Here is a 72,089-nt window from a genome sequence, read left to right on the forward strand (position 1 = left end):
AATATAAGGTGCAAGACAATACAAGGTAAGTAAGTGAGAGGAACAGGTTGTAAAACAAAAGAAGAATATCATAAGAACAGTTCACGACAACTACTTTCATATTGCCAACATCAGCTATTTGACCTATATTTCTACTCTAGTAGAGACTCTTCGACCTTTTTCCTTTACTGCTTTCAATATTCTTTCTTTGTTCTGTGCTCTTGGTGTTTTAATTAATATGTGACAAGAGGAATTTCTTTTCTGGTCCTATCTGTTTGGTGTTCTGTAGGTTACTTGTATATTCTTTCATTAGGCTAGGAAAGTTTTCTTCTATAATTTTGTTGAAGATGTTTGCTGGTCCGTTGAGTTGGTCCCATACACCAGAGAAACATGAGTCTCCCAAGACCCAATGGGGACGACTTTAGCCAAAATGTTCAGAGAAAGGGGAGATAGAACCTGTTGAGATCACCTCCAGTAGAGAGATGGGATGGAACCACCCACCCATCTCAAAGTTTTTTTTTAACACAGAAATATTCCTGTTCAAAGGAAGAACAGGGACAAAACAATGTTACAGAAACTGAATAAAAAGCCAACCAGGGAGGGCCCCACCTGAAGATATATCATGTCTACAGACATCAAACCCAACATTGTTGCTGTGGTCAAGAGGCACTTGATGACAAGAACCTAGTGTGACAGTCCCTTGGGAGGTCCTGCCAGCAACTGACCAATGCAGATATGGATGCTTGGAGCCAACTGTTAGACTGAGCTCAGGGAACCTGGTGGGGGAGCTAGCAGAAGGACTGGAGGAACGTAGGGGGATTGCAATCCCATTAGAAGAAAACACATGCTTTTCTGACCACCCACTTCTTCCAGAGTCTAGACCACCAACCAAGGATTGTACCTGAAAGGGTCCATGGCTCCAGATACATATGTATCAGAGGATGGCCATGCCTGACATGAGTTGGAGGGGAGGTCCTTGGTCCTAGGGAAATTAGATTCCCCAGCATAAGGGGATGCTGGACTGGTGGGGTGAGAGAGTGTGGATGGATGGGGGAGCACTCTCATACAGGCAAAGGGGGGAAGGAAGGGTTGATGTGGGATAGAGGGTTCGTAAAGGGGTAACTGGGAAGTGGGATATTGTGGAATGATTGGTTAGTGGATGGGGTAACCGGGAAGTGGGATATCATTTGAGATGTAAATGAATGGAATAATTGATAAAAAGAAAAATGAAAACAAAAAATTACAATGTGTATAAATCACCAACTCTTCCATAAAGCTTTTGTCCCATTACTAACTCCACGTCTTCCTCCTCCTCATTCTCCTCCTACTCCTTGTCCTCTTTGCCATCCTCCTCCTTTTCATTTTCTGCCTCGTTATCCTTTTCCTCCTTCTGGCCCTCCTCCACCTCATCTTCCTCTTCCTACTCCTGTAGCTTACTCAATATCCAATATCCAATATCAATATCAATATATACTCAATATCCAATTGGTACTGCCCATATTTGCACTTCTCAGGACTGTCCACTGGAGCTTGGAAAACCTACTATAAGGCTGTACTAGTGGAATAAACCATGTCTTTCTCCCTAGCAGTCGAAAGGCTGATAGATCACGAGGTAGATATAGGCCTCGTGACTTCCTCCTTTCTCTGTGTTGGATGTTGACTTTATTGATCTTGGGTTTTTTGTTGACAACTACAGAGCATTTGTGAGTTCATGAGTGTAACTGGAAATTCATGTGCTGAAGGCATGATTTTTTTTCTGTAATATTCTCTGACCTCTGGCTCTGTCAAGTTTTTGCTGTTGTTCTTTCTGTCGTGTTCACTGAGTCTTGGTGACAAAGGGGTGTGATGGGGGTATCACATTAAGGGCTGAGTGCTCCACAGACACCCTCTGCACTTTAACCAGTCGAGATAGCTGTATTAATCATCTACTGCATAAAGAACTTTCTCTGATAAAAACATCACAGTAGCCTATAGATATAAGTAGGAATATTTATGAGGTTGTTTGGTACTCTGGTCTTTTAATAGTTGCATGGCTTATGACCTCTGTATCCATAGGCATTGACCAGCTTACAGTGCCAGGTATGTGTTTCTTCTTGTGAACTAGGCCTTAACTGTAATTAGAGAACATTTACTTTATCCTGATATCATTGATGATATTATTGCACCAATGAGTGTATCTTGCCAAACTGCTCATTATTCTAGTTTTCTGGAATCATAGCTGGGTAGGATTATTGGTGACTTTTCTCCCCACAGTTGCCCACAAAACATGCACACCAGCCAGCAAGGAGGAAGTTTCCAAGTCAATGTTTTCTCAATTTGCCCATACCTATGACCCAAGTATGGTGTCTACAACAAGAAGTTATCACCACCAAGTTCTTAAATGTAGCCAAAAGAACTGGAATAGGCTGTGCCATTTTGTGAGGATCGGGAAGTCTTCAACAATTTAGAAGGAGGTATACCATATCTGACACTAACTAGACTTTTTATTTAATAACTTAAATGTAGGAACATTATACTCCGATGTAGAGCAATTCAATTTAACTATTTAAATATATAATACATATTAAGAAGTATGAGGTATAATCTGGGTTGTCAATTTGGCTGGATCTGGAATAAATTACAGTACAAGTAATTAAACATTCTTGGGGCAGAATTTTTTTTTTGTTCCTTTTTATCAGCTTTTGTCCAGGCTGTGTTTAAACTCACACCAGTCCTCCTGCTTCTACCTCCAAAACATTGGAACTAAGGGCATGAACAGCTATGCACTTCTGTCTGTCCCAAAACTCAGGAATAATTGAGTTTGTACTAGGTGGGAGATAAGTATTTAATTTCATTTAGTTTCATGAAGCCATCCAGTTTGACCATTTATTGACATTGCTGTCTATTCTCCAATATGTGTTTGCTTCTGTGAAAAATCAATTAGCTGTAGAAGCATGGGGTGTTAGGTCTGAGTCATTAAGTGTGTTCTCCTGACCAAGGTGTCAGCTTCTATTGGAGAGCCACTATGTTTACTAATGTGACTCTGTAGTGGCTTGAAATTAGGGATGATGATAGTCCTAGTTACATTTTTGTTGTTCAAGTTTGTTTTAGCTATTCTGAATCTTTTGTTCTTTCCATGTAATTTTGAGCCCTTTTGTCAATATTCATAAATGATTTCATTGGGATTTTAATGGGAATTACATTGAATTTGTAGATTGCTTTTAGTGGGATGCTCATTTTTGCAACATTAGTCTTATCAAACTAGAAACATGAAAGGTCTGTCCATTTTTCTACTAGTGTTAACAATTTCTTTTTGCAGTGTCATAAAATCCTCATTGTGTAACTCTTCTGTATCCTTGGCTTGATAATCCAATGCCAAAATTAAGCCCTTGAAAGGGCGGTTGTAATATGCAATTATATAGTTCATGTCTCTCTCTCTAGATCTTCAACCATTGTTATGAGATATGCCTAGTTATCATAAAATGATCACTAAAATGCACACAGCAGCCTGGTATCTTGAATAGTTGTCTGTTTTATAGTTAGTGTATTACATGTCAATAAGTTCAAAATATTAAGACACGGTGCCTGAAACACTGTCAACTGTTGATACTTTGTCTATGTATTGAAAATACCTTTGTGTATGAAATATTCTTGACCATAGAAAGCAGTTCTTAGTACACATGCATGTTTGTAGCTTCACATTTCATATTAGCACCTCTTCAAACATTAGCTACAAACAATCTGGCCAGACTGTATGTTTGAAGAAAACAAAACTATGCATTTTTTCAAATTAATAACAGTCAGCTGAGTGATAATATTATAATTTTATCATTTGAGATTTTTAAGAGGCAAAATTAATGTTAACAGTTAAGTGGAATAATTTAAAGATACATGTTACCTTGTGGAAGAGAAGCATCTCATTCTTTCAGACCCAAGGAAAGGTAACCATTATAAGAATGTGAGAAGTTTTGCATGTAATATATGTATTAAAAAGGGGGGGAGTGGGAAGAATAATAATTCTGAGGACAAAACAGTTGGTTAGTTGATTAGTGGAAGTAGATGAGACATTTAGGAGGGAGGGAGGGAGAGAGAGAGAGAGAGAGAGAGAGAGAGAGAGAGAGAGAGAGAGAGAGAGAGAGAGAGAGAGACCACCTTTCTACCAGTCCCCTGTTCATTCTTTTTCATCACTGGTTTTATAATTTTTACTTCTCCATATTGTTAGGATTTTACATTTAATTACATGGTATTCTGATTGCTCTGTCTCTCTCCCTCTTTTTCTACCTTTTCCTTCATCCCAACAGCATCTTACTATATGCTGGTCTCAAATTCATGGTCCTCATACCTCAGCCCCTGCCCCAATAGGTGCATCTTACCATAGCTGGATACCTTTTATACTTCCTTCCTCAAATGGTCTTTGACTCTCTTTCTTCCTCCTGATCTATACAAAACTTAAAATCTAATGGGAATTAATACATAGCATCATTCAGTTATGCCTAATTTATGTGCCATGGTTAAGTAACAACTATGGCTATTAATATATTTCTTTAAAATTATTTTTATTATATTTTATTATTATTGTGTTTCTATTCTTTTAGAAAAATAATAGGAAATGTTAAGTGTTTGATTGCATTGGATCCATCTGGCAATGATTTAAAGACATATTTTTTACCTTAGCTCTTTTGCTTTCCCTTAGTTTTATAATAGGAAGCTGCTGTCAAGGTTAGGTGTCTAAGAAAACGAGCAGCATGGATATTACACATCTTTGTGAAACTGCTATACATACAAAACAAAGAGGTCAAAACACAATATTTCCTCTATACATATAAATTAAATTATATATTTATAATGAATAGCAAGTCATAGCTAGACAATAGTACTGACAAGAAAAGCCCAAGTGTAGAGTAGAGACTGAAGGAAAGGTCATCCAGAGACTGTCCCATCTGGGGATTCATCCCATATACAGTCACCAAACTATGACACTATTGTGGATGCCAAGAAGTGCTTGCTGACAGGATCCTGATATGGCTGTCTCCAGAGAGGCCCTGCCAGAGTCTAACAAATACAGAGGCAGATTCTCTCAGTCAACCATTGCACTTAGTGCAGGATCCCCGATGGAGAAGTTAGAGAAAGGACTGAAGGAGCTGAAGGGGTTTGCAACCCCATATGAAGAACAATATCAACCAACGGACCCCCTAGAGCTCCCAGGGACTAAGCCATCAACCAAGGAGTATACATGGCTCCAGCCGCATATGTAGTAGAGGAATGTCTTGTCAGGAATCAATGGGAGGAGAGGTCGTGATCCTATGAAGGCTTGATAGATGCCCCAGAGTAGGGGAATTGAGGGTAGGGAGGTGGGAGTTGGGTGGGTGGAGAAACACCCTCATAGAAACAGGGAGAGGGAGGACAGAATAGGGGGTTTCCAGGAGTGGGGAACCGGGAAAGGGGATAACATTTGAAATGTAAATAAAGAAAATATCTAATAAAAGAAAAAACAAAACCCAAATGGAAAGCATCATATATCCAAATCTAAATTGTCTTGGCCTGTCTTTAGGCTCCTTAATAACTTATATTGCCCATCTCTATTCAAATCATTTTATTTGTTTACATTTCAAATGTTCCAATGTCCTCTCCATGAACTCGATCCCCTTCCCTTTGCCTCTAAGAGCATGCTCCCTCAGCCAACCACCTACTCCAGCCTAATTCTTCTAGCATTCCCCTGCTCTTGGGCCATCAAGCCTCCAGAGGAGCAAGTGCCTCATCTCCCACTGATGCCAGATGAGGCAGTCCTCTGATACATATGTGTATTCTTTGGTTAGTGGTTTAGTCCCTGGGAGCTCTGAGCAGTCTGATTAGTGGATAATTTTGTTCTTTCTATTGGGTTTATACCCCCCCTTCAGCTCTTCCTCTAACTCTTTCATTAGGGTCTACAAGTTCAGTCCAATACTTGACTGTAAGTATCTGCATTTGTCTTAGTCAGGTGGTGACAGAGGAAAGCAATACCAGGCTTCTGTTTGTAAGCATATCTTGGCATCAGCAATAGTGTCGGAGTTTGGTATCTGTACATGGAATGGATCACATGGTGAGGTGGCCTATGGATAGCCTTTCCTTCAGCTTCCATTTTGTCCCTGCATTTTATTTAGACAAGGACAAATCTTGATTAAAAATTTTCAGATGTGTGAGTGACCCCGTCCCTCCAATGGGGGTCATGTCTATCTACTGGAGGTGGTCTCTTCAGATTCTCTCTTCCTGCTCTTGGATATTTCAGATAATGTCATCCCCATTGGCTCCTTGCTTTCCTGGACTGTGAGTTTCTAGTGGTTCCCCAAGTTCCCACCCCATGCTGCTGCAGATTCCCCTATTCATTCTCCTGCATCTCTGGACTTCTCTCCTGTCCCTTTCCATACACCATCCTCCCATTTTCCTCCCTCTCCCCTCTCCCAGCCAGATCCCTCCATTCCTCTGCCTTCCATGATTATTTTGTTCCCTCTTTTAAGTGGGTTTGAAGCATCCACACTTTGGCCTTTCTTCTTGTTAAGCTTCATATGGTCTTTGAATTGTATTGTGGATATTTTGAGCTTTTGGTCTAATATGCACTTATCAGTGAGTGTATGTCTTTTGGGTCTGCATTACCTCACTCAGGATGATATTTTCTAGTTCCATCCAGTTGCCTACAAAGTTTGTGAAGTTGTCATTTTTAACATCTGTGTAGTATTCTATTGTGTAAATCTACTGCATTTTTTGTAATCTATTCTTCCATTGAGGAACATCTGGGTTGCTTCCAGCTTCTAGTTATTATAAATAAGGCTGCTATGAACATAGTAGAACTTGTGTGCTTGGTATATGTTGGAGAATTTTTTCTATATGTCCAGGAGTGGTATAGCTGAGTTCTTACATAGAGCTATTCCAAATTTACTGAGGAACCTCTAGATTGATTTCCAGAGTGGTTGTGCCAGCTTTCAATCCCACCAGAAATGGAGGAATGCTTCTCTTTCTCCACATCCTCACCAGCATCAGCTGTCACCTAATTTTTTTGATCATATCCATTCTGATTGGTGTGAGGTAGAATTTCAGAGTTATTTTAATTTGCATTTCCCTGATGACTAAAGAACTTGAACATTTCTATAGGTGTTTCTCCACTATTCATGATTCCTCAGTTGAGAATTCTTTGTTTATCTTTGTATTTCATGTTTTAAGTGGGTTATTTTGTTTTCTGGAGTCTGAATTCTTAAGTTCTTTGAATATTTTGTATATTAGCCCTCTGTTGGATGTTGGGTTGGTAAGGATCTTTCCCCAGTCTGTAGGTAGTCATTTGTTCTATTGACAGTGTCATTTGCTTTACAGAAGGTTTTAGTTTCATGAGGTCTCATTTGTCAGTTGTTGATCATAGAACCTGAGCCATTGGTATTCTGTTCAGGACATTTTCCCCTGTGTTGAAGTTTTCAAGGCTCTTTTCCACTTTCTCTTCTATTAGATTGAGTATGTATGGTTTTATGTGGAAGTCCTTGATCCACTTGTACTTGAGCTTTGTATAAAAAAATAAAAATGGATCAATTTACATTCTTCTATATAAAGACTGCCAGTTAGACCGGAACCATTTGCTGAAAATGATGTCTTTTTTCCACTGGCTGGTTTTAACTCCTTTGTCAAAGATCAAGTGACCATAGGTGTGTGGGTTCATTTCTGGGTCTTCAATTCTAATCAATTTTTCTACATGTCTGTCTCTGTACTAATACCATGCAGGTATTTTTTATTTATTTATTTATTTATTTATTTATTTATTTATTTATTTATTTATTTATTTTTTACCACTATGCTCTACAGTAGAGCTTGAGGCCAAGGAAGGTAATTTGCACAGAAATTCTGTTATTGTTGAGAATTGTTTTCACTATGCTGAAATTTTTTGTTATTCCAGATGAAGTTGACAATTGCTCTTTCTATCTCTGTGAAGAATTGAGTTGTAATTTTGATGGCGATTGCATTGAATCTGTATATTGTCTTTGTTAAGATGTCTATTATTCCTATATTAATTTTACTAATACATGAAAATAGGAGATTTTTCTAGCTCCTGAGGTCTTCTTTGATTTCTTTCTTCAGAGACTAGAAGTTCTTGTCATATAGCTCTTTCACTTGCTTGATTAGAGTTATGCCAAGATACTTTATATTATTTGTGAGTATTGTGAAGGGTAACAGAAACTAAACAGAGACACAGTGAAGTAATGAATCAAATAGATTTAACAGATATCTATAGAACAAAAGAATATACCTTTTTTTCAGCCACTCATGGTACCTTTTCTGAAACTGACCATATAATCCTACATAAAAGAAGCCTCAACAGATACAAGATTGAAATAATCACATGCATTCTAGCAGATCACCATGGACTAAGTCTGGTATTTAATAAAAATAAAATCAACAGAAAGCGCACATATTCATGGAAACTGAATAACTCTCTACTCAATGATAACTACTTTGTCAGGAAAGAAATAAATAAAGAAATTAAAGACTTTCTAGAATTTAACTAAAATGAAGGCATAGCATATCTACACTTATGGGACACAAAGAAAGCAGTGCTAAGAGGAAAATTCAAAGCACTGAGTACCTTCTTAAAGAAATTGGAGAGCTCCCACACTAACAACTTAACAGCACTCTGAAAACTCTAGAACAGAAAGAACCAATCAGACCCAAGAGGAGTAGACTGCAGAAAATAAACTCAGGGCTGAAATCAACCAATTGGAAACAAAGAGAACTCTATAAAGAATCAAGAAAACTAAAAGCTGGTTCTTTGAGAAAATCAACAAGATAGAAAATCCCTTAGCTAAACTAGCTAAAGAGCACAAAGACAGTATCCAAATTAACCAATTCAGAAATTAAAAGGGCGACATAACTACAGAAACTGAGGAAATTATAAAAAAAAAACAGATCCTACTACAAATGCCTATACTCAACAAAATTAGAAACTATAAAAGCAATGGATGATTTTTAGACAGATACCAGGTACCAAGGCTAAATCAGGACTACATAAACTATCTAAACAGTCCTGTAACCTCTAAGGAAATAGATCCAGTCATTAAAAGTCTCCCAACAAAAAAAAAAAAAAAAGCCCAGGGCCAGATGGTTTTAGTGCAGAATTCTATCAGACCTCCAAAGAAAATCTAATACCAATACTTGTCAAACTTTTCCACAAAATAGAAACAGATGAAATATTAAGAAATTTATTCTTTGAAACTATAGTCATGCTGATACCTAAGCCACACAAAGAATCAACAAAGAAAGAGAACTTCAGACAAATTTAGCTTATGAATATCGAATATCAATGCAAAAAATACTCAATAAAATTCTTGCAAACTGAATCCAAGAATACATCAAAATGATAATTCACCACAATCAAGTAAGCTTTATCCCAGGGATGCAGGAATGGTTTAATTTATGGAAATCCATCAGTGTAATCCACTATATAAAACTCAAAGAAAATAATTTCATAGTCTTCTCATAGATGCTGAAAAAGCATTTGACAAAATACAACACCCCTTCATGTTAAAAGTCTTGGAAAGATCAGGAATTCAAGGGACATACCTAAACATAATAAAAGCAACATACAGAAAACCAACAGCCAATATCAAATTAAATGGAGAGAAACTTGAAACAATCCCACTAAAATCAGGGACAAGACGAAGCTGCCCACTCTCTTCCTACTTATTCAATATAGTACTTGAAGTTCTAGCTAAAGCAATTAGTCAACAAAAGGAGATCAAGGGGATACAAATTAGAAAGGGAGAAGTCAAGGTATCACTATTTGCAGATAATATGATAGTATACACATGAGAAGCCAAAAATTCTACCAGAGAACTCCTACAGCTGATAAACAACATGAGTAAAGTAGCGGGATATAACATTAATTCAAACAAATCAGTAACTTTTCTCTACACAAATGATAATTGGGCTGAGAAAGAAATTAAGGAAACAATACAGGCCTCCATTTTTAACTTACCATCTCTTTAACTGTCACGTAAAATACATTTGACACCACAGGTTAGACACCACCTTTGTTAAGACACCACAGGTTTTCTTGAATCTGAAAGCCAAGAATGTAGTCAGATAACGTTTGAAACCTCCACCAGACTTTCCCCTGCTTTACTGCAACTACCTGCTGTCTCCACTGGCATGTGGGGTCAGGCCCTGATTTACAGCTTTCTTTTGTTGAATAAGTATAAAGTATTCATAACATGACTTCCATATTGTAACATGTTAGTTTTAGCAACTGCAATGCAGGTTCTAAGGTCATGGGAACTCATTTGCCTCAGAATAAACATGCTCTTAATAAACATGGGAACAATGAGAGGTGAACTGTATTTTTATCAACTATTTCATTAATCAATTACTTTATTTTTAAGCCAATATTGCTTTTCTATAATGTACTATTTAATCCATTAGATTGGTGGAATCATTGAATAGTCATATATATATATATGTATATATATATATATATATTTGATTATATATGTAAATATATATATGATTTGATTGTACAAAATTAAAAATTTCAAACCACTGAATTAAAGTATAAAATATGTCTTATACTTCTGATTTCCATCAAAGGACAGCATATTATCATTTTGTATCATAATTTTGTCTTGCTAAAAGCACTTTATAATCCCCAAACTTGACATTGTAAATGAATATTTGTTTATTAACATACTTAAGACTCTATCTAGTATTTAATTTTTTTAAAAAAATTATGTAGCATATTTTTTAGAGTCTTTCTACACTGTTGCTTTGTCTGAAGATTATTAACTGAAGTTTTTATCATGAATACTTAAAGTAATTTGAAATTCATTGGACCTGCAAGTTATAGCAATAAACTTTAAATAAGCCAGTAATCTGTGTAACTTCTTGGCTGATTTCCTATAGGAAGAATATATACATGCACACCCACATATAAATTAATTAATAGAAATTAATTTATATAGAAATTATTTATGTACTACTGGCAATTCTCTGATTCATAAGTGAATAGGCTTTTGTTTTTTGTATCTAAGTATATTACTTACACTTAGATAATTACATTGACCAGGATATAATTACTCAGACATGCTATTCTCTTGTTGTGTTAGGAACAAGTCATGCTGGTGTTTTTTAATATTATTGTGTATACTGCATATGGTAAAATTTTGATCTTCTAAGCACTTTTTTGTTTTTAATTTTAGTAGTAGACAGTCTCCTAAGCTAATTCAAGCTAGTGGTATATTAAGCTCATATCTCTTAATATACTCTAGGTAGGCAAAATCTATGATATCTGCTTGTGGTGAGTGGGCTCATCAAAGTTGCTGTAATTACACAGAACTACACCCTTCATATAAAACACACATTCACGCAGAAATTATTAAAAAGCCCATAACACAAATTTGATTTAGATGAGGTAAGTCATTTGCAAGTTCTCCAATAGTTTGGGATGGCCGTGATCAAACCTGAACTAGATTTATGCACCTAAAATCTGCCCCCGCCTGTCCTTTAGTATTACCACCGGGGATTAGGGATGGGTGAACCCAGCCATGTTTTGGGTTCGTCAAACATCTTGAACTACTTTTCCAATGTTCTGGGTTAGGCAAAACCCAAAATGTGTTTTGCCAAGCACATTTTCCCTTAATTCTAAAACCCAGGAGTATTTTAAGGTAAATTTAATCCATATGCTTCTGATTCATTTACACTAAACTCATCAAAATGTTCTGTCTTAAGAGCTATTTGATGTGCAAGAAGCTTTTTGAATATTTTATAAGCCATTTAAAGTCCTATGCATTGGGGCTTTACATTCTCCCAAGCTAAGAGCAACTGAACTCAAACTCCAAAAAGACTAAGTTTGGTTGCAGGATTGAAACATCAAGGTTGTACAAAGGTTCTAAACTTGGCTGCACATAGTTCAAGCCTTGGTAAGACCATATATTAACTTTTTTTTCCCAGAACTTAGATTGTGTAACACAATGAGTAGTGAACAAAATGCAAAGCAGGGCATGGAAATATAAAGAAGCCAAGTGACAAATAACTCGAAGCAGATTGAATGTCTGTTCTTTAGCAAGAAGCATGCATGAGCTAACATAATGGAGGATGACACGACATCTGTTTTCATTCTGCTCTCTTCTGGGAGGACTTTCTTCTTTTTGGACTGGATTTGTTCTTTTTTTTTTTTCTGCAAGGTTCTCTCCTATTTGTATCTTTGGAGTAATTAGAGAACTTATATTTCAATGTTGATACTAACGGGAAGAAAGCAATATTACTCAAGGTATTTATTAAGATTTTACCATGCCATTTCATATAACATATTATTCTCTGCAAAGGAGTTTGGCAAAGGAGATGGCTAAACTGAGATTCACTATAAACTTCTCTATTCATTGCTCAAAATAACCATCAAAATCCCATCACTTATTTATTAGACTAGCAAGAACTTACTGAAATTTGTTACAAACTATTGATTATATATCTAAATATGTTTTTATCTCTTACCATCATTTCTTCCTGTAGGCTAAGATAATACAATTATATATAAAATGGGTTTTCAAATGATGATGGTTAGTGATAATTAGGGGACTATACTATATATATTATAATATGTATATAATATATATATATTATATATGTATATTATAGTGTGTTTATGTAGTATACATAATAGATTTACATATATATATATATTTATGAAAACTATTAAGTAAGACATAAAAGTAGAATATAGACTAAGATACTGCTAGGGAAGAAAAATTTATCACCAAATGAAAGGTTGGAATCTTATTTTTACTTTACAGTTATGCAAATCTCTAAATGCCAGACCCAGACATTGAGTGAAGCTGAATAAACATCAATAACAATTTTCTCATCAACTTTGACAGATGCTTTTGAGGAAAGCTAGTTTTTCCTACTGTTGTTGACTTAATAAGTGTTTTAGTGCCTTTCAAAATATTCTGTTTTAATGGAACACAAATGATAATAATTATCTTTATTACTATCCTGTAATTTTTCTTTACATTTTCTCAAGTACATTGGAGACTGACATAGATGAGGATGACAATGATGAAGGTGAGGTAAGAACAAGGTAACACAATGAGATCGTTTCCTGGCTAAAGTGACGCACTTGAATATTTCAATAGTATATTCTCTCATTTTGTTATAGCCACTATACACAGCAATATGCCATGCTAAAACTATAGTTTTTAAAGTAATGACTCTAATCCATAATTTAATAATTAATCTAATATACATGTAGTTTTCAACCTTTCTTTAAATTCAAATTTATCCTCTGAACAATGAGAACAATACCACATTCTCTCAAATTCCATATGTTGAAAATATAATGCAATATTATCCAAATTAATGTGTTCATTGGAGATTGCAGATGGGGCCCTTGATAGGTGATTGGATTGTGAAGTCTTTTGTGATGAATGGATCTTCCAAACACCTTACCAGATGGGTTTATGCTTGCTCTCTTAGACCTCTCCAATTACATGACTATGAACTAAAATTGTTGTCTTTATACATTATCTAATCTTAGATATCTTGCTATGGTAGCAGAAACATAAGCTAAAAACTTGAAAAGTTTGAATAAACTTTAAAGACAAATAATTTCTAATACTAATACTACTAATAATAATAGACATGAAAGACTCAAAGTCTTTTAAATTTAACTTCTCAGTGATAGACTGTCACAATGGAATACACAGTTGACATTCCATTTTGTTCAGGTCTTTGCTGTGGAAACCTAGCTAGACAACAATAGCCTTTGGTTGTTCCTTTAAACACTAAGTGCTTCTATGATGCTATTTAACAGATTTGATGATAGACAAAAGTTCATTTCTTTGGCTAGATTAACTACATGGATTCAATATGATCCTTTGAAAGATCTAAAGAGCATAATGTCGGTTTCTCTGAGAAGGGTAAAAACATTGGAATTTTTGGGAAACAATGTCATCTTTAACTATGATTTCCAGCCGCCATAGTACCTGTTCTGTGGATTTTCACCGTTACTATCAGACATCTGCCAAGTCTGATAATCTCTATGGCATTACTATCTTCTGCTGTATGTGTACAGTACTCTTGTATAATATTTGGCACATAGTCTCTTGTGTAATATTTACTTGTATCTACTTTGATATAGCACAAGGTATATATTTAGTCATCAATATTTACCAAAGATTTCTGCCTATTAAGTATTGTTCTAGGTATCTGCAAAGAACAGTTTAGTTACTGTCTCTCTCATCACTGAACTAAAAGAGGAAACACTCTTAAATTTTTTATGAGTATTTATATCAAATTGATAGGTTGCTTTCAAGAAGAAGGAAAACATTACAGTACTTTAATATTAGTTTTTCAAGATTATATATTAAAAGGAAAATTTGTCTAGTAATTTTTAATCAGGCCTATTTATATTTTAACTCGGTGACCTCCCATGAATCTAGATATCCTATTAAAATCAAATATACCTTTTCTTTCAAAGTGAAATATATTTAGTTTTATTATTCCTGGGCTTAATTTGTTTGAGTATGTCTAGTTTCCTGTGAAACTAAAACAAATGAGTTAGAGATGGGCCATCTTAGCGTCCTTGGCATTTTATTAATTATTCCTGCCTTACTGAGTCTCACTATGAATTGTTTTAACTGTGTTGTTATTTCAAAAATATAGTATTATCATTCATATGAGTATAATTCAAAGTTATTAATAGCTTTGATGGGAAACTAGAACAATAAAGAGGATTTTTAAAATATGAAAATTTATTAAAGGTTAAAATAATATTGCAAGTTTGATATGCAGGGAACTATTCTGCACATGGTTTTCATCTCAGTAATAAAATTAAACTGTAGGACATGTGATGCCTTAAGTGGAGAATGTTTTAAATGACACATTGTTATTTGGAGTATAGGTCTAAGGTAGCTCCTGTGAACCTGGAGCTAGCTGGGGCTGAGAGTGAGTTTCAAGTCATTATCATCCCAGTCTTTCTCTGTTCAGTAATGAGAATGACAAGCCTGAATGCCCCCACCACATGATTTTATGCTGTACTGGAATTTAATCTGGATACTCTGGTATGCTTGGGTAGTCCTCTACTCATTTAACTACATAGACAGAACGTTGGCTATAACTAAGGTTTCTATTGAAAATATGAGGACAACAATGTTTGTTCACTACAAATACTCCTGAAAATATACATGTGAGTAATATACAGAGTGGTCATGTATGTTTAGGAATACATGTGAATATACATATGCATTAGATGTTTGTAACAACAGTTAAGGAAAAAACAGGCCATGAATTTTAGAAACAGAAAAGCATCATATTTGGGAGGCTTTATATGGAGGGTAGAGAAAGGGTAAATGGTGTGATCAAATTATAACCTCAACAATAAAAGTAATAAAAAATGATTTAAAGTTACTTCAATGCAATTTCCGTGTTACTTTTCTGGTAATCTGAATTGAAATTTACAGAAATCGATTACCATTTTTTATTATAATGTCATAAAATTCATTAAAAGGTAATTACTTGATTAAATTACCAAATGAAAAGGCCATCTTTTTATTATTATGTGTGTCTCTGTGTTTGTGTATGTGTGTGTGTGTCTGTTATACATGCATGCAGGTGTTGTATGCATGCATGTCTCCCTCTATCACTGCTGATCTTCTTCTTTTGAAGGTAGGTCCCTCAATAGACCTGGAGCTCAGTATTTTCCAGCTAATCAGGCTATCCCTCAAATGTTCATGTTCTTCTGGCTACAGCCCTCCTGTCTTGGGATTACAGGAGGAATAGCCATACTCAGCTTTTTACTTGAGTACTGGGATCATAACTCAGGCCCTAATATTCTGCTTTCTCCCACTTAGCTACCTCTTCAGTCAGTTGGTTAGACTTTGATGCCCACCTCCTGCCCCACTGATGGCTTTTACTGCCATCTTCTGCCCCATTTCAATGCCCACCACTCTGCCCCAAGGACTTTTGAAACACCTATTGAAATGCAGATTACCAAGCCTTTCAGTGGCCAAGTTCTCACCATGCAACTGATAACAAGTAGTCAGGTTTTTTATAGTCTATTATAAAGATAACACCTATACACGTTTTCACATAACAGCACTACTCTACTGTAGATGTGCTAGCTGGGATTAGGAATCCATGGTCACTTTTCTGCAGCTTGACCAGTTATGCATTTCTGTAATTGTCTTCATCTGATGCGAAGAAAAGATAATATGAAGATGGTTGAAAGCTGTACTCATCTGTGTATATAGAAACAATTATGTAATAACTAAGTTAAAAATTATAGTTTTAGGAAAGTGGTATTAATATGGTCTCTTCTAGGGTCTGTGGTCCTAACCAGCCACAGATACATAGTATTAGGCATGACTCTACCTCTACCATAAATACACACAATAATTGAGTGGGCCTTAAGTCCAATTAGATGTCTGTTGGCTATCCCCAAGCTATAAGTGCCACTATTTCTTTCTTGAGGGTGTTTTTCCAAGCTGCAGGTTGTTGGGATTCATAGCTTTTATATGTAAGACTCAATGACTATAGTAAAAGAACAGTAGTGAGATTGTAAAAGACAGAGGAAAGGGACAACAGCTGTGGGATAGTCTTCTATATATGATAGGGAAATGCGCTAATAAAATCCCAATAACATGTCTGCCTAAAAAAGACCAGAACAGCAACACTGCTTTACATGACAATGTGAGTGGGAGAAATCTCACAAAGCCCCAATGTAGGAGATTAATGGCTGCTAAGAGAGGGATTCTTCACAGACAATGTTCCTGATAAATTATCCAATTGCAAGTGGTCACCTTTAAACACACACATGTACATTTATATACATACATAATGGAAATCAGTCTGGTGGTTCCTCCGAAAACTGGGCACCTCACTTCCAGAAGATCCTGCTATACCACTCCTGGGCATATACCCAGAAGATTCCCCAGCATGCAATAAGGATACATCTTCCACTATGTTCATAGCAGCCCTATTTATAATTGCCAGAAGCTGGAAAGAAACCAGATATCCCTCAACAGAAGAGTGGTTGCAAAAAATGTGGTATATATACACAATGGAGTACTATTCAGCCATTAGAAACAATGAATTCATGAAATTCTTAGGCAAATGGATGGAGTTGGAGATCATCATACTAAGTGAGGTAACCCAGACTCAAAAGATGAATCATGGTATGCACTCACTAATAAGTGGGTGTTAACCTAGAAAACTGGAATACCCAAAACATAATCCACACATCAAATGAGGTACAAGAAGAACGGAGGAGTGGCCCCTTGTTCTGGAAAGACTCAGTGAAGCAGTATAGGGCAAAACCAAAACAGGGAAGTGGGAAGGGTTGTGTGGGAAAACAGGGGGAGGGAAGGGAGTTGATGGGACTTTCGCGGAGTTGGGGTCCAGAAAAGGGGAAATCACTTGAAATGTAAATAAAAAATATATCAATAAATTAAAAAAAGAAGCTCAAAGATAAATACATCCATCCATCCATATATACATACATACATACACACACAGGCATACATACATACATACATTTACACAAACAGGCATACATACATACATATATACACACACAGGCATACATACATACATACATACACACACACAGGCATACACTCACACATGCATATAGATTTGGAGGAGGAAGGTAGAAGGTAGAAATGATGGAAATACAGTACAATGTATGAAATTCATTTACAAAATTAATGAGAAAAGAAAACAAAATTTGGAGGCATGTTATGGAATCTAGGAGGCATTTTGTGGGGTAAGGGTGAATATAATCAAAATACATTGAAAACATGCATGAAATTCTCAAATATTTAATAAAAATGTAGTTAAAAGCAATAATCTGGGTAATTGAGAAAATAAGAAATTTGCACAAGTTTTTCAGATGATACTGAATTTGCAGTTTAAAACAAACAAACACAACAACAACAAAACAACCTTAAAGTCTTCCAGTTGCATCTACTTTGGGAATGGATACCATGTCAGCAATCATAGTGTTGACATTCCAGAAAATGTACATAATCACTCTGAGCTGGTGCAGTTATCACGAAGGGCCCCAGGTAAGGAAATTCAACTGCTTGAGTGTTGAGCTGAGTCTCCTTGGAATGAGAAAGAAGAAGCTCTGAGTAGGAACATGGTGGGGAACGGGAAGAATCTGGCTACTGTGCAAACCATATGTAGTCAATGTTAAGAACATGATCAAGGTGGTTACACTGGACTCTGTTTCAAGGATAAGTCACTGTGTGTTCACTTGTCCACTCATATTGTTATTCGGGGGAATGGGACTTTTATTGAAATAGAAATCTCTTGGAAGATATATCTGCAGGGTTCAGACGAGGACAGGTACCCCTTGTTTTGCTTTTCAAGTCCTGAAGACTAATTAATCCTTAGAGGACATGATATTGAACTTGTTTCAAATTCACTGGCTTTGATTCAGCAGGACACAACAGCTCAAAACACGGATATCAGAAAGGTTTTTGATGGCATCCATTAGTCAAGAAGAGGAGCAAGTCAACATGCTTATGAGCAAGACTTAAAGTTACCCAGCTCCAGAAATAAGATACAGATTGTAAGCCTGATTTGTGATATCTCTGGGGACAATAGAAGACTTCTATTAAAATTATTAACTTTTCATAAATGTTTTTTTAATTGGCCCAAACTCAAAGAAAATATAATCAGAGGAAGGGTGTGCCTAATTTCCCAGATTTCACTAATTTTGAAGGTCAAAACAAAAGGGCCTTGTTTCTATTGCCGAAGAAAGATGTTTGCAAATATCAACAAGTTTTAAGAAGTTTTAAGCAGGGCAATGAACAATTTTGCTGTGACCATCCTTGCAGAACTAATTTACTTGATACAGAAACAGCCACTGGTGATGTATGTCAATAAACTACCACTTATTGCTGTCCTTGTGAAGACATGTCATAAAGAGTCAGCTGGGATATCAGGAAATCCTCAATGTTGTGAATGCTTTACTTGTAATGAGTTTATGTTACAGCTATTTACACAGATAAGACTGTTTAAATATTTGTGTTTAACTTAGTTTTCTTAAGGCTGGAGTATTTACCACCATTCATCTAAACATCTATTTCTATTGAAATATAATTTCAATTGAACCTTTTAAGTCAAATTAGTATATTTCTACCTGAAGTAACATGAGACACATTCCTTCAAGCTACAGACTCTCTGGGCAACAAATATATCTAATTTTCACTTTCCTCTGAAAATCTAACTGTAAGTTATTTATCAGTGATCGGATCCTTATTTGTTCTCCTGGAAAGAATTTTACATGGGAGAAATAAAAGAGAAGACCAAAGATTCTCAAAATAACTCGTTAAATTTTATGATTATTAAACACACACACACACACACACACACACACAACTTTACAGTTAGGTGGAGTTATTGCTCGCTTTCCTCCCTTGGCAGCTTGCACAGTGCCTTTCCTTAGTATGGGATTAGGGAGGAGACTTTTAGGTTTGTCCCAGCTGAATACCTTCATGTACCACATCTAAAGTGTATCTTCAGCAACAAGAACTTACCTTCAGGTTCTGTGAGGCAGCATGGGCAATGGTAAGTCTGCACTGCTTTGACATTTATCTGAGTCTCTTAGATACCTGAATTAAAGGAATTTTTCTCTGCCTGGTACTTTTATACACAGTAATAGACACTGCATTATTACCATAACTAGACACAAAGACAGACAGACAGACAGACACACATACATACATACACACTCTCACACACACACAGGGAGAGACACACAGAAAAGGAGACAGACATACAGACAGACACACACAGAGATTGAGAGAGACACAATCAGAAGACAGACAGACAGACACACACACACACACACACACACACACACACACACTTTTAGGTAAGCCTATAAAATATTTTACTTTCTGCTCTGCCGTCCCCTCTCACAGCAACTGTGTCTTATTGTCTCAATCTATAGAGCTCATTCTCCCCTCCCCCATGATCTCTGTCTATGTTCTTGGATTCTGTAGTTAATTCAGGCTATGTATGCAACCATAATGACTCAGGGAGAACATGTGGTGTTGGTCTTTCTGCTTGTAATACCTCACTTTGTATAATGTTTTCAGTTTTATCTATTCACCTGCAAATTGCATGGTTTCACTTTTCTTCACAGCAGCATTTTCATTACCCATTCATCAGTTGAAGGACATTTAGGTCATTTCCATTTCCTTGTTATCATGAAATAGACTGGCAATGAACATGTCTTTGTAGTAGAATATCAGGTCCTTTGGGTGTATGAAAAAAAAGGGGAATGAAAGCATTTGACAAGATTTACTACACATATGTGCACTATCTATGGTGTAGTCTGTAATTACCTAGGGTTTTAGGCTTAAAAGTTTTAGACTCAATAAATAATTTGCATTATATATGTTCCATTATAGGACAACAGCTTTTTATAATTTTAGAGATTTTATTAAGCAAACATTTATCACAAAAAAGTGGAACGCATGTGTGATATGTGAGAACTCCTTTCAACACTTTGATTGTTCTGCACACTGGATGTCTTAGCTATGTGCAGTCCCATCAACAGCAGATGAAGGTCCCCTTTCCCATCATCCTTACTGGCACTGGTTGCCCATTATTATTTTCTTGATCCTAGCCAGTTTGGATGGGCAAGGTAAAACCTCAAAGAAGTCTTATTTGCATTTCTCTGATTGGTAAGAATGTTGAACATTTTAGAAGATATTTATAACCATTTTTTATTTCATATTTTGAAAACTCTTATAATAAATATAGCCCATTTTAAAAATGCAGTCCTTTGTTTCTTGATTCTTTGTTTTCGGAATTCCTTATACATTCTGGACATTAGTTCTCTAGCAGATATATATGTGGCAAAAATTCCATCCCACTCTGTGGGCTTCCTCTTCAACCATTTAATTGTTTTCCCTGTTGTCTAGAAGCTTTTTAGATTTATGTGGTCCTTTGTTGTCCTTTATTGTCCTTAATTACTGGGAAATAGAGTTCTAACTATCAAGGTTTTTGCAGCAGCTATATCCTGTAGGAAATGGCGTATGTACCCGTGTGCCCCTCCCTCCCTCTCTCTCTTTTTCTGTGTGTCTCTCCCTGCATCTCAGTCTTCCTCTGTGTCTCTGTCTCATCTGTCTCCCTCTATCTCTCTGTCTCTGTCTCGTTTTCTCTGTCTCTCTGTCATACACACACACACACACACACACACACACACACACACACACACACACGCACACATTTATGGAGACTATTACAGAAATCCACAAGTAGTCAAAATATAAAGAACAATAAACATGCGGTGCACATTCCCAATTATATCTACAATAGAACACCTGTATCTCAGGATTAGGGAATATCATGGAAGAGACACATGAAGACTGCAAGAGTCAGAGGTCTAGGATATCTGCTGTCAGATAATATCTAGATGTGAGAGGGAAGTGATACCCCTGAAACCTCAAACCTCAGCAGTTAAGCTGCTTAAATAAAATCAGCATAAAGAAAATACTAGTTGACGTGCTAATTTGGATAGAATAAATTTCACAAGGCATCACCACCCCTGGATCAAGAGTTGTAAGCCATCAGTGGTTTCTGAGAGAATCAGTTTTCTTCATAGAAATAGCTGCTGGTAGTTCATTTGATCCTAAGGGATCAGCTCTAAACATACACAGACACGGTCAACATAAAAATTAAATGGACTTGGTTTGTATTGTAAGTATATAGTTTATTATATATAATATGTAATAATACAATATATTCTATAATATAATTACATATGAGAGTGAATACAAAGAATTCATCAGTATTTTAAAAAGTACTTAAAGAAGAGATTTTGAAGGGATTGAGAGGAAATGGGAGAAACTGGGCTGTGGAAAGGGAGAATTGAAATGCTGTAAAGTATTTATAAAAATTCTGCCCCAATTAAAATTTATCAAGTAAAACACACACAGAGAAAATCAACAAATAAAACAAAAATATACACTAAAATGATTTTAACAACTATTTTCATTTAGGTTTTCTTTTTCCTAAATGTGTTCCTAACTGGTAAAATGTTCTTCAATGATTAATAATAAATTATTACTAGGAGTGAAATAAGAAAGGAAAATCTGTAAGCAGTTACAAAACAATGGAATCCCAGGTCTTCAACAGCTTGGTCCATAATGAAGAAATCATGGCAGATCATCACCACTTACTTGTTTGATAAGGTTACGCAACATCTAATTATTTCCTTCATCTCACTGGATGAAGAGGCTACACAGACGTCATAGATTTGGTCTCCAGTGAAGCATTTGAAACAGTGGATCATGAACTTTTTCTTACAAATTAATTACAATTGCCTTGGATGAGAACACAGTCACAAGGACTGGGAACTGGCTGAAAGATCATAAACAAAAATCAAAGATGTCAATGTGTGCTGTTCAAAATGACTATAGAAGGGTTTCACAACGGTCAGAGCTTTACAAATGTCTACTGGTTACAAAGGTAGAAAAGCTCATGGAAGTAGAAACATTTTCAGATGTATCAAATTAGTCAAATACAGAATAATGTAAGAACCCATGCAAACCAGCATCTAATTTATAATTTAGTTTGTATCTACAAGTTGAAAATGCCTGCCCCTTAACAATATACATGCATACTGTTCAAAAAAGATGATGTCATTAAATATAAGAGCATTTCAAATATTCCTTAGTATTTTAATTCTGTCCCAATTATTAATGTCAGTAACATTTCTATTAGAAACATAAAAAAGAAATAAGCAGCAATTTTAATTTTACACATTTATGTTAGCAATTTGTTTAAAAATTTTAAACTGTCATACCAGATTTGCATTAAGGATAATGAATTTAAAATGTAATGGTCCTAAAGCTGAGCTGTAGCAGATGCACAACAGAGACTATAGCTTGAAGGCAGAACTTTCTGTAGAGGAAAAATTCTCTATATTTATGATGAAATATTAAGAGTTTTAAAATGTGGATTATAAGACATTTGTGCAATTATGTAGTAGTGTTTCGAACTTTACATAGTAAGGAATATAGGCAGCCAATTTCATAATGTAAATATTGTTTAATGCATGTTTAAATGACAGATAAAGGATTCGATGGGAAGAAAACAGTGGGTTTTTAATTTTTTTTTTTAATTTTGCAGTCAAAAGGCCAGCATTGCCATCTTTAGTGAGCAAGATACATTTTTAGTTACATTAAAAGATGATATATTAAAATACCACAGGAGAATTCACAATGGACAATATGATCCCAATGGCAATCAAACAAAATGATAAATTGTAATTCAATCTAAAAAATTTTTCAGCCCTGAGAAATTTATTTGAGCAATATTTCTTTACAGTCTTTCAAATCACAGCAAGCAAACGATACTAGTGAACTTCTTAAAGCTTTTGTTTACTGAGTTTTTTTTATCTTTTTTTTTTTTTGGTTGGAGGCAGCGGCAGTGGCAGTGGTGTGTGTGTGTGTGTGTGTGTGTGTGTGTGTGTGTGTGTGTGTGTTGTTTATACGAGGTACAGATTCCCAAGGAGACCAGAACACATTGGGTCTTGGAGCTGGAGTTTTAGGCACATGTGAGCCAACATGGACATGGAGAAACTTGGGTCTTCTGCAAGAGCAATAGTATGTCTCTCACAATTGAACCATCACCCTAACCCCTTTACTAGGTTTTATACCACTGAATTGAAATGTTCTAATTACTTAACCTTTCCTGTTTCCTGTCCATATAAGGACAGAACAAAATAAAAGCATACGAAGCTCAGTACAGAAGGAACTTCATCACCGTGAGGTATCCTTGTAGAGGGAAAGAACGATTTTGCTGCTAAGAACCTGGGCTGAGTTGAATGAGCATCTCTGCTCGAAGACGTTATAATAATTTATTTTCATTTATAAAGATAAATATATGACATGTTATGTAGTACTCCCTGAGGGGAAGGAGGATTAAAAACGTTTCCTCCGAGCAGAAGCAATGGTAAGCTTGCACAATAGCCTCCCGTGGGTGAAGGTGGGATTTCCATCATTGATTGATTGCCCTTACTATCCGTGCAATGAGTACTCTGGCCAGGGCTCTATTCTCTCTGGGGAGATCATTTGACCTGCCGTGGCTTTTTCATTCATTTCTATTTACGTGATTTTTTTGTTGTCCTCATCATCCTTGTTTTGGAGAACATTCAGCAGGCAACTTGAATGTTATTAGTGATGTCCCTGGGGTTTTGTTTAGCTGTGTTTGGCTAGAGCTGAGCTGTCATATCCTAACATGGTAACATTTGGAAAGAGCCTGCCATTTAACCCTGCCCTTTCCTGGGTCTTTTCTGGGTAAATGGACAATTTTGGTCACTTCTTGATCTTAGAGAAGAACTATGAGTATTATAGATTATGTATTGCTTATAACAGAAGAGTGGTACTGTTCTTTTCTACAAACAGTTGATTCATCATAGTTATTTCAAGAAAATACTGGCACTTATATCTTTTCTTGAAATCCAAACATATGCACTGGTAAATATATTTCTCCACACTTTATGTTTCCTAAATGTTGGTTGTTATCATGGTAGACATGGAAACAATGATAAAAGATGTCTGTTTGATAATAAGGAAGAACAAAAGCAGCAAAAAGTCCTACAGTCTAAATGTTCACATAGATTTGTGTGTTGACATGCTAAGACCCAAGATGAGGTTTCTTGGTAGCAATTAGATCATGAAGAAATATTCTTACTAAAGTGATTAGTGAATGCCATGTCTTAAATCAGTGTCTCTCAATAACATATGCACAAAAACTAGGTCCTGAAACTGGTGCTAGTAAGAGGTATTCTATCTCTGCTCCATCTTTGTCTCTGCACATCTTGTAGGCAGGACATATTTGGGTAACCAGTTTTGTGACTGGGTTGCTGTCCTTATCTCTCCACTGGAAGTCCTTTCTGGATACAGGAGGTGGCCACTTCAAACTCCATATCCCTTATTGCTACGAGTGTCAGTTAGCGTCAACCCCACTGACTCTCTGGTGTCTCTGGCTCTCCCCCAGGTCTTTGACACATCCTAGAGATGCTCCCCACCCCTTCCTGCTACCGATTTCCTTTCTTCTCCTCCTACACCTGACCAAGCTTCGTTCCTCTCTCCATCTCCTCTCCCATCCATTTCGCCTCTCTCCATCCACCTCTGATGTCTACTTTATTTCCCCTTCTGAATAAGATTCAAGCTTCCTTTCTTGTTATTTAGCTTCTTTGGGTGTGTGGACTGAATTGTCATCATTCTGTTCTTTATGGCTCACATCAGTTTATAAGTGAGTACATATTATGCATGCCCATTTGGGTCTGGGTTAGCTCAATCAGAATGAATGGCCAACCAATAACTGGCCCAAAATAAGAGCCATCCCATGGGTAAGAACCAATCCCTGACACTTTTCACAATACTCTGTTATGCATGCAGACAGGAGCCTAGCCTAAGTCTACTCTGAGAGCTCTACAGGCAATGAAAACAGATGCAGAGACTCACAGCCAAACATTAAATGGAGCTTGCAAATCTTGTGGAATTGTTGGGGGAAGGATTAGGGGATCTGAGGGGGATTGACTTCTCAGTCAAATAGCTTGGACCCTTGAAAGCTCCCAGAGACTGAACAACCAACCAAAGAATGAGCATGATCTGGACATAGATTTCCCACACATAGATAGCAGATGTGCAGCTTTGTCTTCATGTGTGTTCCCAACAACTGGAGCAGGGTCTATCCATGTCTGTGGATTCCATTCTTTTAATGGGCCAACTTGTCTGGCCTCAGTGAAAGAGGATACACCTAGTAGTTCAGTGACTTAATAAACCAGGGTGGAGTGATATGTAGGTGGCCTCCCCCTTCTCAGAGAAGAGAATAGGGGGAATCTGTGTAAGGTGGGGTCTGAGAGGGGACATTTTGATTGGGACAAAAAAAAAATTAAACAAAACAAAACCAGATATTCTAGATCTTTAGCAGGCATAGCCTTGTGCAAAGTCCAGAATTGTGGGACTCCCACTTCTTTCTCTCAGCCTCTCTCTGAATATTGTCTTAAGATAAGTTCCTCTTTGGACTAGGTTATCTCAGGATGATATTCTCAAGTTCCATCCATTTGCCTGCAAACTTCACAGTGTCTTTGTTTTTAATAGTTGAATGGTATTCTACTGGGTAGATATACCACATTTTCTGAATCTGTTCTTCAGTTGAGGGATATCTAGGTTGTTTTCAGTTTCTGACTGTTATGAATAAAGCTACTATGGACATAGTAGAGCAAGTATCTTTGTGGCATGTTGAAGCATGTTTTGTATATGTCCAGGAGTGGTATAGCTGTGCCTTGAAATAGAACTATTGTCAGTTTTCTGAGAAACTGCCAACCTGATTTTCAAAGTGGGCATACCAGTTTGCACTCTCACCAGCAATAGAGGAGTGTTCCCCTCTGTGGAAGATGATACCCCTGGCCTCACAGATATGATGTGCCAGGATGTAGGGACACCTAGGGGGCACCACTCTCTCAGAGGATAAGGGGAAATATTGTGGAAGGGGTGACTGGGAGGGGGGCCGTGAGTGAGATGTAAAGTGGATAAACAAAAAAAAAAGAGTATGGAATAAATAGTATTTCTGTTAACTAGTGATGTAAAAGTAGATATCAATCAATTATTAGAATGTGTATAGCACATGTACTCATTTGTGAACCAGATATGTAAGTATTTGTTTGAAATAAAATAAATAATACTCTTTCTTTTAGTTAGTTATATATATATATATATATATATATATATATATACACACACACACACAAATATGTATGCCTGTGCAATTTGCTTTGTCAACCTAAAACAGATTGACATGAAGTAATCAACAAAATAATAATTTCTCTGTTTATAATGTAACATATTTTGGGATAATATGGGAGCAATAATAAACCCAGATTTGCTGGTGATTTTAGGGACAATAAATGATTGTATCATAGAGCTGATTATATCTCTTTGAATTTTATACATAGATCTGTTTGTGATGCATTTTGATGCATATATGCATGCATGTGTATATCTAAAGATAAGGTCTTTGACTCTATGTGAGTTCACACTTGATGCTCAGTCATTGCCTGATGCCCAAATAGATCATATCCTCTCCCATAATGAAACTTCAAATTTAAGCTCTCTAAACTGTTAACTAAATAAAACTTTTGCCCTTATGTTTTAGTTGTCTCAAGAATTGTATTGCAGTATCATGAAGTTAGCATACCTTTAAAACAGATTCTGAAAACAGACCTAAAAAATACCTATGACCTCTTCTATATTGTGAGAAATTGCCGTCTTTGAACCAGAACACGTGGTTTTGACCACATGGGAACCTTGATCTGGATAGTTTCCAGCTGCCAGAATTGTAAGAATAAACTAAAATTCTGCTTAAACTATAATACTTACAGCAATTTGTTTTGTCAACCTAAAACAGATCGGCATGAAGTAAATAAGCAAAATAATAATTTCTCTCTTTATAATGTAGCATATTTTGGGATAATATGGAAAGAATAATAAACCCAGCTTTGCTGGTGATTTTAGGGATGATAAATGATCGTATCATAGAGCTGATTATATCTCATTGAATTTTATACATAGATAAGTTTGTGATGCATTTTTATGTAGGCATATAACGTAAAATGTATTCATTACATCCTGTCTGGAGGCTGCATGAGAAGACCAAGATGAAATGATCAAGGAATTGAGTTATTTAGTGTCCTGGAGAGTAGATTATAAGAACATGCTGTGTGAAATTAGATGGGAGAGGGTTTGTCTCAGTGTATTTATGTTCCTATCACAAAGGTTCCACACTTGAGTGATTTATAACAAGCAGAAAAGTTTAGAATGTAGTATTGACAACTGAGAAGTTCATTGTCAAGGGTACACCTAGGGAGGGCCTTCTTGTTTTATCATCACAGGGCTGTCAGTAAGGAGGCAACAAAGGACAAGCAGACCGACTTGACATTTGTATAACAGTGCGAATGCAAGCTCAGTGGGTGATATCCTCATTGCTTATCAACCCTTAAAGATCCCACCCTAGAATATTGTTACAAAGACCAATTTCAATATGAACATTCAAGCCACGGAAAATTCCAAAGTTTGGCTCCTGTACAATTTCCAGCACCATTTTCTCAGTGAGTCTCTGTCTTCCCAACTGACTCTAGTTTGTGTCAAGTTGACAAAACACCCATAAGGATAGAAATAAATTCATGCCTATGATGTTCATGGAAAGGATAATAACTGGTTCATTTGTCTTGGTTAGAATAGTGTTAATTCCTTAAAAAAAAGCAAATTAAAACATAGAGGATAGAAAATACACGAAGATATTAAATTTCTTTTCTCAATATGCAGACATGTTCTCCATTTTAAACATTCAGGACACTTGAGAAATATGAATAATAAGCTCTTTTTTTCAGCCCAGGCTATTGTTATCAATAACAATAAGTAGTCAAATGGCGCGCCACTGACAGAAAGAAGCAAACTGAATAAGCCAAAAAATATGGGGAAGATTTTCTTCATATTCCATGTAGTTTTAATTATTTGAGTTCTAATATAATTTTCATTGCGCTGGTAAAATTAGGAGAGCTGGAGACTTTGGCAGACTTATAGATTTTTTGTTTTTGTTTTGTAACTTAGGCTATCATGAACAATATACAAAAATTCTGTACAATGCTCTAAATTTTAAGAAAAAATGGTGTGTGTGTATGTGTATATGTGTGTGTGTGTGTGTGTGTGTGTGTGTGTGTGTCAGAGAGAGAGAGAGAGAGAGAGAGAGAGAGAGAGAGAGAGAGAGAGAGAGAGAGAGGGAGGGAGGGAGGGAGGGAGGGAGAGAGAGATTACTGACATATGGCTATGTATATGGAAATCCAAAACAAAGAAAGTAATCAGTCTGTCGATTGGTTATTTTGTTTATGTGAAACCAGAAAAGTTAGTTTGACTGATTCCCCCGCCCTGGATGTTTGGACATTAAATATATAACCCAGATGTCAGCTGGGGCCACCTTGTCCCCCTTGAAAGATCTAGATAAGATTGACTTGAATCTTGATAGCCACGGTATGAAAAGCCAAAACTCCTTTTCAAAATGTTAATGAAACCAGGTAGCTAGAGTTCCAATTTTCATGGCTCCTCCAGTCTCCTCTGCTGTTTTGCTTTACTTCTTGTTATTTGTATCTAGTCTAAAATTGTCCCAGTTTTTAGATTCTGACAAGGTTCTTTTAACAAAGGTTGACAGAGCAAAAATCCTAGCTTACTCAGGTGAAGTGTAAAAGGAGTATATAGGAGATTCTGAAAATTGCTATCAAGGGGAACAACAGAGCCTAAATCTTCGCACTGCACAGAAGTAAATCTTCATACTTTGTGGCATATTGATCTTGTTCTGAGTATTCCCCTGTGTAATTTGAAGCACTCTTGACTTGGTAGATGTAATAAACATACTAGAATGAAAGAAGTCATTATGAGCATGGGAGACATTACTACCTATAATGTTCCTCTATCTCATCTAATCCCCAGTAATCTTACAAGATAGGCTTAATTATGACACTTTCCTTACTAGGATAAAAGAGATTATTTAAGGTCACACATATAGTTGTTGAATTTTCATTCCTAGAGGACTATGCCATCCTAGGAAATGCCGTTACCGGATGTCTTGTTTAAGTCAAATACCTTTTAAGTGTTCTGTTTCTCTCTTCTCCCTCCTCTCATTCCCTCTTCCCTCTCACTCTCCCTCAACCTCTCTCCCTCCCACCCTCCCCCCTCTCTGTGTATGGGTGTGTGTCTTCATCTCTCATGCATGCAAAAACACACAAGCACATATAAACCCACACAAACAAACACTCCTACACTCATACACACAGCATCACCACCACCATCACCTCCAACAACAACAAGAAGAAGATAAAGAATGGTCTATAGGGGAAAATGGTATGTTCTATTAAATTCTGAGACATAAAAGGCTCAATGTGGTTAATTTAATAATAGATGTGTGTTAAAGAAGTAAAGCAAAGAAGTAAAGTCCTGACATTCTCTTTACACACACACACACACATACACACACACACACACACACACACACAATGTGATGAGAGAGAGAGAGAGAGAGAGAGAGAGAGAGAGAGAGAGAGAGAGAGAGAAGAGGAGAGGAGAGGAGAGGAGAGAGAGGAGCCTCAATTGAGAAAATACATCCATGAGAGCCAGATACAAGGCATTTTTCTCAATGAATTAACAATGGGGAGGTGCTTAGCCTATTGTAGGTGGTGCGATCCCTGGGCTGGTTGTCCTAGGTTCTATAAGAAAGCAGCATGAGCAGGCCAGAGGAAGCAAGCCAGTAAGCAGCATCCCTTCATGATCTTACATCAGCCCATGCATCCAGGTTCTTGTCCTGACTTCCTACAGCTATATGGAAATGTAAAGCAAACAAACCCTTTCCTCCCCAACTTGCATTTTTGGTACTGGTGTTTTGTCACAGCAATAGGAACCCTAACTAAGACACAATGTCAATATCTAAACTGAAGAACCTATGAAGATGTTCCTAGATCTGGCAAAAAGGAACACTGGGGATATGATTGGGCTTAAGAAATTGGAATACAGTATTGAGTTATTTAGCTGGGCCTTTCATGTTGTAAAGATCTTTAGAAGAGAGAAATTAGAATGTGAGAATCAAAGAGAGAGCTGAGGCTACCTTCTGACTGTGGATTTAAAGACGGCAGGGCGAGGAATGTGGTCATTGTCCTGAAGCTCAAAAGAGCAAGGGAGCAAGAGCAAGGATTTTAGCCTGTGTACCACATATGAGACATTTGGCTTCTGAAAACGCAATATAATGAATGCCCATTGGCTTCAGCCATTAATTTTATGATCATCTATTATAACAATATTGGAAAGCCAATGCACATATCTTTCTTGCTAATCAGTGCTATTTCCACACCATATTCTTCTCCTTGCTTAAAGATCCTTATCTCCTGTAGCTATACAGTATGAGACTGAGCCACTCACTATATTTTCCTGTCAGCCATGGATGCTGTTCTTATCCTGCCTCATGTATGGGATATAGTGACTCTCCACACACTGTCATTCACTTCTGTACTTTGTCACTATTTATGGTGACCTTTACATCTATGTATGAGATCCACTTTCTGCCATGAAATTTAATCATTGACCTTTTTATAGTTAGTAATTTTTAACTCTATATCATCTCCACTCTTGGGGTTTTCCTGCCAATCTTCTTGGAAATAGCAATAGAATTATTTCGAATGTTTCAGTTTTAAGCTTTTGTACTCTGGAGTATCCTCATATGTCCCCATTCTCCTTCTCCTAATCCCCTCCTTATAAGTCACTAACTGGCTAAGATTTAGTTAATTAGCCCAATTTAGTCTTTGATGCCTGGCTTGTCCCTGTGCCTCCTTTGGGCTTACTCTTTTAGCCTCGATGTTCACATAATTGTTCCATTATATAACCCTTGGACATTTCGTTTTTACTTCTTTCTTTTCTCTGCTACCGGCATGACAAAACTTGAAACCAGATTAAATTTTAGCTACTTGGTTTACCCTTCTTTCTAGAGGAAAATCATACCATCATGCAGATGAGATTGATTTCAAATTCATCAATTATCTATTGGAATTTTAGCATGGATATTATTTCTGCTATATTAAAAAATAAATTGTTCCTTACCCTCTATATCTCAATCTTCCTTTATTTCTTTTAACTCTTGGCTGGTTAACTAAATTTTCTTTTCAAGTTAAAAAACTTAAAGAAGAACTTCCTTATCTAGCAGGCACTCCTTCTATGAACCTTCAAGCATCTTATCTTGCAGAACCATGTTCTCTGTGTCTCCTATATGGAGAGCATGGCTGGTATTCTTCCAGAATAATAGCAAGCAATATCTTTGCTTTAACTGACTGGGTTTATTTCATTTACGAAAATGTCCACTTTCTTTTCTCTTATACAATTAATATTAGATTAGTTCCATTTCTCCTCCATTAAATGGTATTTAATCACAAAACATATCATGGAAATTCTCATTTCCAGGGCTGGGAAGATAGTTGCTTTGTAAATTTTTGCTTTGTAAAGATTGAGGAGACGTGAGTTTAATCCCCAGAACCTATGTAAAATGTACCAGGAATTGTAATCCATGGACACAAATGAACAAAGATGCCTGGAACTCACCGGACCAACATTCTAGCCAATAATGATCCCTAGACAAGTGACAAGTTCTGCTTCTAAAGCAGATAGACTGTGTTGCTGAAGAGGGCACCTACATTTTCTTCTAGCCCCCATATGCCTAGACATATACACATGTGCACACGCACATGGGCATTCTGGTTAAAATATATGTCATCTCAGCATTCTTCACTATTGCTCTCTAGTCTCTCCTTAAATAAAATTCCTCAAATAGTTACACATGTTGATTATTTCATCTTTTCATGTAACAGCTTATACTCAATTCTTCATTCCAGGAGCACTTTCACTTTTTCACTTGATTTCCATGTGATCTCTCTCTCTCTCTCTCTCTCTCTCTCTCCACACACACACACACACACACACACACACACACACACACACTCCTTGCTTTTTTCTATCTTACCATCTTCTTTGCCAAATTCTATAGCTTTTCTTGACTTCAAATCTTGAAGTGCCCTCATGCTCAGTCTTCAGAGTTTTTCTCTCTCTGAGGTATTTTCAGATTTTGATGTGTAAAATCTCTCAAACAAATAATTTTTCTTTTGTTTTATGTGCTTGTGTACATACTGTTTACAGAGTGCTTTATCAAAACAACAGGAATGTAACAAATTGATTTGTTAGAACATTCTGGATGTAGTACTATACATTTAACATAAAGCTAAGGCTAATGAGATAAATTTACTATTTAATACTTTTTGAGTATGTCCTCTTATGAAAACATAAAATGAGTATTGATGCATTCAAACTACAAAAATTTTCTAGTTTTGTAATTATGTTATTAGTTCACAGAAGGGAAAGTCAGCATGTCTCTACCTTGACCTTTAAAACCGTTCAACTCAAAATCAAGACTTTCATTTTTAACAGAAAATTGTCATAAATATAAAACCATTGCTTTTATAATCCTGATTTCTTTTGGAAAAATTACTCATGTATAAACATTACTTGCTGACTACAGTTGTTTAGTTAAATCTCAGTCATCTATGAAGCAAGTCAAAGTACTGTTAAAACAAATCGATGTTGTGCTTTAAAAATTTCACCTTGAACTCCTTGTGTCGCCATGGTACTTTCTGCTATAGTAATCACGCTATTAAGTATTTTATTTATTAAAGAGCGTCAATTTATTAAATACTTGCTTCCTGAATTGAACATATACTTGTGATTGTGAGAGAGTTTGTGAAGCTTTAACATTTAATTGCCTAGAAAAATAAAGAAGGTAGGAGAGCATGAAATTAAATATGAGATGTAAAAATGGTTCAGAGAAAAATTGACATTAAAAGTAGACTCTGAGAGTAGAGAAAGTAATGTTCTGGAGAAGACAAAGGAGGTGCTGATGAGGGAACATCCCCAAATCATAGCATCTCCATCAAGAGCTGGCTTGTCTCCTTTGTTAGAAAGTGAATGTCTTTGACCTCCAGCATATTAAGACCTGGTAACCTAGGTTGAGCTCTATTTTATTATTACCTGATCAATGTTGAAAATATTGAAGACATACTAAGCAAATCTGAGCAGGGGTTAACCCATTGTCAGAAATTTACTGAGGTAAATATTGTTTCAATGAATGGAAGAACTCGGAGTCAGAGGCACAGAGAGAGATTGAGGCATATTAAAAGTTTCCTTCCTCTTTTTATTTTATCTAATTATATTTATTTTGCTGTATTTTATTACTATATATTAGAAGCCATTTTTCCTTATCTAATGAGAGGCAGGAAGGGATGGATCTAGATGGGAGCGAAGATGGGGAGGAATTGGGAGGAGGAGAGGGAGTGAACCCATAATTAGATATGCAGAAAAGAATCAATAAATGCAGTAAATGCTACTTTCATCTGAGTAAATTCAAACTACATTTTCTCCTTGATCATAGTAGTTTTTATTAATCATTCCATTCTTTTACATCTCAAATCATATCTGTAGGTATTCTGTCTAAGCTCCACGCCACACCTACCTGGCAATAGCCAGGTATGTCTCGCCCCATAGATCTGGCCCACTATAAAAGGGGCTACTTGCCCTTCCTCTCCCTCTTTGCTCTCTCTCCGCTCTCCTACATACTCTCACCTCTCTGCCCCTGGGCTCCCTATGTTGCCGCGCCACACTCCTTTAACCCCCATCCTCTCTTTTTAAGCCCCTTCATTTCTTGCCGTGACTTAGATGAGAAACACCATGGGTTTTGCTGAAGCCTTTTCAATATCCCCTTTCCAGACCCCCCATCCAATATCCCCTCTCCCTCCTCCCCTTTGCCTCTCTGAGGGTGCTCCTCCACTCACTCTCCCACTCCTGTCTCACTGCTCTAGTATCCCCCTATGCTGGGGCATCAAGCCACCACAGGACCAAGGGCCTCCCCTCCCAAGGATGTCAGACAAGGCCATCCTCTGAAACTTATGTATCTGGAGCCATGGCTCCTTCCATTAGCCTACATGTTATAGAGAAATTTTTATCCAGAAACATGCTCTGGAGAGGGATCAGATCCAAAGACCTTCTATATCTCTGTGATCTGGCTGAAATGCAGATAGATCCTACACCTTCAATCTTTCTGTCAGGAATAAGGACACATCCTTAGTATACACCCTTAATCCAAACAATTAAGGCTAATTGACAGGAATGTGACAAATCAGAGAAAGATTTGCCAGAACAAGACAGAGAGAGTATTCACTCAACTATCAGGAGAAAAGCTATTTAAAAGCAGTCAGGGAGATAAAGTTACTTGGGAGTTCAGTGGAGTTGAGTGAGTCTGGTGCTGTTCAGTTTGTGCAGAGAGAGAGGAGGAAGTTTCACAGAGACAGGTTACAGGTGAAGACAGAAGAAGCCATAGAATGAGAAGGAGCCAGTAGATTAAAGCAAATTGCCAGAGTTAGTTCGAGGCCAAGAAGAACAATTCAATGAGAAGCAGAGAGAAACCATATTTAATTAGTCAGCTTGGAGAGGAGATTGAGCCAAAACAGCTGAGTAGAACCAGCCAGCAAGAGTTCACAAAAAATTTTGAAAGGGAAAGCTTATTCACTGGTAAGCCTGAGGCTGAAACCTTCTAGACCTAGGTTAGCAGACAGAGGATGGAAACTGAAGCATTCAATGTCCAGGCATGCAGAAGATTAGATAGTATGGAAGCTAGAAGCTTCCAGACTTAGGCCCAGAGATACCTAGATAGAAGCACTCTGGGCTCAGCCCACCCTTCTATTGTCTCAGCTTGGGTATAGATCTCATTTCAACCCTTTATCTGACGAAACAAAAGCAGCATTTACAAATGCAACATTTTAGGCAGATTTTAAAGTAAGAGTGTGTGATTTATGGTCAGGTCTTCTTGCATCCCTTTACAAATAGATGACATCCAAAACCAAATAACCCTATTAAAAAATGGAGTACAGAGTTAAACAAAGAATTTTCACCTGAAGAGCTTCGGATGGTGGAGAAGCATCTTAAAAAATGCTCAACGTCATTAGTCATTAGGGAAATGCAAATCAAAACAACCCTGAGATTTCACCTTACACCAGTCAGAATGGCTAGGATTAAAAATCCAGGAGACAGCAGATATTGGCGAGGATGTGGAGAAAGAGGAACTCTCCTCCACTGCTGGTGGGGTTGCAAATTGGTACAACCACTCTGGAAATCAGTCTGGCGGTTCCTCAGAAAACTGGGCACCTCACTTCCAGAAGATCCTGCTATACCACTCCTGGGCATATACCCAGAAGATTCCCCAGCATGTAATAAGGATACATGTTCCACTATGTTCATAGAAGCCCTATTTATAATATAAATAGGATGCACTCATAGAAGCTGGAAATAACCCAGGTATCCCTCAACAGAAGAGTGGATGCAAAAAATGTGGTATATATACACAATGGAGTACTATTCAGCCATTAGAAACAATGAATTCATGAAATTCTTAGGCAAATGGATGGATCTGGAGAACATCATACTAAGTGAGGTAACCCAGACTCAAAAGGTGAATCATGGTATGCACTCACTAATAAGTGGATATTAGCCTAGAAAATTGGAATACCCAAAACATAATCCACACATCAAATGAGGTACAAGAAGAACGGAGGAGTGGCCTCTTGTTCTGGAAAGACTCAATGAAGCAGTATAGGGCAAAACCAGAACAGGGAAGTGGGAAGGGTTGGGTGGGAAAACAGGGGGAGGGAAGGGGGCTGATGGGACTTTCGGGGAGTGGGGTTCTAGAAAAGGGGAAATCATTTGAAATGCAAATAAAAAATATATCGAATAAAAAAAAAAAAGAAAAAAACCCAAATAGATGACATCCAAGGTTTCAAAATTCTTTAGCAGGACTCAATGCAAATTGTGTTGATTTTGAAGCTGCGGTTACATTTTTTTATTGGTTATTTTATTTATTTACATTTTTTAAAATTTTCTATATTCTTTGTTTACATTTCAAATGCTTTTCCCTTTCCCGGTTCCCTCCTTCCCATAAGCCTTCTTCCCTCTGTCCATTCCTCAATCAACTTCTTTGTCATTCCCTCCCACTTCTCTGTCTTGGTAATCCCTTACAATGCTGGATCAAGCCTTTCCAGGACCAGAGCCCTCTCCTTCCTTCTTCTTGGGAATGATTTGATATGTGAGCTGTGTCTTGGGTATTCAGAGCTTCTGGGCAAATTCTTGAAGCCAAACATTGGACTGAGCGTGGGGTCCCCAATGGAGGAATTAGAGAAAGGACTAAAGGAGCTGAAGGGGTTTGCAAACCCATAGGAAGAACAACAATACCAACTAACAAGACCCATCCCCAAGCTTCCAGGGACTAAACCACCAACCAAGGAGTGCACATGGAGGGACCCATGTCCCCAGCTGCCTGTGTAGCAGAGGGTGGCCTTGTCAGGCATCAATGGTAGGAAAGGCCTTTGGTCCTGTGAAGGCTTGATGCCCTAGTGTGGTGGAATGCTAGGTCAGGGAGGCGGGAATGGATGGGTGAGTGGGGAGCACCCTCATAGAAGCAGGGGGAGGGAGCATGAGGGGAAAGTGGGAAAGAGGATAACAGTTGAAATGTAAATAAAGAAATTATCAATAAAAATTAAAAAGTAATAAAACAAAAAGTCATGTTTAAACTAAAAAAGAAGAAGAAGAATTAGGCTGCAACAATGTCATAGCCCCAATTCATTTCACAATTATTAAGTACAGAGCTAAACCAAGAATTCTCAGCTGAGGAAATCCAAATGGTCAAGAAGCATATAAAGAAACGTTGAACATCCTTAGTCACCAGAGAAATACAAGTCAAAACAACCCTGAGATTCCATCTCACACCAGTCAGAATGGTTAAGATCAAAAACTCAGGTGACAGAAGATACTGGCAAGGATGCAGAGAAAGAGGAACACTCCTCCATTGCTGGTAAGATTTCACACTGGTACAACCACTCTGGAAATCTGTCTGGAGGTTCCTCAGAAAATTGGACATAATATTACCAGAGGACTGAGCTATATCACTCCTGGGCATATACCTAGAAGATACCCCAACATATAACAAGGACACATGCTCCACTATGTTCATAGCAATTTTATTTGTAATAACCAGAAGCTGGAAAGAGTCCAGATGTCCTTCAACAAAGGAATGGATACAAAGAATGGAGTATTACTCAGCTATTAAAAACAATGAGTTCATGAAATTCTTAAGCAAATGGATGGAACTAGAAAATAGCATCCTGAATGAGGTAACCCAATCACAAAAGAACACACATGGTATGTATTCACTGAGAAGTGGATATTAGCCCAAAAGTTCAGAATACCCAAGATAAAATTAAGAGACCACATGAAGCTCAAGAAGAAGGAAGAACAAAGTGTGGGTCCTTCAGACATTCTTAAAAGGGGGAACAAAATACTCATGGGACCAAATATGGAGACCAAGTGTGGAGCATAGACTGAAGGAAAGGCCATCTAGAGACTGCCCCACCTGGGGATCCATCCCATATACAACACAGACACTATTGTGGATGCTAAGAAGTGTTTGCTGACAGGAGCCTGATATAGCTGTCTCCTGAGAGGCTCTGCCAGAGCCTGACAAATACAGAGGTGAATGCTTGCAGGCAACCATTGAATTGATCATGGGATCCCCAATGGAGGAGTTAGTGAAAGGGCTTGCAACCCCATAGGAAGAACAATATCAACTAATCATAGCTCCAAGGGTCTAAACCACCAATAAGGCAGTATACATGGAGGGACACTTGATTCCAGCCACATATCTAGCAGAGGATGGCCTTGGAGGGCATCTGTGAGAGAAGAGGTCCTTGGCGGAGAAGGCTGGATGCTCCAGTGTAGGGGAATGCCGGGACCTGGAGGTGGGAGTGAGTGGGGGGGGTGGGTGGGAGCATATTCCCATAGAAGCAGGAGGGGAGGGAGATGGGATAGAGTGTTTCTGGGATGGAAATCAGGAAAGGGGATAACATTTGAAAGGTAAATAAATAAAATATCCAAAAATAGATATATACATGAAAAGAAGCATTAAACAAAAAGGTCAGCTCTGGCATGCAGACAGAAACTGGAAACCGGAAGGATCCTGTCCCCAGCTGTTCCATGGTTCCTGTGTCCTAATGGATCTCGGTGCGTCCCTCTTGGGCCAGGAATTTGAGCACAAGTGGTGGTCTCACCTGTGCTCTCAGATATGTCAGTACTCCTGGTAGACCAGCTCTCTTCTGCAGGGATTTGATTATGGAGAGCTTGGCACAGGGTGAGCCCTGGGCACAGATGGAAGCCTGAAGGGCCCTATCCCAGGCTTTGCCGCTGAGATTTGACTACTTTGAAATATAGGTGTTGCTTTCTAAAAGCTTTCCTCTGTAACCCTCTGTTGAATCCTATAGGTTTGATAAACTGTCCATTTTCTTTTATTTAAATGTATTCTTAGATCCTTCCTGGATCTACTGATGATTTTTTAAAAGGTTTAACTTCCATGTATTCATATAGTGTCCAGAGTTTTTCTCTTTATAGATTTCCAGCTTTATTTCATGTGGTTATAAAGTATCTGTATGTAATTTAATAACTTATATCATAAGTTTTTTTTGAAATGTGTTTGTGTATGCCTGTTACTGTAGCACATAGAAATGAGAGAATCAGGAACTCAAGGATATTCCTCAGTAGCCATAGGAAGAGTGAAGCTAGCTTGGCCTGAGACCCTGCCCAAAATAGTCTCCCTGCAAAATAATTAAGTAAATACCTTTTAAATGCCCAAAATTCATTACAAATGTAAAATAGCACTTTCTTTACTCCCTAATTTTCTCAGTTGTTTCTTCAAAAACAGGGTGCAGATTCCTGATATTAAATGATATAGCATAGTATTAACTCATATATGTAGCCTCCAGAAGGATCTCAGGTCCATACTATGTGTTTAATGTGATTCTCCTCTTCCCTCTGTGGACATTGACTAATTCCACAATGCTTCCAAGACCTCTCTCTAAGCCTCCTAGCTGCTGGTTCAGTTTATTTGCTCTCTACAGTCTTATTTTGTAAAACAGGTCTTTAAGTGACTATGCATCCAGCAATTGGACATCAAATGACTTTTCTCTCCTTCTTTAAACCAGAAGACATTAGGTACTAAACAAATTGACTGTTCTGTGGGTGCCAAAGTGAAAATAAACCAACAAAAGCATTATAGGGATAGCAATTTGACTCACTTGTGGCATGCTTGTAAGGCATGTTTAATGAATGACCTAGATTTGATCCCCAGAAATAAACACCCCACCACACACACACACCATTATTAATATGGCTTCAAACTGTACACCTCCAAATCACAGGACCGCAGAATGTAACCAGAGATTTCCCCCCTTTTGGTCTGGCTTCAGGTGGTGAGTCAGATGTCAAAGTCTAAGTGACTGAAAATATTTCACTTTCTTTTTGACCAGATATTTCACCATCGTTTCTCTGCCGTGTCATCTAAGTATAGAAAATGGGTCAGGAAATTGAGATAGTGTCTTAATAAAGTCTCAATAAGATAAACTATAAATCACATCCTTTTACTTGTATAAGAGGGTTAATTGAATATCTTCTAACTGAACATATTCTTTTCCCGTCTTAACAAGTAAGGTATCTTCTGAAGCAAAACAGGACAGGGAGAGTGTTTATTTACAAGATGTGGAGGATAAGGAAGCCAGGACCTCATGGATCTCATAAGGGACTTGACATGAATGGTGTGTACTCTGCCTTTTCCTTTGGTACTTCAGCAGCTACTAAATCCTGCTTTGCTTCCTATTGCTGGCTGACAAGAAACAGAAGCCTCTGCCCACAGTGACTGGTGGCAGATGGATCCGGCCAGTGAAATGCTATGCCCTGACTTTCATCTCTCTAGCAGATGGGGTCATTACACAGTGTGCTTGTACACACTGCTTCTCTTCAGGCCGCAATTTATGTGTAGGCTGGGCCATAGTTAGTATAATTTGATAAGTGTGTTTTAAACACGTGTTATATGCCTGGCGGCGTGGTTCATGCTTTCCAAATAGGGAGAAAGACAAGGACACAACATATTGGCTTGTGTGTTACTATTTAGAGGGAGTAATGAATGTAAATCTACAAGACATATTATTGAAATAAATCAAGTTCACTTGGTCTTTAGTTTTCCTTTGTATTAACAAACTCACTTGGAGGTAACTCATGAATGGAAGTTAGAAAGAAAAGTTCAGAGCTTAAATGTAAATAGGTACTTAGAAGAAGATCATATTGTAGCTTAAAATTTTTACATTTTAATTGTGTGTGCTGAAATTTTGGTAATGTTATTTACTTTTGACTAAATATTTAGAATGCCAGAAGGATTCTATTTTATTTAGCTTTGAACATCCATCCATCCATTCACCCATCCATTCATCCATCCATGCATCCATCCATGCATCCATCCACCTACCTTGCACACATCTGTCCATCTGGTGATTTACCTTCTAGTAACTTTCTTTGATGAAAACTGAATTTCCTAATAACCTGTGATATTTAATCCTGAGAACCGAGGAAAACAGCCATGGTCTAGGCAAAGTGCCTCAGATTTCCAAAGGCAGAGTGCCACTGTCTGGAAGTCAGGCTGGCAAGATCTTGGGGAATACTCAGGGGAATTTGTGATTTGCAGTGTCTATGGGCACAGTCTTTCCTCTACTTGAGGGTTTCACTTGCTTCTGTGAAGGGCATTTTCTTCTCTTTCATAAGCATGTGGGCGTTACAAACCCAAAAGCGTATCTGCTTTTAGAGTTGCACCATGCACAAGGTAGGAAGAAGCAGAAGATGCAGTGGTTTTGTCGGGCTGACTTTTAGACCTAAGTAAATGGGGAACTTCCTACCTCTGAACCAGAGCATACTCACTGTGTTGTAAGGAAAACAAGACAGATGAATGACTAAACGCCAACGTGTTTGTGGTTTCAGAGGTACTTGGTTATTCAAATGAGCAGCATAACCTAAGCTCAGTCTTACATGCCTGCAGGAGTGTGACCGGTTATTAGTGCCTGATGTTGGAAGACAGGCATTCTCTTGGGCAAGCATGTCAAATATCACTCTTTAAAATCCAGACATCTTAACAGCCTTTCATTTTTTTTCTTTCTTTCTTTCTTTCTTTCTTTCTTTCTTTCTTTCTTTCTTTCTTTCTTTCTCTCTCTCTTTCTTTCTTTCTCTCTTTCTCTCTCTCTCTCTCTTTCTTCCTTTCTTCCTTCCTTCCTTCCTTTCTTCCTCTTTCTTTCTTTCTTTCTTTCTTTCTTTCTTTCTTTCTTTCTTTCTTTCTTTCTTTCTTTCTTTCAATAAAGTTTTTTTGGGAGTACCAAAGTAAAAATAGGTAGCCAAATTTCGGTTGTATTGTTTATAATTATTTTCCAAACTAGCCCTTTAGAAACATGCTAAAATATTTCCATCCTGAATTAAAAGTAGGGCAAAAGTGCAGATTCAACCTGCATAGGGAGGAGGTGATGTGAGTTATGAGACACACGATCCTTCCATGCAGAAATTTACTGTTTGAAAACATGCTAATAGTTGCAGGCTGGCTCTCCAGGTTTGGAGGTGAGGTACATTTCTAGCAGTTTGAAATGCCTGGGATCAATTGACTTGTTGATGCTGGAAGCACTATTTCAACTTTTCAAATCCTCAGATTTCACCCGGAGAATCAGATGTGGTAGGTCTGACAGAACCTGGCAATCTGTAGGTTTATGGGGGATTCAAATGTGTCTGGGAATCCTGCCAGCCAGGCCTTTGCCGGGGTGCATATGTGATTTGTGGACTAGTTTAATGAATCAATCCTACTCTGTTTTCCCAGAGGCTCTAACTGCCCCCATTGCATTCAAGTATTACTTCCTGTTTCAAAAAACTTCCAGTATTCCTTTTTTCCCCCTTGAACTCGACATATCCTTTCTGATGATACAAGAACGACCCCCCTCCTGGTGGTCTTCCTCAGTCATCACCACACTCACCACTTCACTGATATGGAATGGTCTTCTGTTTGATGTTCTTAATTTGCATTTTGAGGGATAAATGTGTGCATCCCATAAAACTGAATTTAAAAATATCAGATTTGTTTAAGAGGATCACTGCCTAAGGTCAGAATAAGATCCCCAACTATACTTAGGTTGCCTGAATTTTTCTGCAGGCTGTGTGAGGAAACAACCAGCAGGCACTGTGGAGCACGTGTTGGGATTCACTGTCACTATACTGACGTATTACACATGGCCTCTGCTTCCTGGGGTTATTCTGAAGATTGAATGACCTGGTATCTGTGATGCTTATGGTTGCACCTGACGTTTTCAGTCTCCCATGCCAGGTACTTGTTATTTTTACCATTGGCTATAGATGATAGCTCATTTTGATATGAAATCTAAGAATGAGTTCAGTTCATTGGTTCTCTCCTTTCCTGTTGCATAGTCAATTTATTTTCTGTGTTAAGCCCTTTGGGAGTCAGAAACTAAACTGCAAAGTATTGTTTACCTTTACACTTGTACTACAGACCAAGGACAACCACACGTTTATGATTTATTAATCATAGGAAGAAAGAGAAAAAATGTAAACTTTGCACTGGGCCAAATTTGACTTTTGTGTTTCTCTATTTCATCCATATTTAATTTGGGCAACCTTCTGAAATAACCTCTAGTGATGGAAATTGCTAAATGTTCTTTGTGGGGAGGGATATGATGGGAAAAGTAAATAATTCCATTTAAAAAATTCTTGTTAATTTTACCATACAAAAATATGAGAGAAGCAAAGGATAGCTTTTACAACGAAGTTAAATACAGAAGACTGCCCTTGAAAAAGAAAAAAATGGAGAGGTGAAGATGTACAGAGAGGAACCAAGAAGGGCTTTCTGTGTTTAGTGAAAGTTTTCTTCCCAATTTGCTTTGGTTCCATATACAGAAAGGGATGTGGCTTTTTGCATCTAACTTGTGTTAACTTTCCTTTGTCAGTAGGACAGATGCTCTCCCAATGGCAGAGGATAACTCAGGGGGATCATGGTACAAATATGATGTCAATTTGAAAATCCAGTGTTGAGTATCATTATTAGTGTTAGGGATTGGTGCTTGCCCAAGGGATGGATCTCAAGTTGAGCAGGTTATTGGTTGGCCATTCCCTCAGTCCTGCTTCCTCTCCCATGTATGCTTTACTTGTAGACAGACGATAGAATAAATTTTGGGATGAAAGTTTTGTGGGTGGGTTTATGTCTCTATCTCTTCACAAGGGTTCCTGTCTACTAGCTGGGCTGCCTTGTCTGGCCTCAATAGGAGAGGAAACACCTAGCCTTGCAGAGGCTTGAAGTTTCAGGGTAGAAAGATAACCAGGGGTCCCCACATGTTCAGAGGAGAAGAGGAGAGAGATGGGGAGGATTGTGAAAAATAAAACTAACAGGAAAAAAAAAGAAAAGAAAAGAAAATCCAGTGTTGAAATCACAAATGGCCTCTAGGCTCCAGTATTTTTCATAAGCATTTAAGAATTAAAATTATCTAAGTGCCATCTTAAACTATCACATAATACTGAAAAAAATTAATCATAAGTTTGGTCCCCTTCCCCTTTTAGAAATATTGGATGGCTAGAAATGGATTTGTTTTTACACTTGAAATCTCTCAACATGTGCAATGCTGATCATAAGCCCCAGAAGCACTTCCACACAAGGGCTGAGACTGTGGTGTGTATGGTTTAGGCTTTTAGAATGATTTATAGAGTATTTATCCAACCATCTTAGTTTATTAGCTTAAGTATTTTTCTCAAGTCAAATCACATGTCTTGTCAAACCATAGCTTTTCCTCCCTAGCAAAGCTCTGTTGCTTGAATCCTGCAAATTCCAGATTAGTAAGAATGTTTCTAAACTCTTCCAGTGATTCATGACTCCAACTCTCATTTAGAAAATCTATTCACTCAGAAGATTTACACTGTGTGAAAATTGGTGACCATATGTATTTGACTAGAAGAAAACAAGCTACTAGAGATAGGCAACCTTTGCTGAGTAAGTATTTTAACTCCTTCCAAATTACAGCCATTCTTGGAAGAAAATTCTGTGTCTAGAATCCAGGCAGGAGAGTCTAAACTTCCTGAAGAAATATAGCTTTGTTCCATTTAAATTTATCTACATTTTCTTTGTATTCTAATCCTCTGTCTTTTGTGTTTTAAAAAATGTACAAAATCTAAGTAAACATGACTATTTCAAATGAGATACTATTATGGATCAATTTGGAATTTGAGACCAAATCTTGATATGTACATATTAGTACTTTCAGAAATGCATTACTATCTGTAAAGACGTCTAGGCTTCTTGAAAAGAGCCTACTGATTTATTCTGGGTAAAAGTGATGATTATTTGCTTTGAGAATTTTACTTCTGGAGTATAGCCCTAGAGAATGATTTGCCCAGAGAACAAATTTGGAAATATAATATTGTAATTTTTTGATTGAATTTTTATTTTCAGAACTTTTATATAACGTCTTCCAACTTTTTCTCAAGTCCTGGGCTGAAATGATGAGTCAGTTTGTCTTTATTTCTAATGATATAAATTATGTCTAAGCTCTGCTGACTTTCCAATTATGACTTTAATTTAAGCACTAAGTATTTAACTATTTATTACTTTGTAGTTTTTAAAGACACATCTATGAAAGGTCAAAAAATGAATAAAGTATGTATTTCCAAAGACACAGGAATATCTTTCGAGAGATAATTCATACCTCCAATTAAATTTTTTCCTTGTTTAGATACTAAGTTGTTGTTGAGAAGGACTTTTGTTGTACACTACTATTTCTGAGGCATTAATACTTAGACATACATTTATACATTTCAATGGATTTATAATTAGGTTGAAATTTTATGACTATGAATATTTACAGAAATACTTCTAGAAAATGAATCACATTGAAATTTTTAGGGAAAATATTTTGTATCAAACCCATTTAAGACACATTATCAACATTTATCTATCAATATCTTCTTTTTAGCAAAAAGTGTATTATAAACAATTACAATTATATTACAAGAAAGACCATGTATGGAGGTCTGTAGTGTTTTAGGATTTCTTTTCCCCTATAATCTGCAAGAATAAAGTCTGAATAGCTCAATCTCTTAGGATAGCTTGTCAATAATGACAGTAGTAGGCCTTACCAAGCCTATTTAATGGCTATTAAACATTTGGTACTCAGAGTGATATTTTATTCTTCTCCATAGTCCTACTTACTTTATTTCTTATCTCTTCAATTCTATGTTACTGAAAATGCCACATTGAAATATGGCTATATAGAACTCACTGAACTAATTTTTTCACTTGGCATTTCTTTTTACATGGTAAGGAAAAAGCCCACGAAAAAGTAAAATCAGCATTTCATTATACTTAATAATGTAGCAGTATCAAAGCAAATAAATGCCCATTGAAATCAAAACAATTAAATATAGTATTGTGAACAGTATGCATGCATGTTGGGGATTTAGTTTCTACATGTTAGCTGCTCCTTACTACTAAACAGGCCTAAAACTTGCCTCCTATGTCACTATTTTAAATAAGATTAAAGTCTCCCACATTACCTGTTTTGTAGAAATTGCCAAGTGCCAATACTCTTGCTAATTTTCATAATCTCTTTCTTCCTTCCTTCTTTTCCACAGTCATGCAGACACAGCCCCAATCCTTTTTTGTATCAGTTATAATGTACTCAGCTTTGATTCACATGTATGAGCTTTCTTTATGTAAAATGAAAAACAAATAAACAAAAACCCACTATTTGAAGGCAGAATTCATACTTTATTTTGCTCTGCTCTGGCAGACAGAATAGTGCAGGATCATGTTCAGTATATCATGAATGTTAAACACATGCGCCTACCAAAGAGTAGACTCAGGTCAAGAGACCTTAAAGACCTCACACTAGTGATACATATGTATTACATATTATGTAACACATTTAATATAACACAAGTATTACAGATTATGTAATACTTGCAATGCATAAACAATTGGAATGCAATTGGTAATCGTAATTACCATTGGTAATTATGGGTTCCCATGAAAATCACAACCTCAATAGTAGATCAGATGAAAGCTGTGAATAAAAAGGAAGTCATCCATCACTCATTAAATGGAAGCGTATTTTCAGTTGTGCTAGTGTGAATCCTCTAGACTCAAGTTAGAAATATTAGTTTTTCCAGTGAGGGTTAGTGGTGTGCCTGGGTGGTTAATTGTATTGCATAGACTCTGAGAAGCCATTTGGGAATGGTGGGATGAAATTGTCACCAGAGATTTATCTAGCAGGGTGATTTTTAATTTTGTAATTCACTGAAACAATTGCATTAGCTGCCCATAAATCTCTCTTGCTTCTCTAACAGAGGGTTTCAATGAAGGAAGCCTCCACTCCACATTCCAACGCACACAGCTTTGGTTTGCAGTTCAGAACAGCATGCTTTGTAGGTGCAATGTGGTGGTTAGTTTACTTTGAATGATATTTAGCACATTTTCAGGAAATTGTAAAATGAATTAAAGGCCCAGTTTTCATATTATTTAAGCACTCTTTCATTTATTTAACAAAAGATTTTAATTTCTCCCCTTCGTGGTCCAGAAATGCTGTAGATATGTGAGCACAGTTCTCATTAACAAAAGTAGGAAAGGTGGATTTGTAGTGCACATCTGACACTAATAATACAAAATTCATAGAAAACGACCTTGTTTTGTAAACTGGCTTCATGTCTTCCCATAATACTACTAAAGGTTCATGTAAACGCTGGGGTGGGATGTTAGGGTTCCCATGACAGATTGGAAAGGGGATTCTGGAACATTTCAATGGTACAAAGAAAATAGGACATGACAGATTAAAGAGCTCTGAGCAGTACTCACCTTCCCCAAAGCGCCTTTATCAGATGGATTAATGCATTCTCGCTCTCAAAAGAGACAGGCTGCTACCTATGACAGCAGAGAGATCGCTGAGGGTGACCTGGCATTAGTAGGGAAAAAGTGGGAAATGTTTATTTCCCCTGTCATTATATTGAAAGAAAGAGCATTTGGCCTGTGGCTTATCTTAAAATAGCTTCATTAACACAAAGAAACAAACTGAAAATAACAAGGTAGGAAATGTCATCTAGGTGCTTAGAATGTAGGGCATGTTGCCAAAGAATTTACATCCACGTTACGCGTGAGTTACTTTGTTGTTCAGGCTTATTTTTAAGATTGGTGTATTACTACAGGATCGTCTCTGATCTGAATTTCAAGAACTGGGTCATTATTTCCTTGCTGTGTTGATTAGACCACTCAAAACATTTGCATGAACTTCATCAAAGTATGGGTTGTTATAAAATAACGTGCCTGCATTTTACATATTGCTTATGGAGTTTTAAAAGATCACACACCCTTCATTTACAAGACCCTCAAGAATGCATTGTCTGCATTTGGCATTGTAAAACATCCTCTGATGCTTCTTTGCCATAAGTGTCACTTTCAACCCCGGCCCCCATCGGAATTTCACCATTTTATTTTGTTACAGGTTTCATCTTCTAGGTATCATATAAGTTACATATTCTAGCACGCTCCATTTTGATGAATCTGACCTCTTACACACAGTGGAACACATCTGAATATCATACATGTGTGAATTGTTGCTTCTACCATGGGGACCATTGAGTTTTCATACTACTGTGTGGCAATCTGTCCTTTTGTCCTTTGCTTTCACAATACATATTTGGTGCTTTTAAGATTTTTAGCAATGAGAGAATATGTCTCTGACCCTACCTGGCTTCTTTTGAATGTATGCTTTCATTTCTAATAGAAAATTCCTAAAAAAAAAATTAATAGCTGAGTTGCGTGCAAAGTAAAACAGAATCATGTGAAATTATTTATAGTAGTCTTAACACTCTACATTTTATGTAGGACTGCCTCATACTCACCAGTACTTGGGATATTCTGCAATTTCATTTGAGCTTCTCTAATAGGCAAAATAATGGGGTAACTAATTTGGGTTAAGTTCACATATCTTTCCTTTGTATTTTTACTTAGTACTTTGAGAATTTGAGATGCACATGATATATATTCTGGTGGCTCTCTACTTCAGCTCTTACTTTCCCATTCTTTATTTCTCTCAATCCCTAACCTCCTCTCTATCTAACTCTTTCCCAAATCAACAAACTTTTGGTTTGGTTTTATCTACCATTTGGTTTAGCCAGGGTCATCTGTGTTGCCGTTAGATTGAGCCTATCCGTTGAAGCATGGTGATGTCACTAAGTCAACCAAAACCAATGACTACTTCTTTCTATGAATCTATCCATGGGAAAGTGGCCAGCAGTGAAGATAGGACCTTCTGAGCCCTGGCTGTTGATGTGATCATTACTGTGAAGGACCATCCATCCTTGTTGGGAACTGGTCATTGCAACTGCAGTTTTACTACCAATCTCCCCATATTTCAGCTCTCCCAATCTTTTGCCCTCCATAACCTCCACAATGTTATCTGAGCCTCAGAGGTGATGGTATGAATGTCTTGTTTAAGTCTGGGCCCTTACCTTCTCTGCACTCTTTGCCCACAGGAAGCTTTGAGTTCATCAAAACTCACAGGAAGGGAGACTTTTCTGATTAAAATCACAAATAGCAATTTTCTATTGATACAAACATTTATATTTAGAAGGTGATTTGATGCTATTTCTATTAAGCCAATAACAGAATTAAGTTTATTTCTAAATCTTATATCTTCCTCCACCATGATGTATTTTTAGTGTGCTTCTGGTACCTAATATGTAGTCCCTCCTATGGGGTGAGCCTCAAGTCCAGTCAGAGAGCAGGTGCTTAGTTCATGTGACTCCCAAAACATGATTGCAGGAATGAGTGGGTGTCTGATTCTAGTGCCTTCCCTTGGGGTTCCTTTCCTTCTGTTGTGTTGCTTTGTCTACTACCTTTGATGTGATTTTTTTTAATCTTATATCTTATTATGTTAAAAAGGGGTTTCTAAAAAAATAAAATATTTTGAAACAATAAAAAGGCAATATAGATTATCAAAGTATAAGAAGTATTTATAATACAGTTCTGAATTAGGTTGGTTTAGTAAAGTGGCAGTTGTAAATTTTTTTCTAGGATCCATGTCCTCCCTAGCCTTTGGTAGTTGGCTAGATTTCCAAAGCCAAATATGTATTCCATCCTGATGAGTAGCCATTATGTTTAATTACATAGCTGTTGGCTAGTGCTAAGATGTGAGGATGCTTAGGGATATTTTGCTATTGTGGTCAGTTTTGTGACCATGGCTTTTGCGATCATGAGGGTCACAATGAACAGGGCTATGGGTTGTTTACCTCCTCTGGAAGCTGGAGCTTTCAGATCTAGCACCTTTCAGATCTGTGAAAGTTGGTCCTCGGGGAGGAAGCTTTCGGATCAGATCCAGCTTTGATCCCCAGAGTCAAGGATCCCAGTACACCATGCCTTCAGCAGGACCTCACCTTCCCTCTCTGTGAAGCAACCAAAGGTAACAGCTGTAACCTATATTGTGGGAGAGACTCTTGGAACCACAACCAGCAGCTACAAAGGGGAGTTGTGATGCCGGATACTAGAGCTGTTTGTCAGGTAGCCTATGACTCTTAGGGGGAGTTTTTAAGCCCAAATGGAATAAACAGGAAGTAGAGACAATGACTTTGTTAGGATCCCTGGCCAGTCCGCAACCTCAAAGCCTATTTACCAGGACCCACTTTATAGGAACCCATCCGCCATGTTTCAAAACTTAAAGATTTCACAGTTACCTAAGATAGTATCTTTAAGTAGAAACTAAGCCCACAGAGGTCATTTTCTATTCAAACCACAGTGCTACAGAAACACTTTGGGGGGGAAGGAACTATGGTGTTACATGTCATAAAAAAGGCAAGTCCAGTTGACATCAGTTCCAACATAAGTAGAGAAGAGTTTGGTGGTTTCCAACATGCTCAACTGAAAATGCCTGAGAATACAGAAATACCAGTTGCTCTGTAATTTGGTCATTGTACACTGTATACACACATAGAATTATATTGTTCTACTCCACGAGTAGGTAAAAAAACTCATATGTCAATTAAAAACAGAGTCATCATCAACATGGTTTATTGTCAGGTTCTTCTTGCTGTTGATTCACACTAAGAGAACTTAGCAGGCTGTCAAAGGGAAATTTGTGACAAGAAAGGTGTAATTTTCAGAAGTATTCTTCCAAGTTAATTCTATTGTAAAACTTCTAGGCTGCCTGCAGAGTCATCTGCCCAATGAAATTGGTTGCCATAATGTTCCATTCTCCAAGTGGAAAAGGTCCAGTTCATTGAGACAGGATGCCTGATCTCTATATCAGATAAGTAAAAAGAGAAACTACATTAGAGTGAAAAGTGACCCCATGTGATGACCAGGGCACTTGATGGACCCGGGAGATTACGGACTATGCACTTATCCCCTGAATCATCCACTGCACTTCAGAGACTTAAATTTCCTAAGAGAGAATCAATAGGCACAGAAGGCATCTACATTATGTAACTGCCATGGCACCAGTGTATTAAATTACTAGACAGGGACATTTAATAACGGAAGAAAAATAAAAATATAATCTATCAATAATGATTTCTGATCATTCTACCTGAGTTCTGCCTAAGTTCACAAAGTAAAGTGTGTAGTAATTCTTCATTCATAGGCCACTGAAGAGGCAGGGCCCCAAGGCTGTGCTCTCTCACTTTCAGATGTTATTTCATGGTACAATACAGATCACTGATTTCTGAAGTACATAAGTGGAGGGGGAAATATCATATAGTTTCATTTGGAAAGGGGAAAAAATAAGGATGACTCTACAAAGCATAGAGTTTAAACTGTAATAACCAAAGGGTGTCCTTTGGTTCAGGAAAGGTGAAAGGGACTTGATAGCATAGAGAAATGGCCTCATTACTTAAATTGCTTCCAAATGATGTCTTTGACCCAGCGGCACATTAAACTGCAGCCTATATTCTTAGTATTACCTTGTATAACAGGAGCAGCAATAACCAGGTAGTCATATCAGAACCTATTTATTTATTCTCCCTTATCCCCTAAGAGCCTATCATATCAGACATTAGATCAAAATTGACATTCTGTCCTCCTCTAATGCAGCATAAGGAGTCCAATCTTTGAAAGGTAAAATTTATCTTGACGTTTCCCAATCTCATGCTTGTTTATCTATCATTCACGGCTCTTCTTCATGGGTTCTTTTGCTCAAGCTCCCTGAAATGCCTCATTTGTGTTCAGCGCAGTCTCTTATAATCACACACTCTTTGCTTTGGCTAAAACCAATCAAGCTACTTTCCAGAGGACCTCTGAAATAGGTTCTCTTTGCTCTATTTCCCACTTCCCACAGGACTAGGCACTGTTATGTGACCCCTTGCTATCTATTACTGATTCAGAGACATTTCCCCCTCTCCTTATTTGTTCCAGAATCTGGACCTTTCAACTTGTATTTCACACTTTTCTCTTCCTCATTTCTACTTTCTGGGCTTTCCCTTACAATTCCTCCTTCACTTACGATGTGTTCCTCCCTCTTAGTGTCTAAACCTGACACTTTCCTAACATCTTGAGCATCCAAGTCAGTGAAGTGTAGCTTTTAAAGGCTCCTTTATCTGAACCATACTACAATGACTAACAACAATGGCTTCTGAGTGTTATATCCAAAAGTATCCCCCCAGGATTATGTACATCACCATTAGTAACTGAGCTCCCACCTCATGCAAATCCAAGGATTTCCAGTTTGATAAATATTGTTTTTACTTTCCACCTCACAGTCTCAGTTCTTCCCAGTATATTAACCTCTCTAATCCAACTGCCTCAGATACTTCATTCATTCATTCATTATTTTGCTTCACTTAATCATATACAGTACTAACCAGTCACTTGCTAGCACGTGATGTTTGTGCACAAAGCTTCTGAACCATCCCAGGATTAACTTTTCTATCTTCCCTATGCTTGTGAATGTAATGAGGAAAGTTATATATATAGGTTGACTGGTTTTCTTTTAAGTTAACAGTTGTTCATTTAGCATTACATGCTTGTAGTTTCTCTATCAGGCACTGGTAATGTGGTTTTTTGTTTCCACAGAAATAATCTAATACATTCTCTTTCCTGCAGTATACCTCTCTCCCTCCACACAAGCACACATTCAAATCCTGGCTTAGAACCTTCATTCTCCCATGCTTCACTGAAAATCTAGAAATAAAGAATTTTAAATTAACAAAGTGAATCACATGAAAACCCTTGTTTTGCAGCACACATTGACCCACTCACCGGCATGTAGCTATCCTGATCATGGTCAAGAGGAGACCCAGCTCTGCCTTTGTCAGTTATGGACAGTCTGTAAGTGTGCGGGCCTGCAGTCCCTCCCTACTCTCTTGGAATTGGTAGAATTGTCTCATGTTTTTCTCCTCATCAGTACCGCTTTATTTTCTATTGAATTATTCACACTAGAATTTATAATGTATTTTCCACATCCTATCTTTACGAACAATCATTCAGCCTGGTTTCCTAGCCAGAGTCTGGTATGTAAATAGTCACATGTCGGCTTCATGTCTGCACTTTGCATTCTGACTCTGACTCCTTCTAACATGTCCCTCATTCCTGTCACACTGCCTGGGCTCCTATTTTATTTTAACTTATTTTATTTTTTATTGAGTTGTACTGATGTGTATGGTGTGTGTGTGTGTGTGTGTGTGCGTGTGCGTGTGTGTGTGCGTGTGCGTGTGTAAGCACATACGGAGGCCTGAGACTGACATGGGGGCCTCTTCCTCCATTACTTCTCTCCTGTTTTTTGAGACAGAATCCCCTCATTGAGCACGGATATCACTATTTCCGCTAGACTGGCCAGTCAGCAGAAAGCAAGCTCTGAAACTAAACAGCAGTTGGGGGAGGCAAAACCCATTAACAAGAAATTAATGTTAGTAAAGATGGAGGGGGTATAAAAATATGTATCATATGCAAATGAGACTGATGGTGAGACAAATATAAGAAATTATGCAATCAGCCCCTGATAAGGCGGAAAGAAATGGAGGCTGCAACACTTAAAGTTGGTCTTCAATGACTGAGAAGGGCCGAGGCTCCTGGTGACCAGGAGTAAGGGAGCTGTTTTCTACCAATGGGGAGCAGGGGTGGAGACCAACACTTCAGCTAATCTGAAGGCCAGTGAGCCTTTGGGTTTTGCTGCCTCCTTTATTTTTTCTGGCATTTCTTTTTTCTTTCTTTTTTTCTTTTTTTTTTTTTTTAGACATTTCCTTTATTTACATTTCAAATGTTATCTCCTTTCCTGGTTTCCCTTCCAAAACCCCCTATCCTTTCCCCCCTTCCCCCCCCCACCAACCCTTCCCCCACTCCCACTTCCCTGTCTTGGCATTTCCCCTATATTGGGGCATTGAGCCTTTTTAGAACCAAAGGACTCTCCCCCCTTTGATGTCCCACAAGGCCATCCTCTGCTACATATGCAGCTGGAGTCATGGGTCCCTCCATGTGTACTCTTAGGTTGGTGGTTTAGTCCCTGGGAGCGCTGCCTCCTTCTCTGGTGTCTGCCTATCTCCATCAAAGTCCTGAGATTACGAACCCATGATGTCAAGCCCAGAATGACAGTTTGACTTGAGTGCTGGCTGTTCAAACTCAGGCCCACATGCTTATGCAGCAAGCAGTGTGCAGCCCAAGCCATCTTTCCAACCTCCAGATTCCTGTTTTTATTCACTGACACCTTCCAGTTCCTGTGTCCATCTCTGTCTTCCCTTCCTTTGGCTCCACCATCATCCCTTAACTCCTCATTTCTGTAAAAAAATATTCTTTGTCACTATTAACATCCTAAACTCGTGTTTTTCTCTTTTGAAAGAGCCCTTTTCTCATATAATTTACAGTTCATCTTAAACTAATTCATCTTGAATTAAGCTCATCTTGTAGCTATGCTAATCGTTTTATGTTGTTTCTATTCAATTTTCTTCCTAAGATATATTATCTATTTGCCCACTTATTACCATCATACATTCCACCTTGAGATACTACCAACTGCTGAAGTCTATGTTGTTGTGACTAGACCATATTATTCACTGAGCTCCATATGTGTCATTATAGCTGTCTACTTGATGAATATCTCCATGTTATCTTGTCCAAAATGTACTGATGCACCAACACTGGCGTTTGATTCCCCGTGTATCCCCGTGTCAGCTAATGCTATTACAGCTATGCGCACAAGCACGGCAAAGAGCTGGTCTTCTTTTGCTCTCCTAATTTTTCATCCAATCCATTAAGCTATCACCAAGCCTTCCTCCATCTTTTCAATATTTGCAAACACATGGAGCTCTGTTTGTGGCCTTCCCACACCCTATTCTAGTCCAAGCCACACTTATCTCCCTTCTTAAAACAGATATGAAGAGCTTTATGTACATAGAGATATATATGATTGTCTCCAAATTTGTCTCCTTATAGGAAACAGAGTGCCATATTAAAACGAAAAGTCAAATGATGTAATTAGCTTAAAATAACTGGTTTCCATTAATTTGAATAGCAATCAATTCTCTTATCATGAGCCACACTCTGAATAATTTGTTTCCTGACCTTATGAGCCTTAGTTCATAAACTATCATTTATGTTCCTACTGCTATAATGTTTTGCTTTGTTTTGTTTTTGAGGCAGAGTTTCTCTGTGGCCCCGTCCTGTAACTTGCTCTGTAGAACAGGCTGACCTTGAATTCTGCCTGCCTCTGTCTCCCAAGTGCTGAAATTAAAGATATGCAGTTCCACCACCAGACATCTAGAACTGGTTTAAATTTGATTTTTTATTTATGTTTCCCATCTCAAAGCAATTATTCTAATTCTTCTGCCTGGCCCCCCTCCTCCTCAGTTTTTACCTGCTATTTTGTTTTTATCTTTAGATTTCACTCTAAATATCATTCTTAATGTAGGTTTTTGTCTTACTACTCTATTCAAAATTTCTGTTTTCTATCTATACTTTACAGCTACATTTATAATCTATATGTGTATTTCTCTCCAGTGCACTAACTGCAGTGGCTAGCCCATGTGAGTAGATGCATGTCTGTTTTAATTATCATCCAACCTATAGTTCACAGAGCAGTGCCAGACACATGCTAGGAACTTACCTAAACCTTTATGGAATTAATAGAAAATTAACTTTAAACCCTCTTAAGAAAATACTCTTCACATAATTGTACTTTCTGCTTACCTAGTTTACTATGAACGTATTTGGCAAGTACACTGTAAAGCAAATCAGGACTCAAGATATCTTCATCCCATCAAATAGAATACATTTAGAAGATCATTAAAACAGTGTAAGAAATGCCATAACTTTATTCCTAAAATAAATTATTGCTTCCTATCATTGGCATTTTCCATCAATTTCTATTTCTTTTCGTAACCTCTTCCATCTTGTCATTCATTTAGAGCACGCAAGGCTCCCATGCTGTGGGTTGGGACACCTCTGGGGTTAAATAATCCTTCACCATGTTTGCCTAAGACCATCAAAACCACAGATACTCACATTTAGATAACAATTTTAAAATTACACATTTGACATGCAATGAAAACTAACTTTATGGTTGATGGTCATCTCAGCCATGGGGAACTGTCTTAGTGAGGCACGGCATTAGGAAGGTTGAGAGCCACAGATTTAGGGAGGGGAAGACGAGGGGAAAGCATTGCAGAAAGTGCAATTTGTTTTATCTACACTGCGGATGCATTTCTGGGTTTAGATTCAAGGAAATATAAAATTTTAAGTTCGAGTTAGAAAAACATATATGAATTTCTGTTGTTCTGTGCACGTGCAGTTAACACCAGCTGAAATGCAAATATAAATTCTCAACTTGCATAGCCAAGCCAAATGTTTTGAAGGATAAAGTTCCAGATGCATTTTTAAAAAAAAAAAAAAAAAGCTGAATTTGGCTTTTTAATTGAGGGTCACTATATAGTGCACTGCAGGATCTTAGCTAGAGCTTCATTACAAAGAAGAATGTAAACAAGGAAAACCATGTCTTTTGCCCTCCGTGCTATAGAAAGTCTGGTCTTTTTCTAACCAGGGCAGTAAACATAACAAGCCAATAATCTCCAGAAGATAGTCTATTATATCAAGAAAGAGATCCACTCAGTGAATGAGCTAGAAGTGCAACTTCCGACAAGAACTCCCCTGCTTCCTTCGGTGTCATCAAAGATATCTAGGAAATTGTCTGTTATGCACAGGGAAGACGCTTGACAAAAAACACATGGCCTTTTCAGTAGGCATGACCAGTACTTGAAAATCGTATGTACCACGGGTATCAATGGAATCAAAGCCCATTAGCGGACAGGCCTGTGATGTATGGGGTGGGTGGGTAGAGAGTGATAGCACTAGTGCTCTGCCGACTCAACATTTGTCAAAAGAAAATTGCTGCGAAGAGGAGGGGAGGATGTGGAACCACGGCAAACTTTTGACTGATTTAAAACAAACTTGGGAGCTTCAAATTAACTCTCTTGTTGTCTCCTGTGCTGACATGAGACATTTGGTATCATTGCTTGTTTATTGTTGTTACACTTTCCCCTGTGTGAGCTTAAGGCCTGGATTCCTGGGCACAGAGTGGAATTGAACTATTGGTTGGCTGGACTTTTAAAACCATTTTTTTCCCAATTAATTCTTTGAGAGTATCCATAAGGATATTTTGATCATATTTTGACTCCTTCCCCAATTCCTCTCAGATTAACCTTCTCTACACATAACTTTACATCCTCAATTATTTTTTAAACTTAGTAAGTCTAATTTGTGTTGTCCATTTACTCTTATGTGTGTGGCCTTATAAGGGAGCTTGGTTAAGCTACCAGGGCCATACCACTAATAGAAACTGACTCTTCCCCTACTTAACTTTAAAGCTAACACTCTGGTGCCACCACCTTCCAGATCAGAGCTTTTTTAGCACACAGATTACCATAGATTTCACAATGAATTCCACAATTAGCCCAAATTAGTTATTATAGTCAATCCAACTAATACAGTTTAACTTTTAAAACTGTTTTAAGACAATTTGCATCTTGTTGTCACTCAGGAAAGATGAAAAAAATCTTGTTGAAAGAACAAACTATCATAGAATTGTTAGAAAATAAAATGAACTATAGGAGGGTCAGTTTATGTTGCATTTAGGATATTTCAAGTTCCCAGGAAACAGAACATACAGAAATTAAAAGCAGATGTGGAGCCTGATCTTCTGGTCAAGCCTAACGAGGCTCCATCTAATTCACAGGAAGGTGATTTGCCCTTGAATTTTATTTGCCAATGTTTTTTCACCATGGTTTTCCATAGCTATGTTGTTCCCAGAAGGAACTCATATAAATTATCACAGTATCCTAATGCTTTGATTATTACTGTCTATTAAAGTGTTGAACAGACTATCATCCACCTCCTCACTGCCAATAAAAGTAACAAATCCATATACGGTTCCACAAGCAGTTGGAGCAATTGTGATTCAACATAAAAATCTGAACCCAGCTTACTACTAGATTCATGCTGGCGAGTGTAGAATTTAGGAAAAGTAAAGTTATTATTCCTATCATACAAAGCATTTCAGTTTTGTTTAAAAATCATCTCAGCAGAAGTAAGGGTTGATCATCATAATAAATCCTGGGATTCTGAATTCTGTAGTTTGGGATCATACAGATACTATTTCGCATTCGGTAAACACATTTAAGCCAGCCATGCCCACATCCACGGCTTTGTGATCAGAAACCACCTGACAGGTTGTTGCAAAGGCAGAAGCAACTGTTATCTTCCTCCTGCTTTTGTGAAATCTACTTTTCTGATGTTTGGGTGATCTGGGATCATTTGTGACACTGCCTCTCAGACTGCATAAACTTATCTAAAATCTGAAGCTTCTGAAGCCACTCTAGGTTTCACAGCCATGCCCATGAGCAGTGGGTCAATGCAGTCAGCTTCCAGCAGCATTATATTTCACAATAGATCACACACACATACAAACTGATAGTTAGCCATTACATTCATCTATTGTACTGTCTCTCAACCCTGATACTATTGAGATGATGAATTTGAAAATTCTTTGTTGTTGGAAAAATGTGTATCCTCTACATTGTGGGAGGATTAGCAGAGTCATTTATTTCTATCCAGTAGATATGGGTCAATGCTCAGATACTGGTTATGATAAGGAGTGACCTCTGCAAACATTTCAGGTATATACTCTTGAGAAGAAAAAGAAGGATCATATTATCGACATGTTGGTCAGGAAGACATATTTATAGACAATGAATAACATATGAATAGAAAAAAAAGATGGACTATTTTTAAAAATCTGGTTAAAAAGATTCCAATACAATGAGCAACTGGGAAACTTCAGGAAGGCTTCTAGGATTTTATACCTGAACCCTTATGACAATAGAACTAAACATATTAGTGCTGCCAGTATTTAGATCAGTGACACATCTGCATTGGTTGCAGTCTAGCAAAGGAATTGGAAAAGGGAAACACAGTTGCAATCACATTTGAATGGTAGAAGTGAACGTTAAACTTCCTTGACTAAAAGACAGGAGGAGAAGTAACTAGGAGTTGTCTATGGTTGTGCAAGAGGCCTTGCACAGTTCAGAGTTCCATCTTTCACTGTGAAGTTCAAAGCAAGAACTTATTTGGAAATGTAGGTCTGCCAAATGGTTGTGAATGCGATCACTAAATCCAGGACTGTGTCTTAGTTCAGAAGGTATATGAGATAAAAGGCAGAAAGGTATCACCTCAGCAAGGAATTGTGGATTTGGACTCTGAACCTCTGCACAGTTTAAGACTCTGAGTAGCTCTATAGTCAACTCATCATTACAATGTAGAGCTGAAAACGGGTGGTGGTGGCACACGCCTGTAATCCCAGCACTCTGGGAGGCAGAGGCAGGTGGATTTCTGAGTTCAAGGCCAGCCTGGTCTACAGAGTGAGCTCCAGGACAGCCAGGGCTATACAGAGAAACCCTGTTTCAAACAAAACAAGACAAAACAAAGCAAAACAAAACAAAAGAATGTAGAGCTGAAAAAAACTGACTACTGTTTGGTTTACTATCATTAAGATTATTATTATTATTTTTTAATAGGGTTGTTTGGTTTTCTTGAGTCTAACTTCTTGAGTTCTTTATATATATTGGATATTAGCCCTCTATCTGATGTAGGATTGGTGAAGATCTTTTCCCAATTTGTTAGTTGCTGATTTGTCTTCTTGATGGTGTCCTTTGCCTTACAGAAACTTTGTAATTTTATGAGGTCCCATTTGTCAATTCTTGATCTTAGAACATATGCTATTGGTGTTCTGTTCATAAACTTTCTCCCTGTACGGATGTCCTCAAGGGTCTTCTCCAGTTTCTTTTCTATTAGCTTCAGAGTGTCTGGCTTTATGTGGTACAGAGTTAAACAAAGAATTCTCACCTGAAGAACTTCGGATGGCGGAGAAGCATCTTAAAAAATGCTCAACTTCATTAGCCATTAGAGAAATGCAAATCAAAACAACCCTGAGATTTCACCTTAAACCAGTCAGAATGGGTAAGATTAAAAATTCAGGAGACAGCAGGTGTTGGTGAGGATGTGGAGAAAGAGGAACTCTCCTCCACTGCTGGTGGGGTTGCAAATTGGTACAACCACTCTGGAAATCAGTCTGGCGGTTCCTCAGAAAACTGGGCACCTCACTTCCAGAAGATCCTGCTATATCACTCCTGGGCATATACCCAGAGGATTCCCCACCATGTAATAAGGATACATGCTCTACTATGTTCATAGCAGCCCTATTTATAATTGCCAGATGCTGGAAAGAACCCAGGTATCCCTCAACAGAAGAGTGGATGCAAAAAATGTGGTATATCTACACAATGGAGTACTATTCAGCCATTAGAAACAATGAATTCATGAAATTCTTAGGCAAATGGATGGAGCTAGAGAACATTATACTAAGTGAGGTAACCCAGACTCAAAAGGTGAATCATGGTATGCACTCACTAATAAGTGGATATTAACCTAGAAAACTGGAATACCCAAAACATAACCCACACATCAAATGATGTACAAGAAGAAAGGAGGAGTGACCCCTTGTTCTGGAAAGACTCAGTGAAGCAGTATTCGGCAAAACCAGAACGGGGAAGTGGGAAGGGGTGGGTGGGAGGACAGGGGAAGAGAAAGGGGCTTATGGGACTTTCGGAGAGTGGGGGGCTAGAAAAGGGGAAATCATTAGAAATGTAAATAAAAAATTATATCGAATAAAAAAATTGAAAAGATTATTATTATTATTATTATTTATTTTATTCATTTGCATTACAAACATTTTTCAAATTTTTATTATATTATTTTTAATTTAATTAATTAATTAATTTTTTTAAAATATTGCTATATTCTTTGTTTACATTCCAAATGATTTCCCCTTTCCTGGTTTCCCCCTCCCATAAATCACATAAGCCCTCTTCTCTCTGCCTGTTCCCCAATCACCCCCTCCCATTTCTCTGTCCTGCTACTCCCCTACAATCCTGGATCAAGCCTTTCCAGGACCAGGGCCCTCTCCTTCCTTCTTCTTGGGAGTCATTTGATTTATTCATTGTATCTTGAGTATTCAGGGCTTCTGGGCTAATTAATATCCACTTATCAGTGACTGCATTCCATGTGTGTTCTTTTGTGATTGGGTTACCTCACTTTGGACGATGTTTTCCAGTTTCAAACATTTGCCTAAAAATTTCATGAATTCATTGTTTTTAATTGCTGAGTAGTATTCTATTGTGTAAATATACCACATTTTCTGTATCCATTCCTCTATTGAGGGACATCTGGGTTCTTTCCAGCTTCTGGCTACTACAAATAGGGCTGCTATAAACATAGTGGAGCATGTGTCCTTATTGTGTGCCCAGAAATCCTCTGGGTATATGCCCAGGAGTGGTATAGCAGGGTCCTCCAGAAGTGTCATGCCCAGTTTTCTGAGGAACCACCAGATTGATTTCCAGAGTGGTTGTACCAACTTGCAATCCCACCAGCAGTGGAGGAGTGTTCCTCTTTCCTTGCCAACATCTGCTGTCTCCTGAGTTTTTAATCTTAGCCATTCTGACTGGTGTGAGGTGAAATCTCAGAGTTGTTTTGATTTGCATTTCCCTAATGGTTAATGATGCTGAACATTTCTTAAGGTGCTTCTCAGCCATTTGAAATTCTTCAGGTGAAAATTCTTTGTTTAGCTCAGCACCCCATTTTTTAATAGAGTTATTTGGCTCTCTGGAGTCTACCTTTTTTTTTTTTAAATTCAGTATATTCTTTATTTACATTTCAAATGATTTCCTCTTTTTCTGGCTCCCCACTCCTCAAAAGTCCCATAAGCCCCCTTCCCACTTCCCTGTTCTGGTATTCCCCTATACTGCTGCACTGAGTCTTTGCAGAACCAGGGGCCACTCCTCTGTTCTTCTTGGACATCATTTAATATGTGGATTATGTCTTGGGTATTCAAAGTTTCTAGGCTAATATCCACTTATCAGTGAGTGTATACCATGATTGATTTTTTGAGACTGGGTTACCTCACTTAGTATGATGTTTTCCAGCTCCTTCCATTTGTCTAAGAATTTCATGAATTCATTGTTTCTAATGGCTGAATAGTACTCCATTGTGTAAATACACCACATTTTTTGCATCCATTCTTCCGTTGAGGGCCACCTGGGTTCTTTCTAGCTTCTGGAAACTACAAATAGGGCTGCTATGAACATAGTGGAGCATGTGTCCTTATGTGTGCCCGGGAATCCTCTGGGTATATAGCAGGGTCTTCTGAAAGTGTCATGCCCAGTTTTCTGAGGAACCGCCAGACTGATTTCCAAAGTGGTTGCACCATCTTGCAATCCCACCAGCAGTGGAGGAGTGTTCCTCTTTTGGAGTCTACCTTCTTGAGTTCTTTGTATATATTCGATAATAGCCCTCTGTCAGATATAGGTTTGGTTTTAATTAATTAATTAATTATTTTACTCTCCAGATTTTATTCCCCTCCCAGTCCACCCTTCAACTGTTCCACATTCCATACCTCCTTTCTGTGCCACCCCCTGTCTCCACCAGGATGTTTCCAACACCCACCCCACCAGAACTCTAAACTCCCTGGGGCCTCCAGTCTCTTTTGGGTTAGGTGCATTACAAATATTATCCACCCTCCATGTGCCCCCAACATAATCTTCTCTTCCCTTCCCCTCTAAGAGGGTGCTCTCCCTGTCTACCTGCCCACTCCCTCCCTACCCCTCTAGTGTCCCCCTACTCTTAGGCATCAAGCCTCCACAGGACCAAGTGCATTGCCTCCCATTGAGGAAAAATAAGAAGAGTCCTCTGCTACATATAGAGCAGGGAACATGGACCAACCCATGTATGTCCCTGGGAGCTCTGAGAGGTCCTGTTAGTTGACACTTTTGTTCTTCCTATGGGGCTGCAATCTCCTTCAGTTCCTTCCCCTAACTTGTCCACAGGAGCTCCCAAGCTCAGTCAAATGGTTGGCTATAAGAATCTGCATCTGTCTTAGGTGCTGGTAGAGGCTCTCAGAGGACAGTCATGCTGGACTCCTGTATGCAAGCACATTACATTAGCAATAGTGCCTGGGTTTGTGCCTGTACATGGAATGGATCCCAAGGTGGGCAGTCTCTGGATGGCCTTCAGTCTATACTCCATTTTTGTCCCTGCATTTTCTTTAGACAGGAACAATTCCAGGTGAAAAATTTGAGGTGTGTGTGTGGACCCATCCCTCAACTGGAAGTCATGTCTATCTAGTGAGGGTGGTCACTTCAGGTTCCATCTCTCCACTGTTGGGCACTTCGGCTAAGGTCATCCCTGCTGGGTCCTGGAAGCCTCTCACATCCCTGGTGTCTGAGACTTTCTAGAAATCCCCTCTGTCCCCGACCCCATACTGCCACATATTTCTATTTATTCTCTTGACTCTCTAGATTTCTCTCATGTCTCCCCACATACCTGATCCTGCCCCCTTTTTTCCTCCCCATCTCTTCTCCCACACAGATCCCTCCCTCCTTCTCCCTCGTGGTGATTATTTTGTTCCTGCTTCTCAGTGGGATTGAAACATACACACTTGGGGTTTCCTTCTTATTAAGAATTATATAATCTGTGAGTTGTATCATGTACCCATTCTGAATATTTTGGGGGGGATTTCTTTTTTTTATTTTATTTGATAATTTTTTATTTACATTTCAAATGATTTCCCCTTTTCAAGACCCCCCCCACACTCCCTAAAAGTCACATAAGCCCCTTTCCCTCCCCCTGTTCTCCCATCCACCCCTTCCCACTTCCCTGTTCTGGTTTTGCCCTATACTGTTACACTGAGTCTTTCCAGAACCAGGGGCTACTCCTCCGTTTTTCTTGTACCTCGTTTGATGTGTGGATTATGTTTTGGGTATTCCAATTTTCTAAGCTAATATCCTCTTATTAGTGAGTGCATACCATGATTGATCTTTTGAGACTGGGTTACCTCACTTAGTATGATGTTCTCCAGCTCCATCCATTTACCTAAGCATTTCATGAATTCATTGTTTCTAATGGCTGAATAGTACTCCATTGTGCATATATACCACATTTTTTGCATCCATTCTTCCGTTGAGGGATACCTGGGTTCTTTCCAGCTTCTGGCTATTATAAATAGGGCTGCTATGAACATAGTGGAACATGTATCCTTATTACATGCTGGGGAATCTTCTGGGTATATGCCCAGGAATGGTATAGCAGGATCCTCCGGAAGTGACGTGCCCAGTTTTCTGAGGAACTGCCAGATTGATTTCCAGAGTGGTTGTACCAGTTTGCAACCCCACCAGCAGTGGAGAAGTGTTCCTCTTTGTCCACATCCTCGCCAACATCTGCTGTCTCCTGAATTTTTAATCTTAGCCATTCTGACTGGTGTAAGGTGAAATCTCAGGGTTGTTTTGATTTGCATTTCCCTAATGACTAATGAAGTTGAACATTTTTTAAGATGCTTCTCAGCCATCCGAAGGTCTTCAGGTGAAAATTCTTTGTTTAGGTCTGTACCTAATTTTTTAATAGGGTTATTTGGTTTTCTGGGGTCTAACTTCTTGAGTTCTTTGTATATATTGGATATTAGCCCTCTATCTGATGTAGGGTTGGTGAAGATCTTTTCCCAATTTGTTGATTGCCGATTTGTCCTTTTGTTGGTGTCCTTTTCCTTACAGAAACTTTGTAATTTTATGAGGTCCCATTTGTCAATTCTTGATCTTAGAGCATAAGCTATTGGTGTTCTGTTCAGGAACTTTCCCCCTGTACTGATGTCCTCAAGGGTCTTCCCCAGTTTCTTTTCTATTAGCTTCAGAGTGTCTGGCTTTATGTGGAGATCCTTGATCCATTTGGAGTTGAGCTTAATACAAGGAGATAAGGATAGATCAATTCCCATTCTTCTGCATGCTGACCTCCAGTTGAATCAGCAATCTGTGACAGGGGAAACCCAGCCATCCAGTGTTGTAGAAATAGCCCTACAGCCTCACAGGAGGATCAAACATCAACCAGAGACCAAGTAACTTCAGAAAAAACAAGATGGCAAAGGACAAACGTAGGAACGCTACTAACAGAAATCTAGGCAATATGGCAGCATCTGAACCAAACTCTCCAACATCAGCAAGTCCTGGATACGCCAACACTCCTGAACATTTTTTATAGGAACAGCTGCTGATAGGGTATTTTGTGCAAAGTGCAGTGCTTTATTAATCAGGAAGTGATTACTAGATTAGACTCTCCTGCCCTCTTGAACGTCCTCTATAGTGGATTGGTCATCATCATATAGACAAAGCACAGCCCACCTATGTTCTCTGCCCATAACGAGATCATCTGGCATCATGAGTGACTTGTTGTGAGCGGTCAGTGGAAATTTCACAGCACATACACCTGTATTTGTTGCTTAACATAAAATATATAGCTAAGACATCATCATTTGCAAGGTCTCTGCATCACAATCCATGACACAGCTTAGTACCTCAGTGTCCCTAAATATATCTTTAGTATAGAACCCATGTCATGTGTTTCCTTGCACGAGGTCCTGCAGCTCATAGAAGGAAAAAGGAACTTAACCTGATCAAAATAATAAAACATAGTGCAGAGTTCCTAAAATTTTGCTATAATAAATGTGAATGTCAAAAGTGGGGCATGCAAGAAATAGACTGAACTATCCTGATATATTTTAATGAGTTCATGCTTAACTTAAAAACATAACCTTGAAAAACAATCTTAAAATGTATTATGCTTTTGCTCATTTTAAAGTAGGATTATATATCAAGCTGCAAACTTATTCTTCACCGTATGCTCTCAGTTTTCCTTTGTCAGTTAATCTATCAAAATGAAACAAAATTCAATAGAGAAATAGCTTTGTGAGTTGGGCATACATAACAATAGACAAGCAGTTTAGCTAGATGTCCTACTTGAAATGAAACTTCAGACGATTGCAAAGAAGGCCTAACTCCTTTGGAGATTAATGCTTACAGCAAATGCATTAATTCTTACTTTAGAATTATGAATGAATGCAATAATATTCCATTGTAATTTGATGTTGATGCATGTTTTATTAAAGAAATCTATAAAGATGTATCAATACATTCAACTTTAAGTGTTTTTTGTTGTTTTTTTGTGTTTTCTTTTTTTTCCTTTTTTACTTTTCTATATTCTTTGTTTACATTTCAAATGCCTTCCCCTTTCCTGGTTCCCCCCTCTTCATAAGTCCCATAAGCCCTCTTCCCTCCACCCATTCCCCAGTCACCCCCCCTCTCATTTCTCTGTCCTGGTACTCCCTTATAATGTTGAAACAATCCTTTCCAGGACCAGGGCCCTCTCCTTCCTTCTTCTTTGGAATCATTTGATATGTTAATTGTGTCTTGAGTATTCAGAGCTTCTGGGCTAATTAATATCCACATAACAGTGACTGCATTCTATGTGTATTTTTTTGTGATTGGGTTACCTCAAATTGACAAATGGGACCTCATAAAATTACAAAGTTTCTGTAAGGCAAAGGACACTGTCAAAAGGACAAAACAGCCGCCAACAAACTGGGAAAAGATCTTCACCAACCCTACATCTGACAGAGGGCTAAGATCCAATATATACAAAGAACTCAAGAAGATAGACTCCAGAGAGTCAAATAACCCTATTAAAAATGGGGTACAACTGGATTTGTGGAAAGATACTGTGTAAATTTGCTTTTGTCATTGAATGTCTTGTTTTTACCATCTTTGGTAATTGAAAGTTTTGCTGGGTATAGTAGCCTGGGCTGACATTTACGTTCTCTTAGGGTCTGTATGATATCTGCCCAGGCTCTTCTGGCTTTCATAGTCTCTGGTGAGAAGTCTGGTGTAATTCTGATAGGTCTGCCTTTATATGTTACTTGGTCTTTTTCTCTCACTGCTTTTAATATTCTTTCTTTGTTTAGGACACCCAGACACCCCAAGACTGCCAGGGACTGAACCATCAACAAGGGGTACACATGGTTCTAGCCAAAAATGTGGCAGAGGAATGCCTTGTTGGGCATCAGTGGGAGGAGTGGTCTTTGGTCAGGTAAAGGCTCAATAGAGGCTCCAACAAAGGGAAATGGACCGGGGGTTTGCGGGGAGGTGGGAGTGTGTTGGGTAGAGGGGTATATACATGGAGCCAGGGGGTGGGAGGAGGGGTAGGGAATCTTTGGGGAGGGCCTTTTGGGAGGAGGGAAATTGGGAAAGGTTTTACCATTGGCAATGTAAATGAAGAAGATACTCAATAAAAAATGGGGTACAGAGTTAAGCAAAGAATTTTCACCTGAAGTAATTCAAATGGCTGGGAAGCACCTTAAGAAATGTTCAACATCATTAATCATTAGGGAAATGCAAATCAAAACAACCCTGAGATTTCTCTGACCTCACACCAATCAGAATGGCTAAGATTAAAAACTCAGGAGACAGCAGATGTTGGCAAGGATGTGGAGAAAGAGGCACATTCCTCCACTGCTGGTGGGATTGCAAGCTGGTACAACCACTCTGGAAATCAGTCTGGAGGTTCTTCAGAAAACTGGGCATGACACTTCCAGAGGACCCTGTTATACCACTCCTGGGCATATACCCAGAGGATTCCCCAGCATGCAATAAGGACACATGCTCCACTATGTTCATAGCAACCTTATTTATAATAGCCAGAAGCTGGAAAGAACCCAGGTGTCCCTCAGTGGAGTAATGGATACAGAAAATGTGCTATATTTACACAATAGAATACTACCCAGCAATTAAAAACAATGAATTAATGAAATTTTAAGGCAAATGATCAGTACTCAACTTTAGTTTTTAATATTTATTTATTCTATGTGTGTTAATACATTGTGGTTCTCCTCAGACACACAGACACACCAGAGGAGGGCATCGGATCCTGTTACAGATGGTTGTGAGCCACAATGTGGTTACTGGGAATTGAACTCAGGACCTCTGGAAGAAGAGCCAGTACTCTTAACCACTAAGCCATCTCCCTAGCACTCTACATTCAACTTTTTAAAATTTAGAGCATATTTATTTAGGAAAGTTTTCAGTCAATAAATAGTTCAATTTTTTAAAAAAATTTACATACAGATTTTCCCAAACAATCCAACCTGAGTATTTGTATAGCATAAGTCACAGTCTGATTCCCTGTCCTATATTAATTGTAGGATTTTAAATTGATAATAAAGTTACATAAATAAGTATCTGGAGTATTGGAGGCCCACTGGTACACAGTAGGCTATGTGGAATTTCTTCCTAGAGTTAACTTGCTCCAGAAGATGGTGATTAAATTTAGCAGACCACTAGAGAGTCAATGTGAAGAGAGTCCTGTAAGAAAATGGGAGTAGTGGCAGGAAAAAGACAATGAACTAAATCCTGATCTAAATAAAGACATGGAATTCTCGAGTTTGCCTATAAAAGGTAGATCAAAAGTCATTTGCTCTTATTATCTTTGGAGCCATTAAATCTCTAAATCTGAAGCTAAGAGAAGGGAGAAAGAGACTGATGACAAAATTCCTCTCTGTTTTAATAAATCTGTGTGCTAAACAAATATAATTACTATTCCTAGTGAATTGCTTGGCCATATCTCCAGGACATAAAGTGCCTCTGGACTATAGCACAGAACATGGTGCCAGCTTCTTTCGGTGTTTTGAGCTGGCTTCCAGTGAGAGCAAGCTTAAAGTAGCATGTTAGACTTCAGATGAACATGGTGCAGGGTGTTCCTGCCTCATTCGTTGTGCTTCAGTGTTTCTTGCAGCTGAGAGTCTTAACAGACTCATGGACTTTCTCACCCACCTTTGTTACTAAGGGCTCGAATCTGGGGACAGCTGGCTAAAGCTAGCAATAACACTGTGGCTCTGGAACAGAGGAATGCAACTGGCCAAACCCACAACCTTGGCCTCATTAGCACTTTCCTAAAACCAGCCAAGTTAACTAGTGGCAGATGGAGTTCCCAGCACTTGCATCCATCTTCAGAGCCTTTGACAGTGGCCCATCAGATACCAAGGGCACAGGCAAATCCTTATATACTTGCATTGAGGCCAACGAAAGCAGCACATAGTGCTTTGGCTTTTCGTAAACGTCCATCAGAATTGCTTGTCATTTCCTATGTTTATGGCTAAGCACAGCTCAAACTCTCAAGACCCACTTCTGACATAAGGTTTTTATAAGTGGAAAAATGGAAGCAGATGATTTCGTCATCTTTGAAAGTAGTGGCATGGGGTGAGGCTGACATCATGCAAAACCTGTATTAAAATCACCTTACTAGCCACCAATTACTTCTTGAAAAAAAAATGCCTTTAGATTTTACATAAGCTTTTATGAGACAATTGACTCTATCTAACATATTCAATTGGGGGCTTTTCTTTTGGAATACGTTTTACTTTGTTTTGCCACAAAAATATATCCTCAAATACCTTTTGTAAAACAGTTCAAGGTTAAAAAACCAAAACCAAAAAAAAACAAAAAACAAAAAACAAAAAACAACAACAACAACAAAAAAAAAACGAAAAACAAGGTCTAAACTATCTTATAAAATTTTCTGTCTTGAACACACATTGGGATCATATCAGGAGCATTTTATATCACTAATGCCAATACAAGAAGTCTCAGGTGTGGTCTGAGCCTGAGTGGGGTTACAAGAAGTCCTGGGGCTAATTCTTGTGTTCAATCATTGTGCAGTCTCATTTTGAAATTTAGGGGAGAGAATAGTAAGCTACCCTATTCCTCAATGTTCTCTATTTGGCAGTGAGATTTCTGAATTCCTGTGAATTTAACTGGTTAACACTATTTCCATACATACATTCCATATGAAATTATATCAGTGGGAGAACCACTGAGTTGGATTTTTCTAAACATTTTCTTTTCTGCTTAGAGAAAAAGACCCAGTGTTCACTGAATAAATGCAAACTTCTGTGAAATTTGTTGGACTAAATGCCAGACCTTCAATTCAAGTGAGAGCCAAATATTATAGGCATGATTCTTTATTATATTTAGGATAATATATTGTTAATGGCTCCCTGCCACTTGTTTCTGGTTTGTGTGAAGCAAGTCAGTGACTTGGGTTTTCCTTCTGAAAATACAATATTATATCACTTCCATTATCCACCAGGCACTTGGTATTCTCCATTGCTTTCTATTGCTATGATAAACACTATGACCAAAAGCAAACTGGGAAGACAGAGTTTATTTTGCCTTACATCTTAAAGTCAGTCTTGAAGGGAAATCAAGGCAAGCATTCAATACAAGAACTTGGGGGCAGGAACTGCAGCATGAGACATGGAGGAATGCTGTTTACTGGCTTGCTCCTCAAGGCTTGTTCAGGCCTGCTTCCTTACATAACTAAGGACCACTTTCCAAGTGTTGGCATTGCCCATAGTGAGCTGGTACTGACCATGTCAGCCATTAGTCAAGAAAAATGGCCTATAGTTCTTGCCTTCAGACCCATCTGATGGAGGTACTTCCTAAATGTGCAAGTTGACACATACAAACCAGTACACTTTGAGATTATGGTTTCTGCTTGTGCCTTGTTTCTAGAGGCAGGATTTTCACTACATCATTATTAAGAGACCTTTCCAATTTTGTTCAGAAGAACAAAGAACAATCAAATATCATGTTGATATTTTAAAACGGAGTTATTGAGTCAAAAACTACTTCAACCATCATGTTGGTTTGGACAAAATATTTTAAATAAAATTTTAAGTTCATAATTATCCTTGTGAATTCAAGGTTCTTGGAGATCAACATGTTAGGGTAATGAAGATTAAGGTATAGATGTATATTTCCTTGAAAACTCCACATGAAGATAGTTACAAGTCCATGCTTTACTGATGTAAAATCTATTTAAACATGAAAGCAGATAATAAAGAGAGCTGTAGCAGGGGAAGAATGAGGATGAATATAGTAAAAAAAAAAGTGAATTGAAATAAATGTAAGAAATTGTTTATCTTAAACAGCACTATGTATTCATAATGAATATATAACAAATTTTTAAATGACTACAAGAATATTAGTATACAGCAATGACTTATATTCTAGTGGACAAGGAAGGGAGGTTTTGAGTAGTGGATTTGAGAATGCTGTAGTACAGTTTTCTAATTTTATACTAGTAGGACAGACAAATTTAGTTGGCTGGTAAGAAAAGGAATACATTTTCTTCTCTCAGCAGATCTCTCCTCTCAGCAGACTTTAATTGTCTGTAGTTCCGAACCTAAGAATTGGGCTCCTTTGATTTCTCCCTTCCACAATAGCATGTCTATTACTGTAATCACTGCTTGGGTCTTATTTTTTCCATTTATATTGTTTTAATATTATGGATATAGCATCCTTGTCATTTCTAGAAGACACAATTTTACAGCAGACTTCTCATTCCTTCGGCTCTTACAATCTTTCTGTCTCCTCTTCTGTGGTGCTTGATGAACCTTAAGAGCAGGATTTGTGCCAAACTTGCACTGGTTGCACTGAGCAAAGTAGTGTCAGTTCGAGTTTTCTGTGATCTCTGTCTGCTGCAAAGATAGCTTCTCTTAATGAATGGTGAGAACCACATCTGTCTGTGGTATAAAAACAAGCATTTAGAGTGCACTTAGGAATTATACTGGTCTAATAGTGGGTTCTCTTCTAAGATATATGATCTACTAGAGACCTAGTTTTTGTCTAGATCTCCAGTCTCAGACAAGATTATCCTCCTGTTAAGTTAGCCATAAGTCCAATCAAATGACCACTGCCACTTACTGTCAAGTTAAAACACCACTGTTGCACCCCTAGGGCTATCTGACGATAATGCTAGGCACTGTGGTTTGTAGACATCACAGTTTGACAGAAGTACTGGTTGCATTCTCCCTTTGTCAGACAAGACTAAAAAACAAAAGACTGGTTGCAGGAATGGGTTACCTCCTTAGAAGATGTTGACCAATGACTTCCAATAATCCCTCCTACATTCCAGTCCATTCCAATTGCTTGTGGTTTCTCTTTAGAACTTGATGGTGAACCTTTTGTAGAAGACACCATACACTGGAGTCATGGACCATGAAAAAAAAAAAAAACACTCTCATTCATATCAAAGTTTCATCTCTACTGTCTAGCTTTCATGGTGCCAAAAGGCACTACGGAAGCTTTTAGAAACAAACATTTCTTTTGTTGGTGTTT

This window comes from Apodemus sylvaticus, chromosome 16 (genome assembly GCF_947179515.1).
Source record: "Apodemus sylvaticus chromosome 16, mApoSyl1.1, whole genome shotgun sequence".
NCBI lineage: Eukaryota > Metazoa > Chordata > Mammalia > Rodentia > Muridae > Apodemus > Apodemus sylvaticus.